Source organism: Tachysurus vachellii, chromosome 20 (assembly GCF_030014155.1).
Source record: "Tachysurus vachellii isolate PV-2020 chromosome 20, HZAU_Pvac_v1, whole genome shotgun sequence".
Taxonomy (NCBI): Eukaryota; Metazoa; Chordata; class Actinopteri; order Siluriformes; family Bagridae; genus Tachysurus; species Tachysurus vachellii.
This window is the reverse complement of record NC_083479.1, coordinates 17,461,323-17,533,411: the sequence shown is the minus strand read 5'-3', so window position 1 is coordinate 17,533,411 and position 72,089 is coordinate 17,461,323. Positions and strand designations below refer to the sequence as shown.

The window sequence follows — 72,089 nt, the reverse complement described above, 5'->3', positions numbered from 1 at the left end:
AGCTGGGTTAGGACATCATTTAACAATAATAGAATTATTAAATAGATTTTAGTGCATACTGTAGATGCCCGAGTGTGTGTCTGTACTGTACCAGTGTGTGTTTGGGTGTTTGCTGTAATAGCCACATGCTCAGTGAAATGTGTTTTGCCTTTCCCTGTGAATGTCTAATTAAGATACACATCGAGTTCTAACACCTTTTGCTATTTACGAGGTCTTTTATACTATTGATTCCAGTATTGATGTATCTTCCGAGTAAACTCAGTAATAAAGAGAAGGTTGCTTAGATGCTCATTTTATTACCCACACTTCATGCTATTTATTTATTTATTTATTTATTTATTTATTTATTTATTTATTTTGAGTTTTAATATTTTTAGTACATTTAAATGCTTGCTATTTTTAATATTCCTTTAATATTAAATAGCTAATAAATAGCTAAGAGGTTTAGTGGCTCAACTGGCTGATGTGTTTAATGGTGCTTTTTACAGCACATCCAGCTCCAGATCACATCATAGCTTCTGGTTGTATACGTTGAGAGAGAAGGTTTGCTCGAATCGCATCAGTGTGTAAGGCTGAGGTGCTGACTGAGTTGCTTTTGTGTGAGCAAAGCAATGAACTAAATTGTTTCTAACAATTAATCACTGTTTACCAATCACTGATTAGCATTTTTCCAGATTACTTATCACCGATCACAATTACCTTGCTCAACGTTCGTAACTACCAATCAATGATCACTACTCTTCTCAATGACCAATCACTGATCAAGTCTGCTCCTAATAACCAATGATTGACAACCACTGTTTAGAGTAACCAATCACTGATCCGTATTGTTCCTAACATCCATTGATCACTACTGTTCACAAACACCAATCACTGTTCACCATTAATGCTCCTGACAGCCAGTCAATGATCACTATTTTTCCCAAAATCCATTCACTAATCACCAGTGTCCCCAATAACCAATCACTAATCACCATTGTGTCAGAAACGGGTTCCTCCACAGAACGGAATCAAACCCAGTTGCAGGGATAATGTGACAAAAATGGGATATATTAAGAAAAATAAAAAACCTATAAACACATGGAAAAATTAGGTAAGATTAGGAGACACAAGACAAGGACTCAGCAAACAGCAAGCACAAGATATATATATATATATATATACAGCAGGTATATATAGGAAGGGTAATTAGATGTGTGCAGAGGCAGAGAAAGGGAGCAGGATTGGGTGGGGCAAACACATGTGCAGACACAAAATGTAAACTGAAGCACATGGGAACATTGACAATAAACAAAGCCCTGCCAGGGGGCACGGTGACTTAGTGGTTAGCACGTTCACCTCACACCTCCTCCGCCTTGTGTGTGGAGTTTGCATGTTCTCCCCGTGCCTCGGGGGTTTCCTCCGGGTACTCCAGTTTCCTCCCCCGGTCCAAAGACATGCATGGTAGGTTGATTGGCATCTCTGGAAAATTGTCCCTAGTGTGTGAGTGCGTGAGTGAATGAGAGTGTGTGTGTGTGCCCTGTGATGTGTTGGCACTCCGTCCAGGGTGTATCCTGCCTTGATGCCCGATGACGCCTGAGATAGGCACAGGCTCCCCGTGACCCGAGGTAGTTCGGATAAGCGGTAGAAAATGAATGAAAATGAATGAATGAAAGCCCTGCCAGATCGCCCTCTGCTGTTCTGGCAGGGAACTGTCCAGCAGTCCATGACTCATTATTCCTAACAACCAATCACTGTCAACCACTGCTCTTAATAACCAATCAATCATCACCTATAATTCCTAACATCCAATCACTAATCACTGGGCCAATTTTTAGGGTCAATCACTGATATCCATTTTCCCCAAAGGTTAATCACTATCCATGATTGTTCCTAACAACCAATCACTGATCACTACTGTTGCTAATTTCCGAACATTAATCAGCATTTTTCCCAAATAACTAATCACGATCACCATTGTTCACAGCAACCAATCACTGATGAGGATTGTTGTGTTATATCTTTGAATTTATATCTTTTTGTTCAGAGTGTCCATTGTTAGTGAATTGAATTAAGCTGAATTCTTTGTTTGGAGCTCCCTGTCTGTTGAGCAATCCTTTAAGTTTTGTCATTGTCTCTTTTTTAACGGGTCTGGATGCAAGTCTGTTTCAGTCACTTGCCCTCAGCACACTCGAGGTCTACATACGCATAGAAGCTAAAAGAACTTGATGCAATATTCTTCACCTCCGTATTTCCTCAAGCTACCAATCGAAACCTCATCTCTGTGCCGTTATCACGTGTCTGCCTGTGTCCTAAATTTCCCCGTCCTTCCGTCCTCCGGGCTGCGGCTGCATTACGTCCACGTTAATGATGGCAATTTCCCCAGCACTGAAGATGCACTACCTATTTCTCTTGTCAGGAGGAATGATATGTTCAGACCATTTCTTTGAAAGTCGTCGATATGAATACGAGGAGAAGATATTTGGGTTGCTACTTCAGAAGATGTATAATGAGATAGAAAAGTTCTAATTAACGAGCTTTCCTAACACACATGCCTCTGAGTCTTAGATTTAATTGAATTTAGTTCATCTCTCCAGTGGGAAATGAAGATAAAGTTAATTAATTTTTATATTTTTACGCATACTTTTTTATGTTGATTTTTTTTTCTAGCAACAGCAAGCGTATTATAAGTTTCATGAATGTCTATTGTTACTTTAATGCAAATTTATACTCCATCTGTGATAAAGTAGTTAGATTTTTTTTCATCTCTCACAATGTGCTCTTTCTAATACGTTCGTGTTTCTATAGTAACAAGACATTCTAAAAATAATCCAGTTCATCTTGGTATTTAACATAGTTAACAATGTGTGGATAGAGAGATAGAGATGTTTGTGGAAGTGTGTGGAAGGAGACTCCAGTGTCAGTGCTTTGTAACAGTCAGGATGTTTCCCACCACATGTTCAGGACAGAGATGTTTCGTCTTTTTTCATTTCTCAGGAAAAAGATACAAGGTGTGAGTTATGTAAGGAATAACACACGACAGGTCGTAGCGTAGTGCTGCATCATTTTTGTCTTATAGCAGGGTTGGGAGCTTGTTGGTCCATTTTTATATGATCACAATGTTTAATGTATTAATGAGTCTTTTATTTTAACAGTTTATATATAATTAATGTTGTGGAATTAACAAATTACTTCGTGTTCTCACTTATAAAATCTGTCATTTCCTCACCAGCCTCCTTCTCTCTCTCTCTCTCTCTCTCTCTCTCTCTCTCTCTTTCTTACACACACACACACACACACACACACACACACACACACACACACACACTCTCTCTCTCTCTCTTTCTTACACACACACACACACACACACTTTCTCTATTTCTTGCACACACACACACACACTTTATCTCTCTCTTTCTTACACACACACACACACACACACACACACACTCACTCTCTCTCTGTTTTGCAATCACTTGTTCACACAATCTGATCACGCGCTCTCTATCTCTCTCCGTCTTTCACGTGTTTCCTCCTCTCTCTCTCTCTCTCTCTCTCTCTCTCTCTCTCTCTCTCTCTCTCTCTCTCACTACACCAGTTAAAAAAATGTCTCCTAAAAAAGAAACTCATCTTTTTTTATGCCAAAACATGTTAAATATGAATTGTATTACTCGTATTTATGGTGAAATGTCTGTAACACTTTACAATAACAGTGCATGAATAATAAAAAAAGATACATATCAGTACATGGCACTTATTTTATATATTTTGTAACCCATCATGCTAAACTAAATCAAACCTGCTCTGTAGGAAAGAATTTGAATTAAACAAGCATTGTTTCAGATTATTTGTATAACATGCTATATGCGGTTGCTTACACAATAATCATCGTATGCTGCTGGATTAAATTCAAATAAAAATTTTATTTGTCACATATAGAATCGTACACAATATGACATCTAATGAAATGTGTTTTAAGACTTTCCCTTATTGAAGTAAGTAGAAGTATCAGGAAAAACAGTAAGATGGGTAAAATTATAGATACAATACACAATAAATCAAATAAAAATATATCTGTACAATGAGCAGTGAATGGGATAGAATGTGGATGAATATGTTTTATATATATAAGGCAGATATAGATATACCAGCTCGAGAGTGGGGCACTAGGACCCAGGGCCCGTGGTTTAGTATTAAGTAGAGCATGTTTGATTGGGTTAATTAATACATTAACTAACATGACTCACGTTATGGTTACAATTAACTCTATATTAAACACAAAAAAACATGCCTTAACTCAGGTATTCAGGAATTATTTCAAGATTAGTTATGCACTATTATTGTAAAATGTTACTGAAGTGTTTGCCTCTGCCAAAGGTCATATAATCAATTGTTTTATGAAGTGATATTAGCTTATAATAATAATAATAATAATAATAATAATAATAATAATAATAATAATAATAATAATAATAATTACGCAGTTATATAACGCAGTTAAAGTTGCACTGTTTAAATTAGACGCCAATTTTCCTGTTATTAACATCTATAATCAATAAACAAACAAACAAGTAAATAAATAAATCTAAACTTTTTTTAGTTCTTTATCCAAAGCGAATCCATGTCCTTGAGTTTGTTGTGAAGATGAACTGAGTTGAGTGAGTTGTTTCACTGTGTGCCCTTGCTTACTGTATGTGTGGATTTTACACTCTTCATTTCATTCAATGCTATTTTACTGCCACTATATTTACGCATAAGTGCACAGTGTAATTAGCTTCTCACTATGTTTTGCAGCAGTAAATGAAGTAAGAAGTAAGCATCAGATATCTAACTAATGAGGGGAGTGTGATGGTATAGAAGTGTCAGAGAACTAATTCATGTTGAAACAGTTTAACTTTGAACATGTACGATGCACAAGCAGGTGATCATATTTGGAAATGATTATTAGGATGTCATCTGAGGCATACTCAGTTTCGGAAAAGTACTTAAAAATGTAGCTACTAGCTGACAACTTAAAAAGTTTGCTAGTTATATTTCCAGTATTTGGCAGATGCTCTTATCCAGAGCGAATTACATTATATCAGTGAGCATTGTGGAGGTGCTAGGGAGGAACCCAGCACACAGGCCTGGACAGGTTTAAGTCTGGAGACATGAAAATTGGGGTGGAGGCGCAACACCCTGGGGAGCTTGAGCCGGACTGCAACTGGATTTATCACCTTGGATATAGGGAACGGATAGTCTCTGTCTGAGACTATGTTCCGGGGAATGCCATGGAGTCGGAAAACTTGTTGAAGGAGGAGCAAAGCCGTTTCTTTGGCCAAAGAAAGTTTGGTCAGGGGAAGAAAATGGGTGAGCTTAGAAAAGCGATCGGCTACAGAGAGAATAATGGATTAGCCATCGGAAAGAGGGAGACCGGTGACGAAATCTAACGAGATATGTGACCATGGTCGGCAAGGGATCGGCAGAGGCCGAAGGAGACCGGATGGGAGAGATCAAGAGCTCTTGTGTTGAGCACATACTTGACAGGCCGTGACAAAGTCCCGAGCATCACGTCTGAGTGAGGGACACCAAAACCATTGTTGGAGAACCGATAAGGTCCGAGGGAACCTGGGGTGACAGAAAAGTCAGGAATTGTGACACCACTGGAGAACTTGGGACCGGAGGTGATCGGAGGTGAACATAGAGTTTGCCCTCTGGACAGTCAGTAGGATAGGAAGGTTAGACACGGCTTGCTGAACTCTTCTCTCTATCCCCAGCCGAACGGCCTGAAAGCGACGGAGTGGGGAAGAATGTGTAAAGTTGAACCTCCCAAAGAAGAGGGTCCAACGAGCCTGTCAGGTTTCAGCCTCTTGGCTGTCCGAAGGTACTCGAGGTTCTTGTGGTCTGTCCAGACCAGAAAAGGTTGTTCAGCCCCCTCCAACCAGTGACGCCATTCCTCCAGGGCGAGTTAACTCACGTTCGCCAATGGTGTAGTTCCGTTCGGGCAGGGAGAGACGACAAGAAAAAAAGGCACAAGGGTGAAGTTTATTGTCCTTGGAGTCCCTCTAAGACAAAACGGCAACAACACCGGTATCTGATGCATCAACCACAAATTGTCGAGTGGAATCTGGCAAGGTGAGGATGGGGCAGAGGTGAAAAACTGCTTAAGTTGTGTGAAGGCTTGCTCGGCTTGAGGTCTCCAAGAGTAGGGTTGAAGGGAGGAAGTTAGCTGGTGCAGGGGTGCTGCGACTGAACTTTTGCACCGGGTGAATCGTGATAAAAACTGGCAAATCCCAAGAACTGCTGGAGGTGCCTACGTGTCCTGGGGTGAGGCCAATCCCCAAAGGTCTTGATTCTGTCCGGATTCATGCAAACATTCCCTGCTGCCAGAATGAAGCCCAAGAAGGTGGTTTTCACAGGTGCAGGTATTTAATCCACGGACGTTACAGCCTATAAACAGGAAATAATCCACACATGGGAAATGATAATTCACACACGGGCTGGTAGCCCAACACCTTAACCACTAGGCTACCAGACGCCCATTTGCTAATTACATTGCTAGCAGAGCTACATGTACAGAAAAGATATTTTACTCTGGGCCCCTGAAAGTCAATGCTAAGCACAAAATATATCAAAATATATAAATATATTAAAAAAACAGCTGAAAAGCTAAAACGTATCATGATTTAAAATGATTCAGGTTGAAATCATATTCATGAATTACTTAAGGTGGTAGGTGAAGGTACAATACTGTTGTGGTCTCTCCTTTTGGCTATCAGTGTCGGTGGAGGCGCAAAATCAAGCACACAACAAATAAAGCTCCATTTCAGGAACTTTACTTGAATAATAAAGGCAACACCTTACAACAACGGTGATTTATACTCTTGCCCAGTGCTGATGGGTTTCCCTTCAACCATTAACACCCAAACCTGCCTGCATTCTGCGCTAAATGGAAACAAACACAGAACTAGTCCCAGTATATTGACATAACAGCGTCTGATTGGCTGATACCGAACTCAGTATGCATGCATGTAATAATACAACATATATTTATTTAACTAACACTATAACAATATTGGCATTATATACAGTACAAGGAAATTTAGCGTTCAACGACAGACATTTAAACATGACGTCCTGAAAGGGGATTAAACAGTTAAAAAAGACAAATAACTGTGAAATGCATTGATTAATGAAACCCATATTATTATGCCTGTATATAACGTTATTACATTAGTGGCATATTGCACATCACATAATGCCTAAGAATCACGTTGTAGTTAATAACTCTTCATTAGGTTTTGATGAGTACATGCATTAAGTCCTCATTAATTTACAGGATTATTTATGTACTGTTATTGTAAAGTGTTATGGAAATATTCACTGGAACACAAGTGTATATGTGTGTCTGTGTGTGTGTGTGTGTAAATGCATGTAAACCTCCACATAATTCGATTATCTGATGATTTGAGAACAGATATGTTTACACACTTCACTAAAAATGTTTTAAATTGAACTGAAAAAACTATTTGTGAGTATTTGTGCATGTATATTTTTGACATTATCTTTAGAAATATCTGTAGAAATAAACACATTAATAATTTCACTCTCAGACATTTTGTATAAACATAATAAGCCTAATCTAAACGGATAATAATATAATACACTTTGGGAATAAATCTCTATATTATTAATAAAAATTACTTGCCATTATTTACTTAGGGAATAATAAAGATAATATATAAAAATAAAGAAACACAAACAAACAAAGTCAAAGGTACAGGAAAAGATAGAAAATAAAAAAGCAGATCATTAACCTGAGTGAACTCTTACAGAGAAATCATTTACATGTATAGCATTTGACAGAAGCCCTTTTCCTGCATGACATACAAAAGTGCTTTTAAGTCTCTTATCATTGAATACATTAACTCTGGTTCACTAGGTTACAGACTTAAGATTCCAGAACCAGAAATCATTTAAGACTATCATCATCATCATCATCATCATCATCATCATCATCATCATCATCATGTTTCTCCACATGCCATTAGATGAATAAGATTTTATTACAGGTATATTTTCCATATATATATATATATATATATATATATATATATATATATATATATATATATATATATATATATATATACGTATATATATATATATATATATATATATATATATATATATATATATATATATATATATATAGATATATGATACAAATAAAGAGGCAAACTCACAAAATGAAAGAAGAAAATAAAAACAACAATTATAAACCTGACTAAAAAAAAACTGACACGTATAAAGTAGTAGAGAAGGTGAAGTGAAGGATAAAACCACATCCACCTTCACCACACCTCCAGGAGCCACCACTTCAATCGCAGTCCAGAACGTCCAGCTTTCAACTGATCTCAAATGTTCCTGCTTCACTGTTAAAGATCCTTAAAGGTGCAGCCACCTGCTTCTGAGTTCAGGACCAACTCATCTGATTTTTCCCACAGATCAGATTTAGTTTTAACTTAGATCAGATTTTTCACACTAAACTATTGTACAGTAAACAAGATTTTCTTTATTGAACCAGAGACTCCAGTCTGCTTTACTGACACATCACTCAACAACAGTAATCAGTAAGTAAATCTTTATTATATTTATGTTCAAAGTCATCATCATGTTGTATTTGTACTTCTGTGGTTTAATTCTGCAGTTGTTTTTATCTCATTTTTTTTATTTTTTTTTTTTTTTATCTCATCTTAATAATCTCTATCCACTTCCCATACAGGGGCTATTTCTATCCGGATAAATCAATTCATATGTACAGGTTTTATAATCATATTTAATGCTGCAGCCTCCAGACACATGTGTTGGCCATCTGTAAAAGACATAAAAAAATTGTGAAGAAGGTGAAGGAGTGAAGAAGGTGATGGAGTGAAGAATGTGTTAGAGTGAGGAAGGTGAAGAAAGTGAAGTGAAGAAGATGGTGGAGTGTTGAAGGTGAAGAAGGTGATAAAGTATTGAAGGTGATGGAGTGTTGAAGTGAAGAAGGTGAAGAGAAGAAGGTGATGGAGTGAAGAACGTGATAGAGTGATGAAGTGAAGAAGGTGAAGTGAAGAAGATGATGGAGTGATGAAGTGAAGAAGGTGAAGTAAAGAAGATGATGGAGTGAAGAACATTATACAGTGAAGAAGGTGATGGAGTGATGAAGGTGATGGTGCAGTATGTTGTGTGTTTTTACCCGTCACAGCAGTCAATCATATCCACAGAGCAACTGCACTTTGCACACTGGCTGTTTGTCCATCTGGATCCGACCGGGTGCCACGTCTTGTCCACATTGTCTTGACAATGAGTCGCATCTACAGTAAAGAGAACTGATGTTCAGTTTCAATATGCAACACAAACTTGTCACCACTTTATTAGAAACATGAACGTTTGTGCGGTTATCTGGTCGACCAGTCATGCAGTGCAGCTTCATTTAATGTTCTGAACACATCAAGCATTAAAATCAAATATCTAGAAGATTACAAAAGTGTTTCTGAGTCTTTAAATGTCCAGGATATTTTTTCTGTGTCAGATTCCTGTTTTTAGCTGCAAGGAGTAGAACACGATGTTGTCGTGTTCCTGCATTAAGGATGCATTAACGAGGCATTAAGATTTTTTCTTGTTCTTGGACAATCATTCATTCATTCATTCATTCATCTTCTACTGCTTATCCGAACTACCTCGGGTCACGGGGAGCCTGTGCCTATCTCAGGCGTCATCGGGCATCAAGGCAGGGTACACCCTGGACGGAGTGCCAACCCATCGCAGGGCACACACACACACACACTCATTCACTCACGCAATCACACACTAGGGACAATTTTCCAGAGATACCAATCAACCTACCATGCATGTCTTTGGACCGGGGGGAGGAAACCGGAGTACCCGGAGGAAACCCCCAAGGCACGGGGAGAACATGCAAACTCCACACACACAAGGCGGAGGCGGGAATCGAACCCTGACCCTGGAGGTGTGAGGCGAACGTGCTAACCACTAAGCCACTGTGCCCCCCCTTGGACAATCATGTATTTATTAATTCTTAAAACATCAGTGTTTGTCATGGATCTGAAAAGTGTTCGTGTTCAACAAAGAGCTTGAGAACGATTCGTTCGAAGTAAAGTTTGTGAAGACTTTGATAGTTGTATAAACTTCCTGTCTGGATAAACACAAGAGCTAACGTAACTGAATGGTGTCAGCAGGTAATGTTTAATACTAACCCAGAGATTAGAGGTGAGCTTGTGACTAAAAATAAGAGAATTTATTGATTTTTTTTTTCTGGATCTTCAAGATTCGTGACGTGACGTGACATACAGCTAATTATGGTGACCCATACTCAGAATTTGTTCTCTGCATTTAACCCATCCAAAGTGCACACACACACAGCAGTGAACACACACACACACCGTGAACACAGACACGGAGGAGTGGGCAGCTATTTATGCTGCGGCGCCCGGGGAGCAGTTGATTGGTTCGGTGCCTTGCTCAAGGGCACCTCAGTCGTGGCCGGCCCGAGACTCGAACCCACAACCTCAGGGTTATGAGTCAAACTCTCTAACCGTTAGGCCACGACTTCCCCCTTATCTCGTGAGATACGACTTCAAGTATCTCGTGATTGTCAATTCGTGATTGTCTCTACTCTCTACATCTGGTAATACCAGACAGTATACCAGTGATACCAGACAGAAGTGTGTGTTCACTAAATGTAAATTTCTTCATAATTGTTTGAAATTCATTTTTGAAAATTAAATAAAAATTGAAAATTGAGTGAAGTGAGTTTACTGACAGGATATTATTAATAATGATGATTTTGAAAGGAATAATGACTAACTAACAAGTTTGTGTGTTTGTGTGTGTGTGTACTGTATGTGTGTGTGTGTGTGTGTGTGTGTGTGTGTGTGTGTGTGTGTATGTGTGTGTGTACAGTGTGTGTGTGTGTGTGTGTGTGGTGTGTGTGTGTAGGTGTGTGTGTGTGTATGTGTGTGTGTGTATGTGTGTGTTTGTGTGTGTGTGTGTGTGTGTATGTGTATGTGTGTGTATGTGTGTGCGTGTGTGTAAACATCTACCAATTTTGTTCTGTTGACGCCAGCAGGCAGCATGGATCATAGGGACAAGAGCAAGCAGGACAAAACCCACAAACACCGACCTCTTCATCATGGACTTTGGAACGATAAAACAAACAAACCAAGAGAAAATTATACCGAACTCACAAAACTTACAAACTTATGTCTTTACTTTCATAAATATTTACACCCCACTGAATATTTCTACATTTTGTTGTCATACAACCTTAAACTGAAACGACTTCATTAAGGTTATATGTCATTATTCTATAAATATAATTAATTAAAAATGAAATAAAAAAAGTAAAAAAAAAAAAGGATTATTCCATAACATTAAAGTCTGGCAAAAAAAAAAAGCTAGAAAAGTACTAGCTACAAAAACTATTCACAAATAAAAACGCAAACGTAAAAATAAAAAGTTTAAGTTACTGAGTTAAGTTATTGAACTCAATGCAACTGTTATTGATCTTTAATCTTTATGAATTTAATGATTTTTAGATTTCAGGATTTATCATTTAGAAATATCTGTAAAAATACTCAAAAAAAAAAAGATTGTTTAAACATAATAAGCCTGTTTTATTCCAGTACACAGAAAATGTTAATAAAGCTTACAGAATTATCAATAATAATAATAATAATAATAATAATAATAATAATAATAATCATGCACTTTGGGAATAAATCTCTATATTATTAAAATAAAAAAAAGTGAACTCACCATTATTCTGAAATTTGATATAAAATCTCTGATCTGAAGCAGATGCTCAGGTTTAAATAGAGCAGGAAGAGGTTTGGAGCGAATGACATCACACACACTTCCAGAAAAAAACACTCCATATCAGCAGGATGTGTGTAAGTGCAGAGTTTACTTAAGGTTAATAAATAAAGAAACACAAACACACGAAGCCAAAGGTACAGTTCAGGACAAAATAGTGCACTAAAAAAGAAAAAGTGGCCCTGAGTTCTTTATTCTAATTTACTCTTAACTCTAATCATTTGGCAGGAAGGAATTAGTGTTGGGTCTGTAATGAACTCATAAATGATGCTGACCTGTCAGTTCCTCAGCAGCTCTTGGTTGCACAATTCTACTCGACTACAAACTGTTGTAGAAAGGACATTATTTACATTGACATTATTTCCTGTCCAGTGTCACCCAAATGAGGATGAGGTTCCCTTCTGAGTCTGGTTCCTCTCAAGGTTTCTTCCTCATATCATCTCAGGGAGTTTTTCCTCACCAACATCACCTCAGGCTTGATCATACATGTTAGACATAAATATTAACTTAATTTAAAACTTTACCATTTTTATTCTGTTTCTACACTTCTGTAAACCCTTGAGACAACATCAATTGTTACAAGCGCTATAGAACTAAATAAATTGAATTGAATTGAGTTGAATTGAATCATTTGAATACTGCTGGTCTTGGGTCAGTGAAGAAACCTTATTCCCTAAATCAGAAGCTAAGAGAGTATAGCGAATGAACGTGCTCGCACTTCAACGCTCTTTAAAACCATTACAGTACAGATTTTAGAATAATAACAAAGAATAATAAGATGAGTAACACCAAACAAGGGCGGGGCAGACATGTGACACAGAACATAAACAAAAGCACATGGCCAAAACTCAGGGCTCCATCCTGACAGATATGTAAATAAAACAACATATCGTCGCTGTCGAGCGGAAACCTCGTATGTCCAAATTTGGTCAGTTTCATATTTTTTCACATATCGATGCTATTGGTCAGTCCCCACGTGGGTCTGTTATTTTTACAAGTTATTAACCAATCTAAAGCTTTGAAAATAGCTTGATCGCAAATCTCTTAACTCCATTGGACACTTGAACTGTCTGAGAAACCTCGTAACTCCACCTCTTCTTCACTCCGCGGGAGAGCTTCGCGGCATATTTCTCCTCAAGATTAAGAGTCGCAACGAATCAACACGTCTTAAAGTGATATCTAAAGTGATTTTCGTGGGGCTCAAAGAAAAAAAAATATTGACCCCCGCTAGTTCTGGTGCTCACCTGAGGACAGGAATTTAGCGCAAGACAATGAACTGCAACGCGGACTAAACCCTGTGCACTGCAGATAAGATAGGATTGTATCTTACAATGTCAAGCAAACCGTTATGTTCAACAAGTAGCTGCCTTTGCCATCATGCTCATCACTTTAAGCAAGCTGGTTGGCTTTTCGCCTCGTTATTATACGTAAACACAATAACGTAGTGAAACGATAATTTGACCTTTATTAATTTTATTTATTGGGTGAACTATTCCTTTAACTATGATTTTATCTTTGTTTATTTGTGTTATTGATGTATTTTAAATATCTATTTATTACTATTTATTACTGCTTATTATACATGTTCATTGACGTTTTAAAATGTTTTTTATAATATAATTGTAATGAGTCTGTCTGTGTTTCTGCCCTGTTTCTGTCTGCTGTCTTTCCTTGTTGTTAATTGTTTGCTCCGCCCACTCATTGGTTACCATGGACATTAATTAAACTCCATCTCTCCTTCAGGTGTGTTGTCTTTGTCTCTGATTGTCTCTGCTTTGTCATTGGTTCCTGTCAGTTATATATACTCTGTTTGCTCACTTCCCTGTTGCTAGTCGTTGTCTATATTGCATATAGCTCTTAAACCTTTAAAATAGAGTTTATGGAAGATGTATGTAACTATAGTCATTAGCTTTGGTTAACTATTGAAGCCTTGTTTCTTGTCAAAAGGCTCAACGTGACCGCAGACTTTATTGAACACTGCTGGCAGCAGCGACGTCTGTGTCCGTACCGTTCTTCTCAATGACAGCATAATGTTGTATCTCCCTGCTCCCAAGTCATAAAGCTTGTATCTACGATAAAACGTGACTTTGGGAAAATGTTGTGTTAATGTTGGTACACAACAGTATATGATAGCAATATAAAGTATAATAACAACTTTAACGATACAATGTTTAATAACTCCAAAAAATACGGCGTTTTTTAAATTTCCTGAAAAATAACGGTTTTGGAGATATGAGGATTCCGCCCGACAGCGACTACCTTATCTGCAGTGCACAGGGTTTAGTCCGTGTTGCAGTGGATTGTCTTGCGCTAAATTCCTGTCCTCAGACGAGCACCAGAACTAGCGGGGGTCAAGATTTTTTTTCTTTGAGCCCAGTGTTTTGAAGACATTTACCTCAGAAGACGTGTTGATTCGTTGCGACTCTTCTTGAGGAGAAATATGCCGCGAAGCTCTCACACGGAGTGAGGAAGAGGTGGACAGTTGAAGTGTCCAATGGAGTTATGAGATTTGCGCTCAAGCTATTTTCAAGGCTTTAGATTGGTTAATAACTTGTAAAAATAACAGACCCACGTGGGGACTGACCAATTCTATATATGATACAAATAAAGAGGCAAACTCACAAAATGAAGGAAGAAAATAAAAACAACAATTATAAACCTGAGTAAACACTTATGGAGAACTCTTCTTATCATCATTATGTTTATCCCCATGCCATTAGTTTAATAATATATGATTACATGTTAAAACCATGTGAAAGTGCAATGCAAACCTATCCTAGTAACTGATAAAAAAAAATACAAATACAAAATGTTTACACATATAAAGTAGTAGAGAAGGTGAAGTGAAGGATAAAACCACATCCACCTTCACCACACCTCCAGGAGCCACCACTTCAATCGCAGTCCAGAACGTCCAGCTTTCAGCCTCAACTGATCTCAAATGTTCCTGCTTCACTGTTAAAGATCCTTAAAGGTGCAGCCACCTGCTTCTGAGTTCAGGACCAACTCATCTGATTTTTCCCACAGATCAGATTTAGTTTTAACTTAGATCAGATTTTTCACACTAAACTATTGTACAGTAAACAAGATTTTCTTCTATTGAACCAGAGACTCCAGTCTGCTTTACTGACACATCACCCAACAACAGTAATCAGTAAGTAAATCTTTATTATATTTATGTTCAAAGTCATCATCATGTTGTATTTGTACTTCTGTGGTTTAATTCTGCAGTTGTTTTTATCTCTTTTTTTTTTTTTTTTTTTTTTTTTATCTCATCTTAATAATCTCTATCCACTTCCCATACAGGGGCTATTTCTATCCGGATAAATCAATTCATATGTACAGGTTTTATAATCATATTTAATGCTGCAGCCTCCAGACACATGTGTTGGCCATCTGTAAAAGACATAAAAATTTGTGAAGAAGGTGAAGGAGCAAAGAAGGTGATGGAGTGAAGAACGTGTTAGAGTGATGAAGGTGAAGAAAGTGAAGTGAAGAAGATGGTGGAGTGTTGAAGGTGAAGAAGGTGATAAAGTATTGAAGGTGATGGATTGTTGAAGTGAAGGTGTTTAATGTGGTGGAGTGATGAAGTGAAGAAGGTGAAGTAAAGAAGATGATGGAGTGAAGAACATGATACAGTGAAGAAGGTGATGGAGTGATGAAGGTGATGGTGCAGTATGTTGTGTGTTTTTACCCGTCACAGCAGCGAATCTCATTCACAGAGCAACTGCACTTTGCACACTGGCTGTTTGTCCATCTGGATCCGACCGGGTGCCACGTCTTGTCCACATTGTCTTGACAATGAGTCGCATCTACAGTAAAGAGAACTGATGTTCAGTTTCAATATGCAACACAAACTTGTCACCACTTTATTAGAAACATGAACGTTTGTGCGGTTATCTGGTCGACCAGTCATGCAGTGCAGCTTCATTTAATGTTCTGAACACATCAAACATTAAAATCAAATATCTAGAAGATTACAAAAGTGTTGCTGAGTCTTTAAATGTCCAGGATATTTTTTTCTGTGTCAGATTCCTGTTTTTAGCTGCAAGGAGTAGAACACGATGTTGTTGTGTTCCTGCATTAAGGATGCATTAACGAGGCATTAAGATTTTTTCTTGTCTTGGACAATCATGTATTTATTAATTCTTAAAACATCAGTGTTTGTCGTGGATCTGAAAAGTGTTCGTGTTCAACAAAGAGCTTGAGAACGATTCGTTCGAAGTAAAGTTTGTGAAGACTTTGATAGTTGTATAAACTTCCTGTCTGGATAAACACAAGAGCTAACGTAACTGAATGGTGTCAGCAGGTAATGTTTAATACTAACCCAGAGATTAGAGGTGAGCTTGTGACTAAAAATAAGAGAATTTATTGATTTTTTTTTTTCTGGATCTTCAAGATTCGTGACGTGACGTGACATACAGCTAATTATGGTGACCCATACTCAGAATTTGTTCTCTGCATTTAACCCATCCAAAGTGCACACACACACAGCAGTGAACACACACACACACCGTGAACACAGACACGGAGGAGTGGGCAGCTATTTATGCTGCGGCGCCCGGGGAGCAGTTGGTTGGTTCGGTGCCTTGCTCAAGGGCACCTCAGTCGTGGCCGGCCCAAGACTCGAACCCACAACCTTAGGGTTATGAGTCAAACTCTCTAACCATTAGGCCACGACTTCCCCCTTAAATTCAAGTATCTCGTGATTGTCAAGTCGTGATTGTCTCTACTCTCTACATCTGGTGATACCAGACAGAAGTGTGTCGGTTCTGGTAGTGTGTTCACTAAATGTAAATTTGTTCGTAATTGTTTGAAATTCATTTTTGAAAAATAAATAAAAATTGAAATTGAGTGAAGTGAGTTTACTGACATGATATTATTAATAATGATGATTTTGAAAGGAATAATGACTAACTAACAAGTTTGTGTGTTTGTGTGTGTGTGTGGTGTGTGTGTATGTGTGTGTGTATGTGTGTGTATATGTGTGTGTGTGGTGTGTGTGTGTGTACAGTGTGTGTGTGTGTGTGTGGTGTGTGTGTATGTGGTGTGTGTGTATGTGTGTGTGTTTGTGTGTGTGTGTGTGTGTGTATGTGTGTGTGTGTGTGTGTGTGTGTGTGTGTGTATGTGTGTGTGTGTGTGTGTGCGTGTGTGTGTATGTGGTGTGTGTGTATGTGTGTGTGTTTGTGTGTGTGTGTGTGCGTGTGTGTAAACATCTACCAAATTTGTTCAGTTGATGCCAGCAGGCAGCATGGATCATAGGGACAAGAGCAAGCAGGACAAAACCCACAAACACCGACCTCTTCATCATGGACTTTGGAACGATAAAACAAACAAACCAAGAGAAAATTATACCGAACTCACAAAACTTACAAACTTATGTCTTTACTTTCATAAATATTTACACCCCACTGAATATTTCTACATTTTGTTGTCATACAACCTTAAACTGAAACGACTTCATTAAGGTTATATGTCATTATTCTATAAATATAATTAATTAAAAATGAAATAAAATAAGTAAAAAAAAAAAAAAAAAAATGGATTATTCCATAATTCCACTGAAATTTTTATTGTAAACTCAGTAAACATTTATGCATAACTTAAACTTTTTATTTTTACGTTTGCATTTTTATTTGTAAATAGTTTTTGTAGCTAGTACTTTTCTAGCTTTTTTTTTTGCCAGACTTTAATGTCTGGCAAAAAAAAACACGAAGCCAAAAAAAACACGAAGCCAAAGGTACAGTTCAGGACAAAATAGTGCACTAAAAAAGAAAAAGTGGCCCTGAGTTCTTTATTCTAATTTACTCTTAACTCTAATCATTTGGCAGGAAGGAATTAGTGTTGGGTCTGTAATGAACTCATAAATGATGCTGACCTGTCAGTTCCTCAGCAGCTCTTGGTTGCACAATTCTACTCGACTACAAACTGTTGTAGAAAGGACATTATTTACATTGACATTATTTCCTGTCCAGTGTCACCCAAATGAGGATGAGGTTCCCTTCTGAGTCTGGTTCCTCTCAAGGTTTCTTCCTTATATCATCTCAGGGAGTTTTTCCTCACCAACATCACCTCAGGCTTGATCATACATGTTAGACATAAATATTAACTTAATTTAAAACTTTACCATTTTTATTCTGTTTCTACACTTCTGTAAACCCGTGAGACAACATCAATTGTTACAAGCGCTATAGAACTAAATAAATTGAATTGAATTGAGTTGAATTGAATCATTTGAATACTGCTGGTCTTGGGTCAGTGAAGAAACCTTATTCCCTAAATCAGAAGCTAAGAGAGTATAGCGAATGAACGTGCTCGCACTTCAACGCTCTTTAAAACCATTACAGTACAGATTTTAGAATAATAACAAAGAATAATAACATGAGTAACACCAAACAAGGGCGGGGCAGACATGTGACACAGAACAAAAACAAAAGCACATGGCCAAAACTCAGGGCTCCATCCTGACAGATATGTAAATAAAACAACATATCGTCGCTGTCGGGCGGAAACCTCGTATGTCCAAATTTGGTCAGTTTCATATTTTTTCACATATCGATGCTATTGGTCAGTCCCCACGTGGGTCTGTTATTTTTACAAGTTATTAACCAATCTAAAGCTTTGAAAATAGCTTGATCGCAAATCTCTTAACTCCATTGGACACTTGAACTGTCTGAGAAACCTCGTAAATCCACCTCTTCTTCACTCCGCGGGAGAGCTTCGCGGCATATTTCTCCTCAAGATTAAGAGTCGCAACGAATCAACACGTCTTAAAGTGATATCTAAAGTGATTTTCGTGGGGCTCAAAGAAAAAAAAATATTGACCCCCGCTAGTTCTGGTGCTCACCTGAGGACAGGAATTTAGCGCAAGACAATGAACTGCAACGCGGACTAAACCCTGTGCACTGCAGATAAGATAGGATTGTATCTTACAATGTCAAGCAAACCGTTATGTTCAACAAGTAGCTGCCTTTGCCATCATGCTCATCACTTTAAGCAAGCTGGTTGGCTTTTCGCCTCGTTATTATACGTAAACACAATAACGTAGTGAAACGATAATTTGACCTTTATTAATTTTATTTATTGGGTGAACTATTCCTTTAACTATGATTTTATCTTTGTTTATTTGTGTTATTGATGTATTTTAAATATCTATTTATTACTATTTATTACTGCTTATTATACATGTTCATTGACGTTTTAAAATGTTTTTTATAATATAATTGTAATGAGTCTGTCTGTGTTTCTGCCCTGTTTCTGTCTGCTGTCTTTCCTTGTTGTTAATTGTTTGCTCCGCCCACTCATTGGTTACCATGGACATTAATTAAACTCCATCTCTCCTTCAGGTGTGTTGTCTTTGTCTCTGATTGTCTCTGCTTTGTCATTGGTTCCTGTCAGTTATATATACTCTGTTTGCTCACTTCCCTGTTGCTAGTCGTTGTCTATATTGCATATAGCTCTTAAACCTTTAAAATAGAGTTTATGAAAGATGTATGTTACTATAGTCATTAGCTTTGGTTAACTATCGAAGCCTTGTTTCTTGTCAAAAGGCTCAACGTGACCGCAGACTTTATTGAACACTGCTGGCAGCAGCGACGTCTGTGTCCGTACCGTTCTTCTCAATGACAGCATAATGTTGTATCTCCCTGCTCCCAAGTCATAAAGCTTGTATCTACGATAAAACGTGACTTTGGGAAAATGTTGTGTTAATGTTGGTACACAACAGTATATGATAGCAATATAAAGTATAATAACAACTTTAACGATACAATGTTTAATAACTCCAAAAAATACGGCGTTTTTTAAATTTCCTGAAAAATAACGGTTTTGGAGATATGAGGATTCCGCCCGACAGGGACTACCTTATCTGCAGTGCACAGGGTTTAGTCCGTGTTGCAGTGGATTGTCTTGCGCTAAATTCCTGTCCTCAGACGAGCACCAGAACTAGCGGGGGTCAAGATTTTTTTTCTTTGAGCCCAGTGTTTTGAAGACATTTACCTCAGAAGACGTGTTGATTCGTTGCGACTCTTCTTGAGGAGAAATATGCCGCGAAGCTCTCACACGGAGTGAGGAAGAGGTGGACAGTTGAAGTGTCCAATGGAGTTATGAGATTTGCGCTCAAGCTATTTTCAAGGCTTTAGATTGGTTAATAACTTGTAAAAATAACAGACCCACGTGGGGACTGACCAATTCTATATATGATACAAATAAAGAGGCAAACTCACAAAATGAAGGAAGAAAATAAAAACAACAATTATAAACCTGAGTAAACACTTATGGAGAACTCTTCTTATCATCATTATGTTTATCCCCATGCCATTAGTTTAATAATATATGATTACATGTTAAAACCATGTGAAAGTGCAATGCAAACCTATCCTAGTAACTGATAAAAAAAAATACAAATACAAAATGTTTACACATATAAAGTAGTAGAGAAGGTGAAGTGAAGGATAAAACCACATCCACCTTCACCACACCTCCAGGAGCCACCACTTCAATCGCAGTCCAGAACGTCCAGCTTTCAGCCTCAACTGATCTCAAATGTTCCTGCTTCACTGTTAAAGATCCTTAAAGGTGCAGCCACCTGCTTCTGAGTTCAGGACCAACTCATCTGATTTTTCCCACAGATCAGATTTAGTTTTAACTTAGATCAGATTTTTCACACTAAACTATTGTACAGTAAACAAGATTTTCTTTATTGAACCAGAGACTCCAGTCTGCTTTACTGACACATCACCCAACAACAGTAATCAGTAAGTAAATCTTTATTATATTTATGTTCAAAGTCATCATCATGTTGTATTTGTACTTCTGTGGTTTAATTCTGCAGTTGTTTTTATCTCATTTTTTTTAATTTTTTTTTTTTTTATCTCATCTTAATAATCTCTATCCACTTCCCATACAGGGGCTATTTCTATCCGGATAAATCAATTCATATGTACAGGTTTTATAATCATATTTAATGCTGCAGCCTCCAGACACATGTGTTGGCCATCTGTAAAAGACATAAAAAAATTGTGAAGAAGGTGAAGGAGTGAAGAAGGTGATGGAGTGAAGAATGTGTTAGAGTGAGGAAGGTGAAGAAAGTGAAGTGAAGAAGATGGTGGAGTGTTGAAGGTGAAGAAGGTGATAAAGTATTGAAGGTGATGGAGTGTTGAAGTGAAGAAGGTGAAGAGAAGAAGGTGATGGAGTGAAGAACGTGATAGAGTGATGAAGTGAAGAAGGTGAAGTGAAGAAGATGATGGAGTGATGAAGTGAAGAAGGTGAAGTAAAGAAGATGATGGAGTGAAGAACATTATACAGTGAAGAAGGTGATGGAGTGATGAAGGTGATGGTGCAGTATGTTGTGTGTTTTTACCCGTCACAGCAGTCAATCATATCCACAGAGCAACTGCACTTTGCACACTGGCTGTTTGTCCATCTGGATCCGACCGGGTGCCACGTCTTGTCCACATTGTCTTGACAATGAGTCGCATCTACAGTAAAGAGAACTGATGTTCAGTTTCAATATGCAACACAAACTTGTCACCACTTTATTAGAAACATGAACGTTTGTGCGGTTATCTGGTCGACCAGTCATGCAGTGCAGCTTCATTTAATGTTCTGAACACATCAAGCATTAAAATCAAATATCTAGAAGATTACAAAAATGTTGCTGAGTCTTTAAATGTCCAGGATATTTTTTCTGTGTCAGATTCCTGTTTTTAGCTGCAAGGAGTAGAACACGATGTTGTCGTGTTCCTGCATTAAGGATGCATTAAGATTTTTTCTTGTTCTTGGACAATCATTCATTCATTCATCTTCTACTGCTTATCCGAACTACCTCGGGTCACGGGGAGCCTGTGCCTATCTCAGGCGTCATCGGGCATCAAGGCAGGATACACCCTGGACGGAGTGCCAACCCATCGCAGGGCACACACACACACACACTCATTCACTCACGCAATCACACACTAGGGACAATTTTCCAGAGATACCAATCAACCTACCATGCATGTCTTTGGACCGGGGGGAGGAAACCGGAGTACCCGGAGGAAACCCCCAAGGCACGGGGAGAACATGCAAACTCCACACACACAAGGCGGAGGCGGGAATCGAACCCTGACCCTGGAGGTGTGAGGCGAACGTGCTAACCACTAAGCCACTGTGCCCCCCCTTGGACAATCATCTATTTATTAATTCTTAAAACATCAGTGTTTGTCATGGATCTGAAAAGTGTTCGTGTTCAACAAAGAGCTTGAGAACGATTCGTTCGAAGTAAAGTTTGTGAAGACTTTGATAGTTGTATAAACTTCCTGTCTGGATAAACACAAGAGCTAACGTAACTGAATGGTGTCAGCAGGTAATGTTTAATACTAACCCAGAGATTAGAGGTGAGCTTGTGACTAAAAATAAGAGAATTTATTGATTTTTTTTTTCTGGATCTTCAAGATTCGTGACGTGACGTGACATACAGCTAATTATGGTGACCCATACTCAGAATTTGTTCTCTGCATTTAACCCATCCAAAGTGCACACACACACAGCAGTGAACACACACACCGTGAACACAGACACGGAGGAGTGGGCAGCTATTTATGCTGCGGCGCCCAGGGAGCAGTTGATTGGTTCGGTGCCTTGCTCAAGGGCACCTCAGTCGTGGCCGGCCCGAGACTCGAACCCACAACCTTAGGGTTATGAGTCAAACTCTCTAACCATTAGGCCACGACTTCCCCCTTATCTCGTGAGATACGACTTCAAGTATCTCGTGATTGTCAATTCGTGATTGTCTCTACTCTCTACATCTGGTAATACCAGACAGTATACCAGTGATACCAGACAGAAGTGTGTGTTCACTAAATGTAAATTTCTTCATAATTGTTTGAAATTCATTTTTGAAAATTAAATAAAAATTGAAAATTGAGTGAAGTGAGTTTACTGACAGGATATTATTAATAATGATGATTTTGAAAGGAATAATGACTAAATAACAAGTTTGTGTGTTTGTGTGTGTGTGTACTGTATGTGTGTGTGTGTGTGTGTGTGTGTGTGTATGTGTGTGTGTACAGTGTGTGTGTGTGTGTGTGTGGTGTGTGTGTGTAGGTGTGTGTGTGTGTATGTGTGTGTGTGTGTATGTGTGTGTTTGTGTGTGTGTGTGTGTGTGTGTATGTGTATGTGTGTGTATGTGTGTGCGTGTGTGTAAACATCTACCAATTTTGTTCTGTTGACGCCAGCAGGCAGCATGGCTCATAGGGACAAGAGCAAGCAGGACAAAACCCACAAACACCGACCTCTTCATCATGGACTTTGGAACGATAAAACAAACAAACCAAGAGAAAATTATACCGAACTCACAAAACTTACAAACTTATGTCTTTACTTTCATAAATATTTACACCCCACTGAATATTTCTACATTTTGTTGTCATACAACCTTAAACTGAAACGACTTCATTAAGGTTATATGTCATTATTCTATAAATATAATTAATTAAAAATGAAATAAAAAAAGTAAAAAAAAAAAAGGATTATTCCATAACATTAAAGTCTGGCAAAAAAAAAAAAGCTAGAAAAGTACTAGCTACAAAAACTATTCACAAATAAAAACGCAAACGTAAAAATAAAAAGTTTAAGTTACTGAGTTAAGTTATTGAACTCAATGCAACTGTTATTGATCTTTAATCTTTATGAATTTAATGATTTTTAGATTTCAGGATTTATCATTTAGAAATATCTGTAAAAATACTCAAAAAAAAAAGATTGTTTAAACATAATAAGCCTGTTTTATTCCAGTACACAGAAAATGTTAATAAAGCTTACAGAATTATCAATAATAATAATAATAATAATAATAATAATAATAATAATAATAATAATAATAATAATCATGCACTTTGGGAATAAATCTCTATATTATTAAAATAAAAAAAAGTGAACTCACCATTATTCTGAAATTTGATTTAAAATCTCTGATCTGAAGCAGATGCTCAGGTTTAAATAGAGCAGGAAGAGGTTTGGAGCGAATGACATCACACACACTTCCAGAAAAAAACACTCCATATCAGCAGGATGTGTGTAAGTGCAGAGTTTACTTAAGGTTAATAAATAAAGAAACACAAACACACGAAGCCAAAGGTACAGTTCAGGACAAAATAGTGCACTAAAAAAGAAAAAGTGGCCCTGAGTTCTTTATTCTAATTTACTCTTAACTCTAATCATTTGGCAGGAAGGAATTAGTGTTGGGTCTGTAATGAACTCATAAATGATGCTGACCTGTCAGTTCCTCAGCAGCTCTTGGTTGCACAATTCTACTCGACTACAAACTGTTGTAGAAAGGACATTATTTACATTGACATTATTTCCTGTCCAGTGTCACCCAAATGAGGATGAGGTTCCCTTCTGAGTCTGGTTCCTCTCAAGGTTTCTTCTTTATATCATCTCAGGGAGTTTTTCCTCACCAACATCACCTCAGGCTTGATCATACATGTTAGACATAAATATTAACTTAATTTAAAACTTTACCATTTTTATTCTGTTTCTACACTTCTGTAAACCCTTGAGACAACATCAATTGTTACAAGCGCTATAGAACTAAATAAATTGAATTGAATTGAGTTGAATTGAATCATTTGAATACTGCTGGTCTTGGGTCAGTGAAGAAACCTTATTCCCTAAATCAGAAGCTAAGAGAGTATAGCGAATGAACGTGCTCGCACTTCAACGCTCTTTAAAACCATTACAGTACAGATTTTAGAATAATAACAAAGAATAATAAGATGAGTAACACCAAACAAGGGCGGGGCAGACATGTGACACAGAACAAAAACAAAAGCACATGGCCAAAACTCAGGGCTCCATCCTGACAGATATGTAAATAAAACAACATATCGTCGCTGTCGGGCGGAAACCTCGTATGTCCAAATTTGGTCAGTTTCATATTTTTTCACATATCGATGCTATTGGTCAGTCCCCACGTGGGTCTGTTATTTTTACAAGTTATTAACCAATCTAAAGCTTTGAAAATAGCTTGATCGCAAATCTCTTAACTCCATTGGACACTTGAACTGTCTGAGAAACCTCGTAAATCCACCTCTTCTTCACTCCGCGGGAGAGCTTCGCGGCATATTTCTCCTCAAGATTAAGAGTCGCAACGAATCAACACGTCTTAAAGTGATATCTAAAGTGATTTTCGTGGGGCTCAAAGAAAAAAAATATTGACCCCTGCTAGTTCTGGTGCTCACCTGAGGACAGGAATTTAGCGCAAGACAATGAACTGCAACGCGGACTAAACCCTGTGCACTGCAGATAAGATAGGATTGTATCTTACAATGTCAAGCAAACCGTTATGTTCAACAAGTAGCTGCCTTTGCCATCATGCTCATCACTTTAAGCAAGCTGGTTGGCTTTTCGCCTCGTTATTATACGTAAACACAATAACGTAGTGAAACGATAATTTGACCTTTATTAATTTTATTTATTGGGTGAACTATTCCTTTAACTATGATTTTATCTTTGTTTATTTGTGTTATTGATGTATTTTAAATATCTATTTATTACTATTTATTACTGCTTATTATACATGTTCATTGACCTTTTAAAATGTTTTTTATAATATAATTGTAATGAGTCTGTCTGTGTTTCTGCCCTGTTTCTGTCTGCTGTCTTTCCTTGTTGTTAATTGTTTGCTCCGCCCACTCATTGGTTACCATGGACATTAATTAAACTCCATCTCTCCTTCAGGTGTGTTGTCTTTGTCTCTGATTGTCTCTGCTTTGTCATTGGTTCCTGTCAGTTATATATACTCTGTTTGCTCACTTCCCTGTTGCTAGTCGTTGTCTATATTGCATATAGCTCTTAAACCTTTAAAATAGAGTTTATGGAAGATGTATGTAACTATAGTCATTAGCTTTGGTTAACTATTGAAGCCTTGTTTCTTGTCAAAAGGCTCAACGTGACCGCAGACTTTATTGAACACTGCTGGCAGCAGCGACGTCTGTGTCCGTACCGTTCTTCTCAATGACAGCATAATGTTGTATCTCCCTGCTCCCAAGTCATAAAGCTTGTATCTACGATAAAACGTGACTTTGGGAAAATGTTGTGTTAATGTTGGTACACAACAGTATATGATAGCAATATAAAGTATAATAACAACTTTAACGATACAATGTTTAATAACTCCAAAAAATACGGCGTTTTTTAAATTTCCTGAAAAATAACGGTTTTGGAGATACGAGGATTCCGCCCGACAGCGACTACCTTATCTGCAGTGCACAGGGTTTAGTCCGCGTTGCAGTGGATTGTCTTGCGCTAAATTCCTGTCCTCAGACGAGCACCAGAACTAGCGGGGGTCAAGATTTTTTTTCTTTGAGCCCAGTGTTTTGAAGACATTTACCTCAGAAGACGTGTTGATTCGTTGCGACTCTTCTTGAGGAGAAATATGCCGCGAAGCTCTCCCGCGAAGTGAGGAAGAGGTGGACAGTTGAAGTGTCCAGTGGAGTTATGAGATTTGCGCTCAAGCTATTTTCAAGGCTTTAGATTGGTTAATAACTTGTAAAAATAACAGACCCACGTGGGGACTGACCAATTCTATATATGATACAAATAAAGAGGCAAACTCACAAAATGAAGGAAGAAAATAAAAACAACAATTATAAACCTGAGTAAACACTTATGGAGAACTCTTCTTATCATCATCATCATCATCATCATCATCCCCATGCCATTAGTTTAATAATATATGATTACATGTTAAAACCATGTGAAAGTGCAATGCAAACCTATCCTAGTAACTGATAAAAAAAAATACAAATACAAAATGTTTACACATATAAAGTAGTAGAGAAGGTGAAGTGAAGGATAAAACCACATCCACCTTCACCACACCTCCAGGAGCCACCACTTCAATCGCAGTCCAGAACGTCCAGCTTTCAGTCTCAACTGATCTAAAATGTTCCTGCTTCACTGTTAAAGATCCTTAAAGGTGCAGCCACCTGCTTCTGAGTTCAGGACCAACTCATCTGATTTTTCCCACAGATCAGATTTAGTTTTAACTTAGATCAGATTTTTCACACTAAACTATTGTACAGTAAACAAGATTTTCTTTATTGAACCAGAGACTCCAGTCTGCTTTACTGACACATCACTCAACAACAGTAATCAGTAAGTAAATCTTTATTATATTTATGTTCAAAGTCATCATCATGTTGTATTTGTACTTCTGTGGTTTAATTCTGCAGTTGTTTTTATCTCTTTTTTTTTTATTTTTTTATCTCATCTTAATAATCTCTATCCACTTCCCATACAGGGGCTATTTCTATCCGGATAAATCAATTCATATGTACAGGTTTTATAATCATATTTAATGCTGCAGCCTCCAGACACATGTGTTGGCCATCTGTAAAAGACATAAAAATTTGTGAAGAAGGTGAAGGAGCAAAGAAGGTGATGGAGTGAAGAACGTGTTAGAGTGATGAAGGTGAAGAAAGTGAAGTGAAGAAGATGGTGGAGTGTTGAAGGTGAAGAAGGTGATAAAGTATTGAAGGTGATGGATTGTTGAAGTGAAGGTGTTTAATGTGGTGGAGTGATGAAGTGAAGAAGGTGAAGTAAAGAAGATGATGGAGTGAAGAACATGATACAGTGAAGAAGGTGATGGAGTGATGAAGGTGATGGTGCAGTATGTTTTTACCCGTCACAGTAGCGAATCTCATTCACAGAGCAACTGCACTTTGCACACTGGCTGTTTGTCCATCTGGATCCGACCGGGTGCCACGTCTTGTCCACATTGTCTTGACAATGAGTCGAATCTACAGTAAAGAGAAATGATGTTCAGTTACAAACTTGTCACCACTTTATTAGAAACATGAACGTTTGTGCGGTTATCTGGTCGACCAGTCATGCAGTGCAGCTTCATGTAATGTTCTGAACACATCAAACATTAAAATCAAATATCTAGAAGATTACAAAAGTGTTGCTGAGTCTTTAAATGTCCAGGATATTTTTTTCTGTGTCAGATTCCTGTTTTTAGCTGCAAGGAGTAGAACACGATGTTGTCGTGTTCCTGCATTAAGGATGCATTAACAAGGCATTAAGATTTTTTCTTGTTCTTGGACAATCATGTATTTATTAATTCTTAAAACATCAGTGTTTGTCATGGATCTGAAAAGTGTTCGTGTTCAACAAAGAGCTTGAGAACGATTCGTTCGAAGTAAAGTTTGTGAAGACTTTGATAGTTGTATAAACTTCCTGTCTGGATAAACACAAGAGCTAACGTAACTGAATGGTGTCAGCAGGTAATGTTTAATACTAACCCAGAGATTAGAGGTGAGCTTGTGACTAAAAATAAGAGAATTTATTGATTTTTTTTTTTCTGGATCTTCAAGATTCGTGACGTGACGTGACATACAGCTAATTATGGTGACCCATACTCAGAATTTGTTCTCTGCATTTAACCCATCCAAAGTGCACACACACACAGCAGTGAACACACACACACACCGTGAACACAGACACGGAGGAGTGGGCAGCTATTTATGCTGCGGCGCCCGGGGAGCAGTTGGTTGGTTCGGTGCCTTGCTCAAGGGCACCTCAGTCGTGGCCGGCCCGAGACTCGAACCCACAACCTTAGGGTTATGAGTCAAACTCTCTAACCATTAGGCCATGACTTCCCCCTTAAATTCAAGTATCTCGTGATTGTCAAGTCGTGATTGTCTCTACTCTCTACATCTGGTGATACCAGACAGAAGTGTGTCGGTTCTGGTAGTGTGTTCACTAAATGTAAATTTCTTCGTAATTGTTTGAAATTCATTTTTGAAAAATAAATAAAAATTGAAATTGAGTGAAGTGAGTTTACTGACATGATATTATTAATAATGATGATTTTGAAAGGAATAATGACTAACTAACAAGTTTGTGTGTTTGTGTGTGTGTGTGGTGTGTGTGTGTATGTGTGTGTGTATGTGTGTGTATATGTGTGTGTGTGGTGTGTGTGTGTGTACAGTGTGTGTGTGTGTGTGTGTGTGTGGTGTGTGTGTATGTGGTGTGTGTGTATGTGTGTGTGTTTGTGTGTGTGTGTGTGTGTATGTGTGTGTGTGTGTGTGTGTGTGTGTGTGTGTATGTGTGTGTGTGTGTGTGTGCGTGTGTGTGTATGTGGTGTGTGTGTATGTGTGTGTGTTTGTGTGTGTGTGTGTGTGTGTGTGTGTGCGTGTGTGTAAACAACTACCAAATTTGTTCAGTTGATGCCAGCAGGCAGCATGGATCATAGGGACAAGAGCAAGCAGGACAAAACCCACAAACACCGACCTCTTCATCATGGACTTTGGAACGATAAAACAAACAAACCAAGAGAAAATTATACCGAACTCACAAAACTTACAAACTTATGTCTTTACTTTCATAAATATTTACACCCCACTGAATATTTCTACATTTTGTTGTCATACAACCTTAAACTGAAACGACTTCATTAAGGTTATATGTCATTATTCTATAAATATAATTAATTAAAAATGAAATAAAATAAGTAAAAAAAAAAATAAAAAAATGGATTATTCCATAATTCCACTGAAATTTTTATTGTAAACTCAGTAAACATTTATGCATAACTTAAACTTTTTATTTTTACGTTTGCATTTTTATTTGTAAATAGTTTTTGTAGCTAGTACTTTTCTAGCTTTTTTTTTTGCCAGACTTTAATGTCTGGCAAAAAAAAACACGAAGCCAAAAAAAACACGAAGCCAAAGGTACAGTTCAGGACAAAATAGTGCACTAAAAAAGAAAAAGTGGCCCTGAGTTCTTTATTCTAATTTACTCTTAACTCTAATCATTTGGCAGGAAGGAATTAGTGTTGGGTCTGTAATGAACTCATAAATGATGCTGACCTGTCAGTTCCTCAGCAGCTCTTGGTTGCACAATTCTACTCGACTACAAACTGTTGTAGAAAGGACATTATTTACATTGACATTATTTCCTGTCCAGTGTCACCCAAATGAGGATGAGGTTCCCTTCTGAGTCTGGTTCCTCTCAAGGTTTCTTCTTTATATCATCTCAGGGAGTTTTTCCTCACCAACATCACCTCAGGCTTGATCATACATGTTAGACATAAATATTAACTTAATTTAAAACTTTACCATTTTTATTCTGTTTCTACACTTCTGTAAACCCTTGAGACAACATCAATTGTTACAAGCGCTATAGAACTAAATAAATTGAATTGAATTGAGTTGAATTGAATCATTTGAATACTGCTGGTCTTGGGTCAGTGTAGAAACCTTATTCCCTAAATCAGAAGCTAAGAGAGTATAGCGAATGAACGTGCTCGCACTTCAACGCTCTTTAAAACCATTACAGTACAGATTTTAGAATAATAACAAAGAATAATAACATGAGTAACATGAGAACATAAACAAAAGCACATGGCCAAAACTCAGGGCTCCATCCTGACAGATATATAAATAAAACGATATTTGTATATGCATACTATTTTATCCATCCATCCATCCATCCATCCATCCATCCATCCATCCATCCATCCATCCATCTATCTATCTATCTATCTATCTATCTATCTATCTATCTATCTATCCTCAACCAATGTGCTACACTATATCCCACTATTTCAAATTCAAACATAAATCAATTTGAACTCTTTAACCAATAAACTTTAGATTTTAAATCACGAATCAAGAAAATTTAGAAAATATATTTTTAAATTTGTTTAACCTCATTTATTTATTTATTTATTTATTTATTTATTTATTTATTTATTTATTTATTTATCACAACTAAAGTATGCATTTTTCTTGGCACAACTAAAGTATGCATTTTTTTTTCTTTACTGACTTACAGAGTCAGTATCATCATCATCATCATCATCATCATCATCATCAACATCAACATGTTTCTCCACATGGCATTTATATTTCCAAGATATATAGTCTATAAATAAATAAAATATAATTAAAATAAAAATAAGAGGCAAAACACCAAATAAAAGGTACAATCCGAGAAAAAAAAATTTAAGATTAAATTAAAATTAAATTAATATTAATTTTTTTTCTGTATGTGATATAGTATAAATAAATAAATCTTAATGATCTTGATGCTTTTCCTTTTTTTATTTCTTTCCATCTTTTAACATCTCATTTAAAGTGTTTAAGTTGTTAATATTGTTGCGTCTTCATCTAAGTACGGTGCCAGAGAAGTGCAAAACACTTTAACAAATCCGAAAACGAAACAACAAATGCAAAAACAAAATAATAAATCTGAGAACAAATTAACAAATCCGAAAACACATTAACAAATCCGAAAACACAACAACAAAGGGAGGTATCGTTTGTGAATGGAAACTTACCGATCATCAGACAAGACACCTGTCACTCAAGATATACAGGTATGGAATCTTATGTGTAATGTGTAAAGTTCTCCGTTTAAATATAAGAAAATAACAGAACTAATCCACAGTAATCCACAGTAAGGACAATACATTTTGTACACTTTTACACACACATTCCAACTTTTCTCTGCAGCAGACTGTTGTACTTCCTGTATACCTTGAGTGACAAGTGTCTTGTCCAATGATCGGTACGTGTTCCAATCACAAACTATACCTACCTTTTCCGGTTTGTCTGAATTGTCGTTGTGTTTTCGTTGATTTGTTAATGTATTTTGTGAAACGATTCAGACAACCCGGAAAAGGTTGGTATAGTTTGTGATTGGAAACTTACCGATCATTGGACGAGACACCTGTCATTCAAGATATACAGGTGAATGAAAGGTGTCTCGTCCGATGATCGGTAAGTTTCCATTCACAAACTATACTGACCTTTTCTGGGTTGTCTGACTTGTCGTTGTGTTTTTGGATTTGTTATTTTGTTTTTGGCTTTGTTAATGTGTTTTGCACTTCTCGGCCACCGTATCTAAGTCTACATTTAATGAATACATGCAGTTTATACAGTACACAACTCAATCTTTTAACATCTTTTAACATTTTAGGCAGCAGCGAGTTTGTTTTAATGCCTGGGCAAAGCACATTGACTCGCTGGCAGTGAAATGCTGTCTCTAATGAAGTGATCATGCATGGACATATTCTTCAGGATCAGAACGTGTTGCTGCAGTACAGAATGTGACATGTGTTCACCTGTCAGCCTTCCGTCATCTCTACACCACACAAGCACCAAGCACAAGTGCGGTTTGTCATGTCACTGCCATCCTGACAATCAGTTAGCGGTATTACACACACTTCAAGTGAATGCTCCACATACAGACAAAACACACAAAGTACAATCCTAGAAAGAATGAAGCCTAAAAACAAAAAATCATAAACGTTTCCCAGAAGCAGTAAATAAACCTTAAAGTCACACTTACTAGTCACATAAATCACAAATAGAGTTTTTTTCATGTTTCTCCGCGTGCCATTACACAACGCATTCCCCCTATTTTATTTGAAAACTTTGATATACTTTATTAATGCTTGCTGAAGAAAATAAGAGCATACTCAAATTCCCTGGTAGAAACACATATACAGATACTCCTCAAGTTCTCATAGCTCGACTTCTAAGATTTCTATCTTACGATGGACAATAGAGATACAACAAAATTGTAAAATATTTAAAATTTCACACGCAGGCAACCGTAGCAGCGTGGGTGTTACGATGTGTTGGTCTCCCGCCTTGCCGTCTTATAAGATGTCTCACCTTCTTCCTACAACGTAACTTAACCCCTTCCATCCTAGAGCCATCCTAGGACAGAAATTATAAATCCTTTCTTAAGCATACAGACCTGAATTTATCTTCACATGAAGCATAGTAGAAGTACAGGATGGTTCGACTTGCGATATTTTCTACTTACGATCGAGTGATCAGAACGGATCTCCTTCATAACTCAGGGACTAGCTGTAAAATTAACTGCTTCCTCTCCAGTTTTCTTCCTTCATCTCAGGGTTTTTTCTTCACCACCATCACCTCTGCCATTGTCATGAGGGATAAATTCCTACATTTACATCCTACAAACTAAAACCTGTATTCATTGATACATTAATTTATATGACATGTACAGTAAACATTAACCAATCAGTTTTTACATCTAACGACTCGAAGCAAATCCAAAACGTTTTTCTCGTTCCTTCAGGAACACGAATAAAGTAGTAAAGAAGGTGAGATGAAGGTTAAAATCACATCCACCTCCACCACACATCCAGGAGCCACCACTTCATCTAACAATCCCAGTCCAGACTTTCCAGCTTTCACCCTCAGCTGATCTCTATTAGTCAATAGAACTCCTAACTCTACACACGTCTTTGTGGTGGTTTGTCATTTCATTCTGCTTGTTGTTCTCAACAAACTACTGTACAGTAAACAGGATTTTCTTCTATTAAACCAGAGACTGACATTTACTGAGCTTTACTGACACATCAAACCACAAAAAGTGGACAAGCTTTAAGTTGGTTTAAATCCTACCTGTCTGATCGATACCATTTTGTAGAATTAGATGGTGAACCCTCCAGTTTACCACCAGTTAATTATGGGGTCCCTCAAGGATCAGTTCTAGGACCTCTGCTCTTCTCGATATACATGCTTCCATTAGGGAACATCATTAGAAGACATGGGATTAGTTTCCATTGCTATGCTGATGACACACAGTTATATATCTCATCAAAACCAGATGAAATAGCTAAATTGTCCAAATTAACTCAGTGCCTTAGAGAGATAAAAGACTGGATGAGCTGTAATTTTCTGTTATTAAACTCTGATAAGACAGAAATACTAATTATAGGTCCAAAAACCAGTACACAGAAACTCTCACAATTTACTTCCAAAACTTCCAATTAGAGGGATGTACTGTTGCTAGTAGCTCGACAGTAAAAGACCTGGGTGTTATATTAGACAGCAACTTGTCCTTTGAAAATCATGTCGCCCAAACCACAAAAACAGCCTTCTTTCACCTTAGAAATATTGCCAAGCTGAGAAACATCCTGTCTGTATCTGATGCTGAGAAACTAGTTCATGCTTTCATGACCTCTAGACTGGACTATTGTAATGCATTACTAGGTGGTTGTCCTGCATCTTTAATAAATAGGCTACAGTTAGTCCAAAATGCAGCTGCCAGAGTTCTCACTAGGACAAGAAAGTATGATCATATAACCCCAATTTTATCATCTCTACACTGGCTACCTGTTAAGTTTAGAATTGATTACAAACTGCTGCTACTTACGTACAAGGCTCTTAATGGTTTAGCTCCCATGTATCTAACTAGTCTTCTAACACGTTACAACCCTTCACGCTGTCTGAGATCACAAAACTCAGGACTTCTGGTAGTTCCCAGAATATCTAAGTCTACTAAAGGTAGTAGAGCGTTTTCTTATTTAACTTCCAAACTCTGGAATAGTCTTCCTGATAGTGTTCAGGGCTCAGATACACTTTCTCAGTTTAAATGTAGATTAAAAACTCATCTCTTTAGTCAGGCGTACACATAACACATCCCGTTATATTATATTGTGCACTATTACACTAGACTTGCACATTTTTATGAACAGCAGATATTTTAATCCCTCTGCACTGCTCTTCTCTTTTTCAACCCATGCCGAGACACCCAGACATTGTACCAGCTCCGATCTTCTTCCGTGCGATGAAGTTTTTAGACCTCCGCTGAGATGAGGCTGACTCTGTGAGAATCCTGAGACATCTACAGATCTACCAGCTCCAGTTGGACTCTGTGATAAGAGGAGATCTGAACTCCATGTGATCCCTACACCAATACAACATTTGTCTGACTGTATATTTGGAATCACACCATCTAGTGTCACCCATATGAGGATGGGTTCCCCTTTGAGTCTGGTTCCTCTCAAGGTTTCTTCCTTTACCAATCTAAGGAAGTTTTTCCTTGCCACTGCTGCCTGAGTCACCTCAGACTTGCTCATTGGGGATAAATACATGTACATACATACATACATACATACATACACACTGTGAACTATATATATCTATATATATAAGAATCTTCTGTTCTATGTTTATGTTCTGTAAAGCTGCTTTGAGACAATGTCCATTGTAAAAAGCGCTATACAAATAAACTTGAATTGAATTGAATTGAATTGAAAAAGTAATCAGTAAGTAAATCTTTATTACAGGTTCAAAGTCATCATGATGTTATATTTGTTTTTAATTTCTTTATCTCATCTTAATAATCACTATCCAACAATAACACAAGGAGCGTTTTGATACGCAGAAATCATTTCAAATGTACAGGTTTTAAAATCATGTTTAATGGTGCAGTCTCCAGATGGCACTCCGTCCAGGGTGTATCCTGCCTTGATGCCCAATGACACCAGAGATGTAGTTCGGTTAAGCGGTAGAAAATGAGTGAGAGTGAGTGAGTAAACATATGTTATTACAAATTTCAGACATTGTAATGAACAATAAATAATACTATTATTAGAGACATATTAATCTCGCCTTTAAAGGTTATTTTATCACCAGAAAGGAGTAGAAACAGGACTGAAGCGACCCCAAGAAAGAAATAACAACAGACGTTCCTTCATTATCGAACATGAGAAAATTGACGCTATGTCAGAAAAGTGATATCAGTTTAATAAATTCTATTCATTCTGTTTCTTAATGTGAGAGTTAAATAAGTGAATTAACAATTGAAAATTTAGCTAGTCGGGTCTCAAATCCAGAGAATCTTGGTATAACGTCTTTACAAACAGACACACACAAATATAGTCGCTCTCACTCTCAAACACACAAATACACTCAAACTCACACTTTCAAATACACACTAACACACACACACACACACACACACACACACACACGCACACACACACACACACACACAGTTAAATTCAAGCTAACCCTAACTCTTGTCACATTTGAGTGTTCCTGGCAGTCTTGGGATTTTCCCATCTTCTGTGAATAACTTGTAGAGAAATGCTTTGTGTTGCATGTCCACATTCTGCATGTTTTACCAGGTTGTGTGTATTTACCCGACACAGCAGCTTTTGAAAGTGGCCCTGCACGAGCAACGCTGACACATGCTGTTTCTCCAGGTGGTTCTTATTTGATGGGTCATTTTATCATAGTAATCCTTACAATGAGTCACACCTGGAACAGAGGCCGTGCTCGGCATCACGCTGTAATATACACTCACTCGCCGATTTATTAAGAACAAATATACCTGGTTATTTACGCAGTTAAACAGTCAGCTCATTATGAAGCAGCAGCACAATCCAGATCATTTCCATTTACAGCACTTCTTAAATCCTCCTTATCCAGAGTGACTTACAGAAGTGATGTGAAGTTTGTATCAATACACAGATCCTGATATGGGTTCAGTAGGTCACAGACTAAGGACAGAATCAGTCTATAATTTCTGTCAGGAGGAAATATAGTAAAGAAAGCACACAGACAAGAAAACTATATATATTTTCAATAGCTTTTTCTCTTAATTCAGTCAAAAGCAGTGTGTGTTATTGTGTGTATAAACATCTACCTGGGTCTAGCTTCTCAAAAACACAGACAGCATGGCTCACAGAGACAAGAGCAAGCAAAAAAACATCCCACAAACACTGAGCTCTTGAACGCGGAAGTCCCAGCTTTCTGCCGGGCTTGCGCCCAATGCAAGCGGTCCTCCCCCCAGAAGCCTGCGCTCCTCATCCCCCGTCCCATTATTGGCATACCATTCGAAAGGATAGGCATGGATCTTGTCTGACCACTTCCAAAGTCAGCCCGGGGCCATGAGTACATCTTTGTGATTGTTGACTATGCCAATCAAAACCCCGAGGCGGTCCCACTTTGGAAGGCCACCTCTCGGAACATTGCCAGGGTGCTCACACACCAAGGTATTCCTAAACTAATGGGGGATCTGTGCCAACTGTTGCAGAATAAGCAGAGGAGGACATCTGTCTACCACCCGCAGACTGATGGACTGGTGGAGCAGTGCAATCAGACACTGAAGAGGATGCTACAGAAGGTGGTAGACGAGGAAGGACAGAACTGACAGTAACTCCTTCCTTACGTCCTCTTTGCCATCTGAGAGGTTACCCAAGCATCCACCTACTTCACCCCGTTTTAGCTCCTTTTCAGACGGCGACTTTGAGGGCTGTCGGATGTGGCCCTGGAAGCCTGGGAAGAGCAATCCTCCCTCTTCAGGTCATGCATCGACTTTGTCTATGGAGTGGGGCCGATCATGAAGGAAGACATGGAGAAAGCCCAGTGGGCCCATAAAAAGGGCTTATAACTGACCGGCCCAGCCCTGTAAATTCCAGCCAGGAGACTGGTTGCACCAGCCAGCTGGTGCACACTGAGATCAAAACCCCTTCCCTGGATGGTGGTTTGACATCGGTCCCAGAAGCACACCATCAGGCTAAAGAATAGAATGGATGCTGAGGGATGGAATCATAGAGGAGTCCGCCAGCCCATGGTGGTGCCTAAGCCAGACAGAAGTCTTTGTCTCTGTTACGATTTCTGGAGGCTCAACCAAATCTTGTGGGCATTCCCCCTCCTCCTGAAAAAGGCGATTACCTCCCACCCCATCCTGAGGTACCCTGACTTCTGCCTCCCTTTTGTCCTCCAAACGGACGCATCCGAGACAGGCTTAGGAGTTGTCCTCTCCCAGGAGTTAGACAGGGAGGATCACATATTGAGAAAACTGACCCCTGCCGAGCAAATATATGTTGCAGTGGAATGGGAAGCCCTTGCGATTAAGTGGGCTATCAAGGAACTCCACTAATACCTGGCAGGGCGACACTTCACCATGGTCACCAATCACGCTCCCCTGCTATGGATGGCAAAAGCGAAAAACACCGATGCCAGACAGCGAAAATCAGGAGCGCAGATGTCTGGGAAACACAGCAGAGAGCTAGGCTATGCAGAGAAAGGGAGGTAAGAGGAAACCCCTTTGAAGGATCAAATGTGCTGTCTCCCCTATACTTTGTGTTTTCAGACTATCCAAGCTGAAGGACCGACTGACTGCCTGCCGAGCCCAAGCCACACTCCTGGGACCACGCTCCCCACACACAAGTCACGGCTGACTGCACCTTTCAACTTCCCTAAGGCTGCCTGGACCAAATTTTGCTTAGTGCAGCTCTCTATCCCCCCCCCTCTCTCTTTCTCTCCCTATCACCCACTCACTCCCTCACCCCAAATTGCGCTACGTGCGTTTTCTCACCTGACTTCCTGACTCAGTGCTGTTGTTTCGTGTCCACCTCCCTAGAGTGCCCCACAATAGATATTTATTTGCGGTGTCCATGTGGCTTAGAAACAGTCCCAAACTACACCAAAAAATTACTTACAAATAAATGCAGGTCTTGACAGGATTGTTTACTAGTCTTGGACATGGGCTGGTAGCATTAAATATGATTATAAAACCTATACATTTGAAATGAGTATAAAATGAGTATAAAAATGCTCCCTGTATGTCTGTGGGTTAGTGATTATTGAGATAAGATAAAAGATAAAGAAATTAAAAACGATCACAGAATTAAGAGAACACGAGTACAAATAACATGATGATGACTTTGAACCTGTAATAAAGATTTACTTACTGACTTACTTTTGTGGTTTGATGTGTCAATAAATCAGACTGAAGTCTCTGGTTTAATAGAAGAAAATCCTGTTTACTGTACCATAGTTGCTAAGAAAAAAAAACAGTCGTGAGAGGAAGTTCATGTTTTGCAACTAAGAGCACTTTGCTTCGTGATCGGCGCTCGGCCCTGAACAATGGCAATGAATCACAACTAAAACAAAGTCAACATGGTAGTACACAAGAACGTTCAGGCAAGATTTATTATTGTTGATAGTTGCTCATGTGCCTTATTGTAACAATACGATGATGCTTTACCAATTACCAATTTCAGCACACAAGAATTCAATGACCATTTCTAGGGTTAAAGCTCCAATTATTTAAATGTCTTTCATTATAAAGGCCTGGATGAGCGACTGTCATTACTGAATGTTGGCAAAAGTGTCCCGGAAAATGTTAAGTCATTACTCAGTAGTTCATTACTATTGGAAGTGGCTATTTCTTTTTTATGCTATTCCACTAACTCTATGGACTGTAAACAGATTGACTCTTCAGATTTGATTTTTGTCATGGTCCTTTTGAATAAACACACGTTTCTCTGCGCAAAAAAATCTATTTAAATTGTAATTTTTCCAACCACACCTAAGAGAACTAATGAGTGAGAAATGTATTTAAAAAATGTCTTTTTTTTTAGTTACAGTCTCTAGACTTTTAATTGTAGCTGGTCGCTGGTCTGATGAGCTGAAAATATCTAAAATATTTGGATTTATATTAATTTAGATGATGAACGAAATGCCATAGTAATTAGTTGAATTATTCATTATATTAAAAGTTCTCCCAAGTATAATGTGTGTTCATGCGTGTGTGTGTGTGTGTGTGTGTGTGTGTGTGTGTGTGTGTGTGTGTGTGTATACAGTATATGTGTGTGTGTAAATATCTACCTGCTTTGATTTTCTGATGCCCGCAGGCAACATAGCTCACAGGTCTGAAAGCACTTAGAGCAAAAACCCATGAACATGGAGCTCTTCAGCATGCACTTTGGAACCAAAAAGCAAATAAACATTTTGAGCAGGTAAACATTGCTCTATCGCTTTACTCCTTCTGGTAAAGTTTTTTTTTTTAAACAAACTGATTCATTTCACACACAACAACAAATCTGAAAACTCCCCTCAGCCACGGAGAGGTGAGATCGTACAAAGCTACATTCACTTTAGACCTTTATCTTACGACTAAAATGTCACGAATCTACCACAAAGTATAAAATATAAGTCGAGGATACAATTTATATATGCTATTGAACATTTGAAGACTTCGGCAGGTAAAAATTAGTGTTAAGTCTGTAATGAACTCATAAATGACCTGTTAGTTCCTCAGGAGCTCTTGGTTGTTTACTGTAATTCCACTCAAATACAAACTGTTGTAGAAAAGACATTAGTGACATTCACATTACAGTGTATCCTGTTCAGTGTCACTAAATGAAATGAGAATGAGGTTAGGATAAAAGAATCTTGAATATTTAATCTTGCATCCTGGAGAAATCACTTCCCCGGGTACGTGGATCAATATATAGATTTTTCATTATATATATATATATATATATATATATATATATATATATATATATATATATATATATATATATATATAATGAAAAATCTATATATTGATCCACGTACCCGGGGAAGTGATTTATATATATATATATATATATATATATATATATATATATATATATATATATATAAAATTACATTTTTTAAACTTTTTGTTTAAAATTTACTTTGTTTCCTTTTTCTATCATTTTTATAGATTTCTTTTCTTTTAAAAAATGTTTAGAAATATAAATAAGTATAAATAATTTAATTAAGTTAATTATATGAAACATATATACATTTTAAATATACAAATAAAAGGGTTGCTAACATTTAATAAAGTATCGTGAAAATAAATAAATAAATACATTTATTTAAATTTAACATTTATTTATTTATGCTAAACTGTTATGTTCCTGGGAATTTTTTTCCGACAACCTATATATCGTGTTACATATCACCTATCACAGAAATGCTTCAATAATCATGGATTTCTTTGCTATTTCTCTGTAACCTTCACCTTCTTTACTTCTTTTCTTCTTTAATTATCGCATTTAACAGATAGAAAAAAATCTTGGAAAGAAAATCTGACACTAATCAGTAAACAATATTTGTGTAATTAGCATCAGAGTCTTTCCTCTTTGTGGAAACGTTCTTCTTCTTTATCTTTCACGCTCTGTATAAATGTCATATTTTAAGTATTTATTAAAATGAAGTGGTAGTCTTTTTACTCGTTTAAAGAATTCAGAAACCTCTTCAGATCTAAAGGATTTTCCTTCATCATGGTGAACGAACTCTGTGTAGGCGGATTAATGGTGGAAATAACACCGGATCTCGAGTGTCACAATTCCGGGTCATGAAACACCGATGACTGCGCGTGCAGACTGAACCTATTTTGCAGGAGGAAAAAAATAAATAAGTGGCTGCATCAGCAAAGCAGCTTGGGTCAGTACGTGAAAGAATTGCTGACCAAAGTGAATGTGTGTTTTTGCAGAATTTCCCTCAACATACAGCAGATTCTTATAGTCTGAGGTTGAATGGTTTTGATAGTAATATACACTTTTAACTCTCAGGATCTACATTTATGGCATTTAGCAAACACCCTTATCCAGAGTGACTGTGTGTGTGTGTGTGTGTGTGTGTGTGTGTGTGTGTGTGTGTGTGTGTGTGTGTGTGTGTGTGTGTGTGTGTGTGTGTGGATCTGAAACTGGATCACATCAACTGTCCGTATTAAATCAATCTTAATTAAATGTATTCAATTTAAAGAGAGTTACTTAATTCGAATTTTGTTATCTAGCAAGCTATTTATTTATTTATTTATTTATTTATTTATTTATTTTGTATCAATGTAGCTAATGGAAAGCGATCATCTGCCGTATTGCTACACATCACAAACTCACGCGCTTCATGACAGCCACGGACTCCGACTCCCATCATTCACCTGTACAACCACGCTCACATGCATCATCATACTAATAATTTTCACCTGTGTTTTAATTGGTTTAGTACTCCTCATAAGCACCTTTGTTTTAGTGATGTTTACCAAGCCTGAATGTTCTTCCTGGTTACTGGACTTTGTATGTTCCCTGTTCATGACCCTGATCTCATCTAGTCTGATTGACATGTCCCTGTTTGACCCTGTTCTTTTCCCTGATGCCGGTAGATTGTTTGCTAGTTTCATTTCACTCATTTCTTTTTGGGACTTATCGTAACAAAACATTATTTGCCTCCTACCTCCAATCTGGACCGGTTCAAGCCAATTATATTAAGGCAGGCATTATATATATATATTTTTTCTCAAGCTGTGTTTTAGCCACCAGCACACAGTCGATGGTTGCTGCTGTTGCTTCTGCACGTGTCTGTAACTGGATTATGGGAAACAGAAGCATGCATCGTGAGGAACAGAGTACTGCAAACTTGCTCGCGTGTCATACCTAGAATGACTAAATGTGCAGAATATATTATCTAAAGCAAATTTTGGGTAATTAACTAATATTTGCTGGGATGGCTTGTTATTCTAATAACTAACCGCCTGAACTTCATTAACCTTTTTCACACAAAAAAAAAACAACATTTTTTGGAGACTTTTTAGTTACATTAATCTACCTGTGCTACAACTGAAGAATTGTTATAGTTTAAAATCTCCACATTTTTGCTTGTTTAAGGTCATCTGCTTTCATTCATGGTGCCACCTCTTCACGTTAGCCTTAATATGTTGCTCTATTTATACCTTTCACCTTTTTCTGTCTTTGTCCGTCACCTTGCATGTAGTGTTTTGGTCTTCATGTGGTGTTTCTGTTTCTCTATTATGATAAATTTGTGTTGTATAAAGTGTTTTTATGTAAATAAAAAGCATCGAATGTTACCTTGAACCTGGGTCTGATTAGCGGTGTATCGAAAATGTGACATTCCTTTTATTTTTCAGCTTTTATTTGGTGGTTGAACGATTTGTCCTGTATCAGTCATGTTCATGTCTGTGTGTTTGTGATCATGTCTGATGAACATGCTAGGAAGTGCAGCACAGGAAGCAACATATTGACTATAAGTACACACGTGTCCTCTAAGGTTGTTGTAAAATGATTCAGGGTGCATACTTACACACAACGTAACTGTAATCTACATTCACCAATGACAGCTTTGCGCTTCATATTGCTGCATCTGCCAGATTCCTGCTTTGTTTTTTTGTTTTTTTCTTAATGACTTCTTTCATTTACATTTATATTTACATTTACATTACTTTCACTTATTCATTCATTCATTCATTCATTCATTCATCTTCTACCGCTTATCCGAACTACCTCGGGTCACGGGGAGCCTGTGCCTATCTCAGGCGTCATTGGGCATCAAGGCAGGATACACCCTGGACGGAGTGCCAACCCATCGCAGGGCACACACACTCTCATTCACTCATGCAATCACACATTAGGGACAATTTTCCAGAGATGCCAATCAACCTAGCATGCATGTCTTTGGACCGGGGGAGGAAACCGGAGTACCCGGAGGAAACCCCCGAGGCACGGGGAGAACATGCAAACTCCACACACACAAGGCGGAGGCGGGAATCAAACCCCGAACCTGGAGGTGTGAGGCAAACGTGCTAACCACTAAGGCACCATGCCCCCACTTTCACTTATTGCTCTTCATTATTATAAAGGGAAAAGTCAGAAAGAGAAGACCTACTGAGGTTTATCTTGTATACGGCGTAAAAACTCGTCTGATTAATTGGTCGTTTATTAAAACCTCCTGTAAAACCTTCTGGAGCAGCACTGTAGCTGTAGACTTTCTAAAGCCCAAAAAAAAGTATGATTTCCAGATGGACCAAATTAAGCTTGAAACGAGAAAGATAAGGTTAGAAATTAAATTAGTTAAGCAGAGGATAGAGGTGTGTAAAATGAAATGAAGGGGAAATGAAAGCAAGGTCTTAGCTATTTGCGATTGCTAGAATCTTGAAATGAAATAAAAATGAAAGCTATGCAGAGAAATGCTATCACTGGGATCACTTGGAAATTTCTTTTGTTTTCCAAAGAAAAGCTCGATTTTTAGCTATTCCAAAAACATCAAATTGATCAGATGATTTAAAGAACGATCTACATTGTAACACAGAGGCACTCATCAGTCCTCTTTTTCAATCTCGTGTTATGTTTCCTAATCCAAGTGAATCATTGTAAAAGGCTAAGTGATTTTTAGAAGCCTTTTGTAATCACAACTGAAATCTAATCACAACTGAAAACCTTTGAACTGATTACGGAAGCGGGGGCACAGTGGCTTAGTGGTTAGCACGTTCGCCTCACACCTCCAGGGTTGGGGGTTCAATTCCCACCTCCGCCTTGTGTGTGTGGAGTTTGCATGTTCTCCCCATGCCTCGGTGGTTTCCTCCTGGTACTCCGGTTTCCTCCCCCGGTCCAAAGACATGCATGGTAGGTTGATTGGCATCTCTGGAAAATTGTCCGTAGTGTGTGATTGTGTGAGTGAATGAGTGTGTGTGTGTGTGCCCTGTAATGGGTTGGCACTCCGTCCAGGGTGTATCCTGCCTTGATGCCCGATGACGCCTGAGATAGGCACAGGCTCCCCGTGACCCGAGGTAGTTCGGATAAGTGGTAGAAAATGATTGAGAGAGTGAGAGTGATTATGGAAGCAACAAAAGTAGCCTTTGGGTTAGTTTAGCATCTGGAGCATTAGGAGTTGAGTTTGTTTACAGGCTCATAACAGAAAGAAAGAAAGAAAGAAAGAAAGAAAGAAAGAAAGAAAGAAGGAACTTTCTTTTCATGGTAAGAATGGTTCATGCCATGCTGTGAGCTACTCCCTTTAGAACACCACAAACTGCTTCTATCTAACTCAATACTATATGTATAGCGATTTTAACAAAGGACATTGTCAGAAAAGCAGCTTTACGGAACATAAGAAATATAGTAGAAAAAAATCAATATCAAAGATTACAATAATAAAAAAGTTCAAGATTAATATTGTACTTATATTTAAATGTGTTTGTATTTATCCCCAATGAACAAGCCTGAGGTGACTGAGGTGACTGTGGTGAGGAAAAACTCCCTTAGATGGAAGAGGAAGAAACCTTGAGAGGAACCAGACTCAAAAGTGAACCTCATCCTCATTTGGGTGGCACTGGAGGGTGTGATTATAAACTGTGAATAATGAACAATATCCTTTCTACAGTCAGATACAGTCTGACAATTGTGCATTGATTAGGAGGTTGTTGTCCACAAAGACCACGTGGAGTTTGCATCGTCTCACTTGAAGGTCTGAAATGTTCATGAAGCAGAACACAAGTGGAGCTGGTACAATTTCTGGGTGCCTCGGGATGGGTAGAATTGGAGAAGCAAATGAAGAGGAATTAGCGTAGCTGGCGTTCATTATATTAACCACAACTATAGCAAGTCTACTGAAGCACAAGAACTGATAAGGTGTGGGAGACCCTGGTGTACAACTGAAAAACAAGAAAACCTTTAAATTGTAGTCTATGTCTAAACGCAGCACTCTGGCTCGGGTTCTCGTACCGTTTTATATCTTTTGTATTTAATTCTGCAGCCTGTACCATGTGACTAGATGTGACTAGTGTACTTTATTTTTTCTTCCACAGTTATAAGTCAGTGAAATCAATACAAACCTCATTCATTTCCCAGTACAAAAAACTCAGCCCTGGTTTATAATAGAAACCTAAGTGCAGTCACTGAATATATAACCAGTGTACAATAGAGGATTGAATTACACAAAGATATTGGTGAAGTAATCTGTTGTGTGGATCCTGATGGCACATGTCTCCAAAAAGTTACCAACTACAAACTTTTACAGTAATCGTCTGGTATTGTTAAGCAAGCAGTACGACTTTATCTGGACTAAAATAAGTGTAAAGATTGTAAATGTTTTTAAAAGAGTATGAAGTATGCACACTTTCCATTTATTTATTTATTTATTTATTTATTTATTTATTTATTTATTTATTTGTAGAAATGTTGTTCAAATAGTATGATGTATAAACATAAACATTTCCTATTTATTTATTTATTTATTTATTTATTTATTTATTTATTTATTTATGTTAATTCTTATAAAATAATACAAAGTATGCACATGAACATTTCCATTTATTACTCATTTATTTAATGAAACGTTGTTGAAAGAGTTTGAAGCTTACTTGACAACACATTTCATTCACAGACTATAAAAATGATACAGATACTGGACATACTGGACAACAACTTTCCTTCTTCTTTGTATTTCTTTTTATTTTGTTAAATTTTTGAGTGTGAAGCTTAAACATCTTTCACCATCGCAATTCTGATAAACACAGAGTATAAACAGGAGCTTCGTTAATTATGTCAACTTATTTCTTCTCTCATAACTCATCATTATGACATATTTTAGAGGTAGAAATGACATTTTCAGTCCATGGTCTTGACTACTTCTGAAATGCAACAAATTATCACCAGGTTGTGATTATTCAGGTTTTTAAGGCAGCAGGCGAACATTTGTTTTTACAAATTTAACCATCATGAAATGTTTTACAGGGAAAAGTACAAATAATTACTAAAAATATTGAGGCCCAATGTCTGAAACTCTAGATTTTACGTTTTTGCAGCAATCTGGAAGTCCTGATGTTACACACACTGTATAATTTGGCACAAACTATATTGGTGTTTTCCTGGTCGGTGACTCGGCACTGTTTCTGAACTACATAAAATAAGTCGGTGGTTGTAGATTTAAAACCATTTGAATATTTCTTTTCACTTGTTTGGAACAATGGTGAGTTTGTCTTCCTAATTATTAGAAATTATTCTTCGATTTATAATGCGTCTGTAAAAAAAAACCATTTCATTTCTTGATGATTCAATGTCAACATTCTAAAATGTCTTTTTAAAAATGTAAAAAAATTATTTATAATATATTTTATTCCTAGTGTATGTTTTCATTTCATATGGTACTGTAGCTGCACAAAGTTTATTAAAGTTCTGAACACTTTAGCCGTTATTTTGTCTGATCTACTGTCATGAAGAATGGCGTTTTCTAAAACATTAAATAGTGAACAGTAGACATGAAGAGAAAATCAAACTGAAGTTAATGTGAAAGGAACTAGAGAGATTTTGATTTAATCCATCTGCTCATCTGCTGTTTTGTTTTGAAGTCCATGCTGAAGAGATCAGTGTTTGTGGGTTTTGTCCTGTTTGTGCTGGTTCCTCTGATCCATGCTGCCTGCTGGTCACAGAGATTGAGACTAGGTAGATACACACACACACACACACACACACACACACACACACACACACAATAATATATACACACAGAGACACACAAACATATACTGTACATATGTGTGTGTGTTTGTGTGTAAGTATACATATTTATATGTATGTGTATACACACAGATCAATAATATATACACACAGATACACACAAACATATACTGTACATATGTGTGTGTGTTTGTGTGTAAGTATATATATATATGTATGTGTATACACACACAATAATATATACACACAGAGACACACAAACATATACATATGTGTGTGTGTTTGTGTGTAAGTATATATATATATATGTATGTGTATACACAGACAACAATAATGTATACACACATACATACATACATACATACATACATACATACATACACCCCCCCCCCCGCCATACACACCCACAGAGACACAGCACCCCCAAACACACACAGACATAGACTCACATCATCCCTTACACACACAGCTATACCAATGTATATTCATATTATATTGTTGATATACATTTCTCTCTGCACTAGGTACGAATCACTGTATTGATAAAACAGACAAAACCTGGCACTTTATGGGCTCCAACTGGAGGAACAGCATATGTGAAAAGTGCACATGCAACACATTCTCCATGGACTGCTGTGACGGGTAACAAATATGACAGCAAAAATTACACATGCCTAATATACAGACACACAAACATCCATCATTACAGTGAGAGCAGGAAAAGCAGCTTTGTGTCTGTGTTATTTACTGAGGTCTTGTTCAAATCCCTGACCTGCCGCTCCGAGAGCCGCTCTAAAGTTCCGACTTAGGGGTACAAACGCAAACGTGGCATTTAATAGCAAACAATTCAAAAGTACAAATCCACTCGGTGTAGTCAAGAACAATCCGCCAACCTTCAGCACGAGTAAACAGGATCATGCGGGAAATCCATTGAGCAAACACAGCCGGTCAGACAAGGGTCAGCTGCAGAGGAAATCTGGCAAAGACTAGTAAATATCTCACATCTATGGATCCTTTAGACCATAACAATGACAGTAGTAATTGTATGCAATTCAGATATTTAAATATTTGGACTCTAACATCCTGTATATAGTGGTCTTATGGGACTTATGGGACATTTTCAATCAGTATAAAAAATGGGTTTGATATCAACATTTACTTTGAAGACAGAAATATTTGTGTGAAAAATATTAACCTTTTTTTTTTATTTTTTGGATCTTTTCTATAAATATACAGTATATCACCTTTATTAGGCTGAGGGAAAAACAGAAATACTTCTAAGCTACAAATTCTTAGTCCTGAGTGTCTAATTTTATGTGAGCTTCATATTAAGCACCACAATGAAGTGAGACATGATAAAGACATTCAGCAAGACTGCTGAACATGAACACAACAAAACAGGCTTCTGGGTGAAAACGTTATCTACAGAAAGTTCTTGCTACACATGTGAGCTACATTAAAAAGGAGTCCAACTTTGAAAGTGTTACAAAAGTAACTACACTAATGAGAATGTTAAACCAAGGAGCTGTCAGTGATGGGAGTTAAATAAACACAAATAGTTAGTTCGATCACAGGTCCTTAAAAAGAAAATATTAATTATAGCTAACCTCATACAAACAAAGTATCTTAAAAGTAAAGGTCAGGTCAACTCCAACGTTATACACACCCACACACTCTCTGCTGACAAGAGACATGCGTTTACACAACCTTGGTGCAGTAAACACTAAGCACTGTGTATTCTGTCTTTGCCAAACTTTTATTGGCCTTTTTTTTTAAACTCTGTCTGTCTGTTTCCTGGTTTGTGTATTCTGTCTTTAGCTACAATACCCTGTGTGGTGATATTTTCATTAAAACTGTCTTACTATATTTGCATTTGTACATACATATACACACACGTACATACACACATACATACATACATACATACATACACACATACACATATACACAAATGTACATACACACATACATACATACACACATACACACATACACACACGTACATACACACGTACATACATACATACACACATACACACGTACATACAGTACACACATACATACATACATACACACATACACACACATACACACACGTACATACACACACGTACATACTGTACACACGTACATACATACATACACACATACACACACGTACATACACACATACATACACACATATACACACATACATACACACATACACACATACACACACATACATACACACATACACACATATACACACATACCTGTACATACACACACGTACATACACACATACATACACACATACACACATATACACACACGTACATACACACATACATACATACATACATACATACACACATACACATATACACACATACATACATACATACATACACACATACACACATATACACACACGTACATACATACATACATACACACATACACACATATACACACATACATACATACATACATACATACATACATACATACATACATACATACACACATATACACACACGTACATACACACATACATACATACATACATACATACATACATATACTAACACGTACATACAGTACACACATACATACATACATACATACATACACACATACATACATACATACATACATACATACATACATATACACACACGTACATACACACATACATACATACATACATACATACATACATACATACACACATACACATATACACACATGTACATACACACGTACATACACACATACATACACACATACACACATATACACACATACCTGTACATACACACACGTACATACACACATACATACACACATACACACATATACACACACGTACATACACACATACATACATACATACATACATACATACATACATACATACATACATACACACATACACATATACACACATGTACATACACACATACATACATACATACATACACACATACACACATATACACACACGTACATACATACATACATACACATACACACATATACACACATACATACATACATACATACATACATACATACATACATACATACACACATATACACACACGTACATACACACATACATACATACATACATACATACATACATACATACATACATACATACATACATATACTAACACGTACATACAGTACACACATACATACATACATACATACACACATACATACATACATACATACATATACACACACGTACATACACACATACATACATACATACATACATACATACATACATACATACATACATACATACACACATACACATATACACACATGTACATACACACATACATACATACATACATACACACATACACACATATACACACACGTACATACATACATACATACACACATACACACATATACACACATACATACATACATACATACACACATATACACACACGTACATACACACATACATACATACATACACACATTCACACATACACACATATACTAACACGTACATACAGTACACACATACATACATACATACACACATACATACATACATACATACATACATACATACATACATAGACTACACATTGTTTCTGTAGTTTCCTGCATTTTATTCACCTATGCACAGCTCATTTCATGACTAAGTTAAATGAACATGCTGTATATTCATTCATTTATTTTAATTTATTTTCATGTAATATGTAAATGCATCATCTATTTATTTTCATTTTACAGATTCCCAACGCACGTGACTAAAGGCTGCATCATGGCATACAATTTCCGAACGTGTACTTACACATTAACCAGTATGGACCCGAGTGTTAAATGTTACGTTATTGGAAAATAAAAAGCACATCACAACACATCACATCACAGCATACACACTCTGTGCTGACTAAAACCATATCTACATATAAAGCAATGTGGAGTTAAGCAAAAAAAAAAAAGAAAGTTGCTGAATTGTTTGTGCTGTCGTAAAATGGTGGGATGAATCGGGAGATGATTTGTGGAGGAGAAAATGCACTTTGACATCCAGTGATCTACCTGTTCGTAATAAATTCGACCTCCATTGTGCTGAGCATGTGATTTTATTTGTCTCTTTCCGTTTTTTTTTGTCTCTAGATCTTTTTGATCGCTATCCTGTCTTGTGCTTAGAACAAGTGTATCTTGTTATCAAAGTCCAGATTGTTTAGTCAAGGTTTTATCTAGATCGCAGAACAGCTTGTGGCTATGAAAAGCAGATCAGATGGTATCGTATACATCACAAATCTAAAATGCGATGAAACAGGAAACAGGAGCAAACCAGGATTAATCTTTTAGCACTTTTGTAAAATGATGAAGCATAAGCATGCTTATATTTAAGCATGTAAATATACTGAAGATCAAAGAGGTCTTTAAGCATTTTTAATAAGCAGGTAAACAGAAGAATTACCTCTCAGTTTTAAATGAACCAATCTTGGTCAAATGTATTATTTTGTGCCAAAAGTCACTCAGATTATTTCACTCACTCACTCACTCACTCATTTTCTACCGCTTATCCGAACTACCTCGGGTCACGGGGAGCCTGTGCCTATCTCAGGCGTCATCGGGCATCAAGGCAGGATACACCCTGGACGGAGTGCCAACCCATCACAGGGCACACACACTCTCTCATTCACTCACGTAATCACACACTACGGACAATTTTCCAGAGATGCCAATCAACCTACCATGCATGTCTTTGGACCGGGGGAGAAAACCGGAGTACCCGGAGGAAACCCCCGAGGCACGGGGAGAACATGCAAACTCCACACAACCCTGGAGGTGTGAGGTGAACGTGCTAACCACTAAGCCACTGTGCCCCCCCCCCCCCCCCCCCAAATTATTTCATTAGTTGTGTTATTTAGAGTAACAGTAATGATGAACCTTAAAATGATGCTCATTTTAAGCCTACATTAAGGAATGACAAATAAACAAACAATAAACTGTAGCTGATCTTTTCGGAATTAAGCTAATAAACTGACAGGAAATAACCATTTACACTGGATACATTACCATGTCTAATTGAGATATCTCGTAAGGAACGGATTTATTATTGCTATTAATTACAGTATATTGTATCTACGTAGACGTATTTATAGTATAAAAATAAATAAAAACAATTATCTCTGGGTAACATCGTGGTGTGGCAGAGATTGAGATATACATTAAATGCCTTCATGTTTCAGATTCAGGCACAAAAGAAGACTGACTCTATGGTGATGGAAGATGTTGGATGGTGGAAATGAATTTTTGTGACTGATGCTGCCTTCAGAACGATCCTACTTCCTACTACGGAAGTCGTAATTACGAATACGTCGTGTTCACATGCTTCTTTGACGGAAAGAACATGAAACAGATGACAGCAGTTTCATTCATTTATACAGTTGCAGTCAGAAATATTTAACCCCTTCATGTCCAAAGACATTATATTGATATTGATGAATGATAATGATGAACAAATGTTGACTTAACTATGAAGTTCAAATGAAAAATGTAACTCTTTTAACACCACCAGCTTCAGTACTGTTGAGCAGCCTTTAGCGTTTATAACTTCTAACAAAGGTTTTCGGTAAATGCTGACAAGCTTCTTACACCTCTCGATCGGAATCTTTGCACATTCTTCAGGTGCAAAAGCCTCCAGCTCATCTAGTGGTGTTTCATGGCTTCCGTGCTGCAACTTCCTTCTTTAAATCCCACTAAAGATTTTCAATCGGATTTAAACCTGGTGACTGTAAAGGCCATTCCAGGATGTTCCTTTGGTTGACTCAGAGGTGTGCTTGGGATCATTGTCTTGCTTGAAAGTCTGTTGATCACCAAGGTTTAATTTGTCAACAGAAGGCATCACGTTTCTCTTTAAAATGGCTGGGTATTTCTAGGAATCCATGATCCATGATGCCAGGTACACGATCAAGACTGGCAGTTTCTGCCAAAGAAAAACAGCCTCACATCATCAATGACCCACCTACATCTGAACAGCAAACTGGACTGGACAGACAATACTGAGGCAACCTATAAGAAAGGACAGAGCAGACTCCTTCTGCTGAGGTCTTTTGGATTGCAGGGAGAGCTACTGAAGACCTTTTTTGACTCTGTGGTGGCCTCAGCCATATTCTAGGGTGTGGTATGCTGGTGCATCTCTAATGCAGAAAGGATGAGACTGGACAAGCTGATCAGGAAGGCCAGCTCAGTCCTGGGGATTCCTCTGGACACTGTACAGTACATGAGGTGGGAGAAAGGAGGATGGTAGCAAAACTATCATCATTGCTGGAGAACGACTCTCCCCCCTGTATGAAACGGTTTCAGCTCTGAGCAGCTCCTTCAGTGATAGACTGTTACATCCTAAGTGTCTGAAGGAGCGATACAGACGGACTTTTCTCCCTGCTGCTATTAGACTTTACAATCAAAGCTGCTCCCAGTGAACCAGTCACCATAATACACACTGGTATTACTGTTTAACTGCAATAATAACAATAACAAAGTATTTTAAACAACACGTGCAATCACAGAAATTTTAAAACCGTGCATTATTACTTGTGTGCAATATGTCTGTTAGCGTAACTACTTACTCGTGGTCTCTTTTTTCTTCTTTGTATTTATACATTGTGTTGTGTCTATACTGCATACTATATTATGTCTTTATTCTTTTATTTATTTGCATTTCTTTTTCTTTGCTGCTGTAACAGAGAAATTTCCCCATTGTGGGACGAATAAAGGTATATCTTATCTTATCTTATCTTATCTTATCTTATCTTATCTTATCTTATCTTATCTTATCTTACATGCCTCACCATTGGGTATTAGGGTATGGCATTCTTCTGGTCATACCGTTGGTCCATATGTCAAAACAGTTCCAGTTTGGTTTCATCAGTCCCTAGAAATGTCTCCCAAAACTCAATCATTAGTAGTCTTATCCAAATTCTTCCTGGCACTCGAGTTGAGTTGAGATTCTAGTCGACTTTTGTTGTTCCTTGTGGTCAAGAGCAGAGTGCGTCTTGAAGTCCTTGTTTATTCAGTGCATGTCTTATAGATGCCACTGAAGCACTTGTAACAGCCTTCATCAGGTCATCCTGTGGGTGTCTTTCAGTCACACAGGGGTTTTTCTTAGTTGTCCTGACTAACTTGGTTAGTTGAAATTTTGGGTTTTCTTCCAGGTTTGCAGGTTAAGGTATCCTTAAGTTTTAAACTTCTTTATAATGCTCCCAATGGTCTCACTCTCTCACTCATTTTCTACCGCTTATCCGAACTACCTCGGGTCACAGGGAGCCTGTGCCTATCTCAGGCGTCATCGGGCATCAAGGCAGGATACACCCTGGACGGAGTGCCAACCCATCGCAGGGCACACACACACTCTCATTCACTCACGCAATCACACGCTACGGACAATTTTCCAGAGATGCCAATCAACCTACCATGCATGTATTTGGACCGGGGGAGGAAACCGGAGTACCCGGAGGAAACCCCCGAGGCTCGGGGAGAACATGCAAACTCCACACACACAAGGCGGAGGCGGGAATCGAACCCCCAACCCTGGAGGTGTGAGGCGAACGTGCTAACCACTAAGCCACCGTGCCCCCTTGCTCCCAATGGTGTTTCTTGGAATTTTATTTGGAAAGCTTCTTATACCAAAGGCCCTGTGCTGTGATAAAATATCTCCTCTTGCTCGGCCTGCGTGGGTGGGGTTTATATATTCATCACTATACTATAAATGCATTGCTAGTGAAAAAGTGGCAACCAAACTTGAGAATACATCTACCATCAGACTTAACGTCATGACCACACTGGTGTTGTATTACGTACGTAAATCTATACTTGATGCACATTAAGCAGTATGATCAATGATGTCATTGATCGTTAAATTCGATCCAAATTTCTTGGACCGGAAGATTAATTTACGCAAGAGGTCTTTAATCTTTTCCACAAAACTCCATGTGGCTGCAGGCTTCCATTCCATCTTGAGCAGGGGCCACACCTGATTTCACTTGTCTAATCAGCTCACCTTCGGCATCCATCATCAATCAGGTGTGCCTACAATTTGGCTGGAATGAAAGCCTGCAGCCATACCGGCTCTTCATCCTGTAGGTAAGATTAAAGATCTCTGATTTATATGGTTATAAGAAGCACAATCCATGTTAAAGAGTATTTTCACCACAAGATATCCAGGAACAAAGACGCTATAACCTCAGTTCATACTCCATGCTTGACATTACAGTGTGCATTGAGTTGCTCTTTCTTGAATTAATTCTCAACAGGAAAGCAAGGATTCAGACTTTTCTGTATCTTTACTGATTTCCTCCAGCAGAGTTTTCAGACTGATGCTTTTCTTAGTGTGCTAGTGAACCAGTATCCGGATGTATTCACTGATAGAGACTGACAGTCACTTCATATCACTTGGGTAAGTTGCTCTGGATAAGAGCTTCTCCCAAACACCATAAATATTAATGTGAATGTAAATTCCAAGAGTCCGATCATACTCGTTGCATATTCGATTCTTGTTTCCGTCTCATTATTTCAGGGTATTTGTAACGTTCCTCCAATTACGAGGACATTTTTGACATTATTCTCTGCAGCTCTGAGCATTTTCTTTGTTTAAGTACACTAGTTATGGCTTTGTCTCAATCAGCTCTTGTTAGTTTTTGTTAGTCAGTCAGTCGTTTTAAGATCTCTCTCTCTCTCTCTCTCTCTCTCTCTCTCTCTCTCTCTCTCTCTTTCTCTCTCACAAAATCCCTTCGTTTCACTGAAACACCACGATCCACATCCACATGATCGTTGCTTTATTCCTTTACTGCGTCTCAGCTCAAGTAAAATGGCAGAATAACCAAACGATTAGACGATCGTAGAGGATTACGTACAGTGCGTTAGTGTTATTTTTAACTTTATTTAACATTCTATATACACAGTTTGTTTAAGTTGAACAACTTTTAAGTGTTTAATGATTAAAAAAAATAATCCCCTTACTAGCTTAAGATCCTGCTTGAGGTATCAAGGCAGAAACCCTTGAACAGATTTATGTGATTTATTATGCTGAAATATTTTATATATTTGGATTTTTCCAGTGACTGGTGAGGAAATTAGTCATCATTGTCACCAGAAATTGCCTAATCAGTATCCCAGCATGTAGTGAGCCAAAGTCCTTACCAGTGCCATGACCTGTGTACGTGATATACTGAGATTCATGACCAAGGGAGCTAGAGAGCTGATTGAGACGTGTCCTTTGACTTGGGTATTACTGTCCATCTAGTCATCACATGTTTTCAATTTTCCACCCAGTCAAAATCTCTCTCTCTCTCTCTCTCTCTCTCTCTCTCTCTCTCTCTCTCTCTCTATATCATTCCCATGAATGCACATGGGTTCCTTTCTTTTCCCCACAACACTCGCAGTAATAAACAGAATTGTTTTTGGCTAGCGAGGCATTCTGTCACGTCTCACAAAAGCTCTGAGGCAGTACTAAGTAGTGTGTTGACAGTTGATGATGGAATAGATTAGAACAGTAGCATGTATAATGACACATTACAGGCTTGTTAGGCTCTTGCTGATGCAGCTGTGTAATCTGGGAGGTGACTGCGTGTGTCAGTATCGATAGCGGCTACAGTGCTTGAGAAATCTTTTGACGATGCAGTCGTAAACTCTCTCTCTCTCTCTCTCTCTATCATTTTCTACCGCTTATCCGAACCACCTCGGGTCACGGGGAGCCTGTGCCTATCTCAGGCGTCATCGGGCATCAAGGCAGGATACACCCTGGACGGAGTGCCAACCCATCGCAGGGCACACACACTCTCATTCACTCACGCAATCACACACTACGGACAATTTTCCAGAGATGCCAATCAACCTACCATGCATGTCTTTGGACTTGGGGAGGAAACCGGAGTACCCGGAGGAAACCCCCGAGGCACGGGCAGAACATGCAAACTCCACACACACAAGGCAGAGGCGGCCCACCTGCTTGCCATGAAGAAATAATTACATTTTATACACTACAAAAATATTAGCAGCTTTATCAAAGCTATTCAGCAACTGAATATAATTCTTTGTATCTGTAAGCTTAACTAGGCTTGATATTAGCAATATCTTTTAAACGTTAGCTAGCTAGCCGAGCTAGATACCTTGCTAAAATGAGGACGTCCCGGTTGGAAGTATGCTATAGTCCAGTATCTAAGAAAGAAAACAAGGACATAACATTGAGTTTATGATATAATTCTTCCTGCTTGTGGACTTGGACTTTTTTGACCTGACTTTGCGTTATCCTCTGTGGCGCTCCTCTGACACTGTAAAGTTAATCTCTGTCCGCTCCTAAACGTCCGTGAGTAATAAAACTCGAGTAATTTCTTTCATTAGCTCATCTCCATGTTAATATGGAATTGTAATTTAGTGCTGTAGCTGGAGTCAAGACATTTACAACGACTCCCATAAGGAACATGGCTGAAGATAAGCTCAGGGTATTACAGCTATTTCATTTAGACCTACTGTGTGTGTGTGTGTGTGTGTGTGTGTGTGAAAAGTACATTTATAATGAACAATGTTAAAACTGTTTGTGTGATCCGAGTGCTTTATTAAAACTGAATGAATAAAACAAGCAGGAATGTGACCTGAGCTCAGCTCACTGACCGAACTAAGTGAGAACGGTTCGAATGGGCGTGGCCTAATAGTTAAGTTTTCACACCCACCTGACCAGTTTACTCCCTTTTAAATGGCAAAATTATATTACAAATATATTTACAAATAAAATTATATTACAAATATACAAATATATTGATAATGATAATGATAATGATAATGATAATGATGATGATGACGATTTCCAATTATTGATGATGTTTAATGATGATGATGATGTTTAATGATGATGTTTAATGACGATGAAAATGATTGATTATTGATGATGTTTAATGATAAAGATGATGATGATTTCTAATTATTGATGATTGATGATTACGTTTAATGATGATGATGATTGATTGATTATTGATGATGTTTAATGATAAAGATGATGATGCTGATGATGATGATGATGATTGATTATTAATGATGTTTAATGATGATTGATTATTGATGATGATGTTTAATAATGATGATGATGATTGATTTGATGATTGATTATTGATGATAAAGATGATGATGATGATGATGATGATGATTGATTATTGAGGATGATGTTTAATGATAAAGATGATGATGCTGATGATGATGATTGATTATTGATGATGTTTAATGATGATCGATTATTGATGATGATGTTTAATGATGATGATGATGATGATGGTGATGATGATGCTTGCTTATGACTGATTGATAATGATTTCTAATTATTGATGATTGATTATTGATGATGTTTCATGATGATTGATTATTGATGATGATGTTTGATAATAATAATGATGATGATGATGATGATTGCTTATGATTGATTATTGATGATGTTTAATGATAATGATTATGATTGATTATTGATGATGAAACTGATAATGTTTAATAATGATGATGATCATTTTTTGATAATGATGATGATGATGATTGAATATTGTGAAAGTGAAGTGGAGAGCATGAGAACATTGTCATCGGCAGCAGACACTCTAATTGTGTAAACTCACAGAAACAGGAAGTTTGTGTGGAGAGATGTGCGAGTCAAGGAGAGATGAGGCGAGGTGAGGCGAGGTGAGGTGAGGCGAGGGTGGTATTTAGAGATGCTGTAGTTAAACACATTGCTTAGGGTGATTTTTCTGCCCCAGTTACTGCAGCCCAGCCATCTGTGTAACACACTGCATGGAAAACAGGTGTAAGTGGGAGTATTTTTCAAAAAACAAACAGATTTGGGAATCTCACATACACACGGCTCTGAAACTAGCAATTAGGAGGACGTCTTGCTCGGGTCGCTGCTCGAGGCATTTTATTTCTCCCTGCAAACGGAATCATTTTTGTGAGTGTGTGAAATTTGTGCTGCGTTTCTCCACTTAATCTTAAAAAATGTTTTTTTCTTTTCTTTTTCTTTTGTGTTTCCTTGAACACAGCTGATCCATCTTGAGAATGAATCGAGGTGTGAGCGCGTGTGTGCGTAAGTGTGTGAATGTGTGTGTGCCCTCGCAGTTGTGATTTCCGCAACATTGGAGATGAACGCAGACGTGTGTGTGACGCAGTTAAGCAACAGATCCACACGCTTGCCTTGATTTTTATAAAACTTTGAGAGGAAGCAGCAGAGACGGCAAAGAAAAAAACGGCTAAACGCTATTTATTAGCTTCAAAAGATTTCATACGAGATATATGAAGCTAACTCTACATTCTCACACCATACTGTACATGCTTCTAAATTCTAATCTCTGTACAATTCTATTCAAATAATTCAAAACCTTCAGTCTTTACTGAGGTCTGAATCTAAGTGTGATTGTTCGCACAGTAAGCATCCCACAGCGTTCTCCTGTCAATCATGCTACACGTGTTGTAGAACCTAATGACGTCGTCATCACCTAAAACACTCGCAGGTTACTTTACTTCCCGAGTCAGGTTCAACATTGACAGGAATCAGCACAGTTCCAGAACAACCTGAACTCATACCATCCCCCTACAGGAAGTCTCGGGTTGGGTACCATGCTGCACTTCCTGGTCCACATGACAGATTTCGTGTTATGGATTTTTCACGTGAACCGTGATCTGTTTCAGACTAAACTGCCACAGTGAAAGTCTCCTTGGAGCCTGATTTAGATTCGCTCGCAGAGGGCCGGAGTTGACAATCCCAGAATTATCATCTGGGAAAAATCGCACATTCAATCCAACAAAGTTTCTCATTAAGCTGGAAAGAGGACGTAAGCGTCTTTGGTGATTTCTAAAAAATTACACCAATTTTTTTATTTTGCATGTTTATCGTATCGATGTTTTTTATGTCAAAAAATAAATAATGCATTGATGTTGGAAATATGATTTGTAGTTCTGTAAATCACACATGGTTCAGTCTTTGCTGTTGTTTATCAGCATGAAGATGGAAGGGAAGAAGGACACGCGAGGCATTATTTAAAAAAATGTAAGAAATCAAACAATGCTTCAATATCTCAGGGCTTTTGCCTCGCTCACGTTCATCAGTATGTTCTTACACGAGTGTGTGTGTCTGTCTCTGTCTCTCATTCTCTATGTCTCTGTCTGTGTCTCTCTGTCTGTCTCTCTCTCTCTCTCTGTCTTTTTCTCTCTCTCGCTCTCTCAGTCTGTGTCCCTCTGTTTCTCTCTCTCTCTCTCTCTTTCTCTCTCCCAGTCTCTGTGTCCCTCTGTTTGTCTCTCTCTCTCTCTCTCTCTCTCTCTCTCTCTCTCTCTCTCGCTCTCCCAGTCCCTGTGTCCCTCTGTTTGTCTCTCTCTCTCTTTATCTTTCTCGCTCTCCCAGTCATTGTGTCCCTCTGTTGCTCTCTCTCTCTCTCTCTTTCTCTCTCCCAGTCTCTGTGTCCCTCTGTCTCTCTCTCTCTCTCTCTCTCTCTCGCGCTTCCAGTCCCTGTGTCCCTCTGTTTGTCTCTCTCTCTCTCTCTCTCTCTCTCTCTCTCTCTCTCTCTCTCTCTCTGTCTTTTTCTCTCTCTCCCTCTCTCCGTCTCTGTGTCCCTCTGTTTGTCTCTCTCTCTCTCACTCTCTCTTTCTGACTGTGTGTCCCTCTGTGTGTCTCTCTCACGCTCTCTCCGTCTCTGTGTCCCTCTGTCTCTCTCTCTCTCTCTCTCTGGTTCATGTTGTCCTGTCCTTTTCGAAAGGAAAAACAAACATACATAAACTCGCCGTAATCTCACACACTTCCAAAGTGATGTCTTACTGGTTATCCAATAAACATGAACAACTACTTATGCATTGTGGGTAATACATACAGTCTCATTATAAGCGTGAATAACGGCGATATAAACACTGTGAAATCAAACTAAGGACTGAAATTCTGCAGCTGAACTCTAAAAAGACGACCGTTTGAAATGGAGACATTTTTTGAGCATGTATTGTACCGTTGAACAATTAAAGTGCCTCGGCTGTAATTTCAACATGCCGGAATGTTCCACCAATACAGTGCTTTTTTTTCCATCACTATTTCCCTCTGCTAGTCGAGATTAAAAAAAAAAAGCCATTGAAGCCCCTCTGATGTTTGATTTCATTCGCCAGCATTCCAATTTCCTTAAGTGTTGGGAAATATCTGCTAGTTTCAAGCAAACATCAGAAGGGTTTGAGGCTTAATTATTGCTCAGGCTTAATGAAATTCGCTCTCTGCGCAAATGACGGCTCTGACTCTCCGCGGGGGATTGATGCAAAACTTGACAGCACTTTACTTTTCTAATTGCAACATGTTCTTTTTCTCTCTGTGCTCTCTACAGTATGTTGCCAGGAGTGACAGCAATAATGGGGAAAAAAGTCATAATTTAAGCAAAGTTTAAACATGCATTGTGCTCAGGGTCTGAATGAAAATGTTTAGCCGCACGCCTTTGTAAGGGAGTGTTTACTTCCTGAGTCCAAATCAGACAGTGTTTACTTACTGACTCACATAATCAAACAAACCAAGAAGGACAAAAATCTCATTTAATGTTGCGTCCTCTTTCCTGGTTGTGAACTCATTATTCCCATAATCTCATTATTCCTATAATGAGATATGAACCCATATCTCACAGACGTTAGACCCCTTCACATTTTTGTAAATATTTTATTATATCTCTTCATGTGAAGAAATGACACTGTGCTACAATGTGATGTAGTGAGTGTACAGCTTGTATAACAGTGTAAATTTGCTGTTCCACCCAAAATAACTCAACACACAGCAATTAATAAACCACTAAACCGCTGGCCACAAAGGTGTGCATGTGAAAATGTGCCAAAGTGTCAATATTTTGTGTGGCCACCATTGTTTTCCAGCACTGCCTTAATCCTCTTGAGCATGGAGATCACCAGAGCAACACAGGTTGCCATTGGAGTAATCTTCAACTCCTCCATGACAACATCATGGAGCTGGTGGATGTTAGAGACCTCACGCTCCTCCACCTTCCGTTTGAGGATGCCCCACAGACGCTCAATAGGGTTTAGGTCTGGAGACATGCTTGGCCAGTCCATCACCTTTACCCTCAGCTTCTTTAGCAAGGCAGTGGTCGTTTTGGAGGTGTGTTTGGGGTCGTTATCATGTTGGAATACTGCCCTGCGGCCCAGTCTCTGTAGTGAGGGGATCATGCTATCCTAAAAGCTGCCCACAATTCACACCTTAATGAAGTCTGAAACTACTCTTGATTAATCACATGAGATGAGAACTAATTATCAGATGACGAGTTGGTATTAACAGGCCCAAAGTTTATCAAGAAAACATTCTCCACACCATTTTACCACCTCCACCAACCTGTACTCTTGACACAAGGCAGGTTGGGACCTTGTATTCATACTTTTGGCATCAAATTCTTACCCTAACATCCAGAAACCAGATTTATCAGACCAGAATTAATCTTCAGAGTGAGGTGCGTGAGCATTGAGTTCCCTGACCTGGAGTCCATCTATAGTAAGCAGTACTGAACCAAAGCCAGTGATCAAAGATAGTGAAAGATCTCAGCCATCCCAACAATGGACTTTTTTCTCTGGTGCATTCTGGGAAGACTTTGAGACCTTGAAGGCAAACACAGAGAATGAGGAGCTTTTTCTTCCCGCAGTCCATTCGGGCCGTCAAGCTGGTGAACACCTAGAGCCTGGGCCCTCAATGAACTTTTCAAGACTGCCACTCAACACTACCCCTGTACTGATGATACTACCTCTGTTTCTGATTATATTTTATGTATTTACATAAAAAAATTACATATAGGGGGGCACGGTGGCTTAGTGGTTAGCATGTTTGCCTCACACCTCCAGGGTTGGGGGTTCGATTCCCTGTGTGTGTGGAGTTTGCATGTTCTCCCCGTGCCTCGGGGGTTTCCTCCGGGTACTCTGGTTTCCTCCCCCGGTCCAAAGACATGCATGGTAGGTTGATTGGCATCTCTGGAAAATTGTCCGTAGTGTGTGATTGTGTGAGTGAATGAGAGTGTGTGTGTGTGTGTGCCCTGCAATGGGTTGGCACTCCGTCCAGGGTGTATCCTGCCTTGATGCCCTGCCTTGACGCCTGAGATAGGCACAGGCTCCCCGTGACCCGAGGTAGTTCGAATACAGTAAGCGGTAGAAAATGAATGAATGAATGTTGTATCCACTTGTGCCTTATTTTTATTCCTATATTTTATTCTTTACTTTATTTTAAATTTATTTCGTTCTCATATTCTCTACTATTGGATATTTTTATATTAAGCCCAGTTGTAAAAAACATTTCACTCCGTGTTGTACTGTGTATGATTATGTATGTGACAAATCAAATTAGAATTTGAATAGAACACCATTTTCCAGTCTTCAGCTGTCCAATTTTGCTTCCCGTTGCAGCCTCAGGCTTTCTGTTCTTGTCTGACTGAAATGGAACCCGACATCTTCTTCTCTTAGAGCTTATCTATGTGAAAGTTCAACATGAAGTGCCTTCTGAGATGATTTTCTCCTCAGCGCAATGGTACAGAGTGGTTATGGGAGTTACTGTACTGTACCTGTCAGGTGGTCGGCTCTCATCAACCCAGTGCATCTGCCACCAGCAATCGTGCCACGGGTAAAAGCATTCTGATGGTTGATGTGGATATTAACCAAATCTGCTGGCCATATCTGCATAATTTTACGTAGATACGATTGGCTGATTAGATGTATGTGTGACGGTGTTCCTAATAAAGCTCAGTGAGTGTACAAGAAGTATATAGAAAGTAACAGATACTGGTATTGTAATATGATAATGGACATTCCTCTGCCAGTTTGAAAGGGTAAAGTGCAATTGTTCAAACATCTGACCTTGAAGAATCTCATATTCCCATAGAGTATCAATGTGGTATAGAAATATGGTACTATATGGAATTAACACTCTAAATACACTACATACCCCTATAACAGGGCTAATATAAAGGTGTTTTACCTAATAGCCGCTTTAATCCAATATACGATATTATCTGCTGTTTCAATAACCATACACATGAATAATATGGATGCCACATACAATAAATAAAACAGATTCTTTCATATCCTTTTGTCACCTCCATGACTTAATTAGACGCTTTCACTCGATAATGATGTGCATTAAGCTCTAAAACAGTTCATTTCACTGCAGATTCACTATTAAAGCATTAATGAGTCCAATCACTTTTATTTTGCACTCGAATCTGAAGGCTTGATCTCCCCCAATAGCACTCATTTAGTGCCTTTTTGTATCTCTGTCTTTCCATTTAACGCGTTGCCAAGATCGTTGATTGCTACCTTGAGCCATGAGTTCTGAGCAGCTGATTACAGAGGAAGCGCTCGATGCTCATTCACATCAGTTCATCTGAGCTGTGTTTACACACTGACAATAACTCACTCTGGAGCTTTATGCTCATTTTACACTGGTATGAATCATCCTTCTTTTCCAGTCTGTTTAATTCTTTTTTAATATCCTGTTTATTTTTGTGTTATCAAAATGTTGTGACATGAGATTTTAAGGAGTAACACATGTACATATCGTAACATGAGGTGAAAATTGCTGGTAACTGTTAGGGCTGTAGTGGGCACGGTGGCTTAGTGGTTAGCACGTTCGCCTCACACCTTCAGGGTTGGGGGTTCGATTCCCGCCTCCGCCTTGTGTGTGTGGAGTTTGCATGTTCTCCCCGTGCCTCGGGGGTTTCCTCCGGGTACTCCGGTTTCCTCCCCCGGTCCAAAGACATGCATGGTAGGTTGATTGGCATCTCTGGAAAATTGTCCATAGTGTGTGATTGCGTGAGTGAATGAGAGTGTGTGTGTGCCCTGCGATGGGTTGGCACTCCGTCCAGGGTGTATCCTGCCTTGATGCCCGATGACGCCTGAAATAGGCACAGGCTCCCCGTGACCCGAGGTAGTTCAGATAAGCGGTAGAAAATGAATGAATGAATGAATGAATGAATGAATGAATGTTAGGGCTGTGAGACAACGAGCTCAGTTTGAAAGTTGCACTTGAACCCACGACATGGATGACTGCTGAGCGCTGAGACGTAATTTATTTAAATAATGAAGAAACAAAGCAAAAGTGTAAAATCTGTATCATCAAGTATGTTCCTGAGTGTAACATTTAATAAAAGGCAAGATTTCAAGCTCAGTGCTTTATCAAGTCAAATTCATGATTCGTACTCCAAGTGCAAACTCTGAGTCTAAACCCAGGCACCCAGAGATAATGCTTACTAAGAAATGAGGAGAAATGTAAATAAAAAAAAAATATGTTGTACCAGGTAAGATTGTGGCGAGGTATGTGACCAACAAAATCTTATCAGAATAGAAATGAATAGATTGTAACTGCAGATAACTGTCACTAACTTGTGCACAAAAAGTTACCGCTCTGCAAAAAAAAAAAGTCTCTAGGAGTTACCGGCTAATGTCACAGACTAATTTAACATGCTAACTAGCAAAAACAGTGTTGACATGATGTTTTGCACGCTGTTGTTTTCTCTGTCTCTGTCACTGTCTTGCACATTTCAGTCAATTGCTGTTTTGCACAATTCATTACAATACCTCGTATAACAGTATTTATGCACATGCACTGTAGAATATACAGTATGTACTCTGGTGCTGTTTTTGGGTATTGTCTTTGTGTATTGTCTGTTGTGTAATGTATTGTAGTGATTTGTATTGTTGTATTGTCTTTTGCCTTGAACTTTGTTTGTAACAGGTTGCACAGATGCACTTTATGTGGCTAGGACTAACTTACTTAAGTCTCTAGCTCTGTGTTGTTCTATGTAGCTCTGTGTAATTTTATGTAGCACCCTGGTCCTGAAGAATCGAAGCATTTCACTAATTACTGCGTCAGCTATATATTGTTAAAATGACAATAAAAGCTTCTTGACTTTTTGACTTGACTTGACTTACCTGAATAGCTACGAATATCTCCAAATCAAAATGTGTTATGTTTCCAATCTACTTATCGGAATAGAGCTACAGTACAAGACAGTCTCTAACATTGGCTCTATAAGCCAATATGCTTTTCAAATAATATTTGAAATAATGTGGCTAAGTTGGGTCAAACAGGGACTGTTTTCTCCCCAGCTAACAGCGGGGAGGGTGAAGGCTAGCATATGCTTCCTCAGGGACACATGAAGCTAACTACACTGTGTTTTTGCTAAACTGCTACTCATGCTGTATCACAGAGCTGTGTAACACACTACTTTCTGTAATTATGAGCTCACATACTGCCACGATATGTTTGTGTTTCTCTTACTCTTAATCTGCTGATGACAGGGCAAACAATAGTTTCCTGTTCTACCACTCAGGACCCTGAAGTTAACAGGTTTTGTAATATGAAGTACAGTTTTTAATAGAAGTCCTCTCAGGAAAGAAAGTCTATGCTATAGAGGTCTATTTTTGGGACATGGTAGAGTGCAAGCTGGCAAGGTTGTGAGTTTGAATCCATGGTCCACCAATGCCCCTTTTCCACCGAGGCAGTTTGAGTGCTGTTTCGGAGCCTAATTTAGAACCAGTTCTTTCTTTTTCGACCGCCAAAGCACCGGCTCTGAACCAGGAAAGGTGGTTCTTAGGTAGCACCAAAACGTTGCTGGTTTAGACTTAAGAACCGCTTGTGTCAGGGGCTGCGTGCGGGGCTGTGGGCGGGGCTACTGTTAGCACATTTGATAATGTACCTTAAGTATACTAATGTTTAATACACTTTTACTTTACCGCAATATGATACATTATCAGCACACTTAGCAGCTACATGCTAAGGCTAACTTTTTTCTGTGTTAATGATAAAATAACGTTATGTACTTTCTCGATTACAATCTCAGTTTATACAGATTACACGGAGCTCCACGTACACGTTGGATTCGCCGCGTTTGGGTGTTAATGTAGGTTCACAAAGCCATGAGCATTAACAGTAAAGCAACTTCCGCCATTTTTGTGTTTGTGTTTGCCGCTGCTGTGCTAAAGTGGCTGGGACACGTGACACGTATACAGTGACGTCAGACTCGGCTCTGTGATGGGTCTCTAGCCGGTGGAAAGGCAAACCGGTTCTTAGAAGGTTCACCAGTGGAACCAACTTTGAACCAGCACCAGCGCTAGCTCTGAACCAGCACCCGGTTCTTTTTAATGGAAGTTGCCACTGCTGGGCCCCTGATCAAGGCTCTTGACCCTCAATTGTTCAGCTGTATAAAAATGTAAATCACCCTGGATAAGAGCATCTACCAAATGATGCTTGTTTGTTTTTGTTTTTTAGCAGCAATGCTAACATCTGCCAAAGCTGCTGATTTGACTAAAAGAAATAACACCTCACTCCACTCCTCCAGGCAACCACACTGCATTAAAAACCTACTTTTTTTGGTACTTCTATAACTGTAATAGACAAATATTGCATTGCCTTTTAATATCTGATGATATCAGCTCTTGCTAGAACTATTTGTCCCCAAGATGACAGGTTGATGATTCAGTAAGCCAGAGGAATGAACAGAACATTTCTCTGCTGATTCCACATGAATGATTCACATAAGAGAGTGAGGTATTTTCTTCCACCGCTGCAGAACTATAGGGCTTTTCTACTTCAGACGATAAGAGAAATTGCACTGTGACTCCCTGAGACTCTGATGTACAGCTATTATGGGTTTTTTTTTTTCTTCCAATAAGAGCGACAGTTAAACTTCCGCTTCACGTTTTATCTATAAGTCCTTATAACGTATAGAAATGAATGCAAATAAGGACGCATCCTGTAATTCCCCGAGGAGAAAAGTCGATTTAGTGAAAAAAGTGTTTCAGATTATCAGATATTTTCACATGCATGTGTAGAATGTATGGATGGAATGAATCACCAATATTTTCTGAAGGTTAGATGAACTCCTAATGACTTGATCAGCAACCTGGATGAAAGGCAGCTTAATTAAAATTATATAATTGAGCGATTCATATTTAAAAGGGCTTTGAACATGGATACAGGTACTGAGGCCAGATTTCATTCACCTTCAATAGTACAGATGCCATAGAGGGCAAAGCAGAGATTTTTCTTTGAGATTTAGTGAACAATTAACAAATGATCATATTAGGTGAAAAAGACTCAAGGGATGTGCAGATACTCAGAAAACTGGGCCAGCAGCAGCAGTGGTCAAGGGTGGCTTAGCCCACCCACATTTGGGTCTTGCCCACCCAAAGTTAATTAAGTTTTATTTTTACCCAAATGGAAAAATAACACAGAAAATCCCAGCATGATTTTTTGACTTCTGACTTGGTGAGCAGCCTACAGCCAATGGACAACGATCTGTCTGCAGCAGGAAGCCCCACCCCTGCAGCACAGAACAGTTTTTCACCTTACGCTACTTTCACTTCCACATGATAACATGCACTAACACCAGACTGACTTTTTTGTTTTTTTGAAAGTTTACCTCATTCTCACTTACTCACTCACTCACTCATTTTCTACCACTTATCTGAACTACCTCGGGTCACGGGGAGCCTGTGCCTATCTCAGGCGTCATAGGGCATCAAGGCAGGATACACCCTGGACGGAGTGCCAACCCATCGCAGGGCACACACACACACACACACACACTCATTCACTCACACACTCACACACTACGGACAATTTTCCAGAGATGCCAATCAACCTTCCATGCATGTCTTTGGACCGGGGGAGGAAACTGGAGTAACTGGAGGAAACCCCCGAGACACGGGGAGAACATGCAAACTCCACACACACACAAGGCAGAGGTGGGAATCGAACCCCCAACACTGGAGGTGTGAGGCGAACGTGCTAACCACTAAGCCACCGTGCCCCCCAATTACTATGTTGGCTTTGTAGAAGCCAACATTCTGTTTTCCTATTTAACCTTAGACAAAAATTGCGATTGGTGTGCGGCAGATACCGAATACTTACAATTTAAATGACATTACATTTTATTAAGTTTATGTTTCTTTAACTTGATGTATTGTAGTATTACTGCATGGAATATTGTTTGAACATTCAGTATTCACATACAGTATTTACACTGGTCGGTCGGTGCTGTTTCTGTTTACTGTTTACTGTTTATTGTCTTTTGTTATTGTATTTTTTGTACTTTTTGTATTGTCTTGTAACTTTTTGTCTGTACTGTCTTTTGTCCTGCACTGTCTTGTTTGTCTTGTCCTGCACTGTTTGCACCAGGTTGCACAGTTGCACTTTATGTGGCTAAGACTTACATGTCCTTAACCCTGTCTTTGTTTTATGTAGCACCCTGATCCTGGAGAAACGTTGTCTCATTTCACTGTGTACTGCAAAAGCTATATATTTTTGAAATGACAATAAAAGCTTCTTGACTTGACTTGACTTGTGCGCTGTATCACTTTTAAGCCTATAAAGCAAGACTAGTGCTGCCTGTGTCTCTGTTGCTAGATACAGCTAATTCCAGTTTACCCTACAAAAGCATTTCTCCTCTCCAGTCCTCAACAAGTGCCCCAAAGCAGACCCATCTCTTGGCTCTTTCAGCCCCAGTCCAGGTGGTTAGCATCAATCCCAGCCAATATTAGCTAATTACCCAAAGTGTGCATTCAGTAATATATTCCGCTCATTTAAAAATCCCAGGTATCGCACATGACCAAGTCTGCAGTGCTTCTGGTTGCACTTGTGATCAGATTTTTACTATCCTTTGATTGTCCTTGTACTTTATGTGCAATTCACTTTCGTACTCTATACAATGTTTACATTGCTTAAGCATGTCACTATTCTACTATTTACTTGCAATATCATGTTAATAATCTAGTGTATGAAATGTGTAATAGATCTGAGAGGAAGTGTACCGCAACACAAGAATTTCATTGTGTATAGATTATAGGCTATACAGACTATATTAGTGCTTAAAACAATTTTTTATGCAGTTACCTGGAAACTAAAAGTCTATTCGCTCTCAGAATCATGCTACAGTAATACATGAGCAAGATGTCTTTTAATTGTTTTTAAACTGACTGTTTTTTAAACTTAATGTTTAAAAATTAAACTTAAAATTAAAATTTTAAACTTAATGTTAACTTAAACTTATTAAAAGTTAATACATTTTAAAGGACTGTGAAATATGCTCATGAAATCCAAAATAAATATATTTTTACAAGATGTAATTACATCAAGCAGAGTCTTTGTGTTGGGAAAGCATCAAATGATTCGTTAAATTAACATTTGTGTGGCACTTTTTGTTTTAGAAATGCTGCATGTGAGGGATCTTCAGTGGTCATGAGTACTGAAGTCTTTTAAACCTGGAGAGATAACATCACACACCCCTCAACCAGTTAACCTACTGCATGAACCAGTTAAGCTACCAATTTAACCAGTTAACTCAGCCCTTTCACCAGTTAACTCAGCCCTTTCACCAGTTAACTCGTCCCTTTATCCGGTTAACCCGTTCCCAATTAACCCACTAAGTTAATTAAAAAAATTTTTTTTCAAGGTGTGAATTTTTATTTTATTTTATTTATTTATTTATTTTTTTTACTGAAAAGTTCCTTGTTTTGTTCTTAACAGACTTTTTTTTAAAGGACATTATTAGCAAGTAACGATGGTATAGTGACATTAAAGACATTCGAGTAATTTCATTAGAATATTTTTAAATTAATAATTGACTTTTTAAAATTATAAACTGAGTAATAGGTTAAAAGTGCCCTCAACAGTTAATATCAGAATGTCATTCAAATAATGGAACGTAAAAGAGAGCTTACTTTTCTTCTTCCTGTGGCATGATGCAGCTTTCTGTTGAGGAGGGAGAAAGAGGGAGAGGCAAAGGGGGAGAGCTGGGAGGGCAAGGAGGGAGATGGAGGAACAGAGGGAGGAAGAGGCAGAGGGAGAGGCAGAGAGGGAGAGGGAGAAGCAGAGGGAGGGCGAGAGAGAGACAGAGAGAAAGGCAGATAAATATTCCTTTACTAATCCTCTATAGGGGAAATTCAAGTTTATGCAGCAGCTCAGGTAAGAGGTGTGACGTCAATGAATCAATATACTAGTGTAAGATAAAAACTGTAGCACAATAATAGTAGATGATAAATAAAAAAATAAATATTTAGAAAGAGATATCAATTTATATATATATATATATATATATATATATATATATATATATATATATATATATATATATATATATATATATATGGGGGGGGGCCTTAGTGGTTAGCACGTTCGCCTCACATATCTGATAAGGGTTGGGGTTCGAATCCCGCCTCCACCTTGTGTGTGGAGTTTGCATGTTCTCCCCGTGCCTCGGGGGTTTCCTCCGGGTACTCCGGTTTCCTCCCCCGGTCCAAAGACATGCATGGTAGGTTGATTGGCATCTCTGGAAAATTGTCCGTAGTGTGTGAGTGTGTGAGTGAATGAGTGTGTGTGTGTGTGTGCCCTGCGATGGGTTGGCACTCCGTCCAGGGTGTAGCCTGCCTTGATGCCCGATGACGCCTGAGATAGGCACAGGCTCCCCGTGACACGAGGTAGTTCGGATAAGTGGTAGAAAATGAGTGAGTGAGTGAGTGTGTGAGAATGAGGTAAACTTTCAAAAAAACAAAAAAGTCAGTCTGGTGTTAGTGCATGTTAGCATGTGGAAGTGAAAGTAGCGTGAGGTGAAAAACTGTTTTGTGCTGCAGGGTTGGGGCTTCCTGCTGCAGATTGCGTGAGTGAATAAGAGTGTGTGTGTGCCCTGCGATGGGTTGGCACTCCATCCAGGGTGTATCCTGCCTTGATGCCCGATGACGCCTGAAGCACAGGCTCCCCGTGACCCGGGATAGTTCGGATAAGCGGTAGAAAATGAATGAATGAATGAATGAATATATATATATATATATATATATATATATATATATATATATATATATATATATATATATATGTGTGTGTGTGATGTTTGTGTATCTTGTAAGTTTTGCAGGTATCAGAAAAGAACGAATAAATCAAACCGTAATTGATGAATAAAAGTATCTAAGTACTTAAATGAGAATTTGTCAGACAGCTGTAGTGGACTAGAACTAGTTTTATGTTTTAAATGATTTATCAATTAATTTTATATATTTATGTCATATCAACAGCACATGATTTGTTGATTCTATTTTGTTTATTCATTAAAACATTAGTTTACTATTTCCTCTACTCACAGGTAAAAAATTTAATTCATCATCTCTTCAGATTTTAGGCTTTCATTTCTTCAACTTGACCTCAAATTTCATTTTAAGATGCGTTTTACCTTCAACAAACGTCTTCATTCCTCGCTGCTTGTCTTCCCACTTATCCTTGGAGCAATCATGTGCTTACATGTAATATTAATTTTTGCACACGAATATTACGCATCATGCGTAATAAGGAAAGAACAGGCGTATTGTGAACCTTCTTTAATTAGGAGCACACAATACACCCATTAGCATTTTGATGAGAGCTGTT

The 72,089-nt window shown here is 38.2% G+C and overlaps 4 protein-coding genes and 1 long non-coding RNA gene across 9 annotated transcripts; 1 reads left to right on the top strand and 4 right to left on the bottom strand.

Annotated features, from left to right (window-relative positions):
• Positions 1-8,587: 8,587 nt before the first annotated feature.
• Positions 8,588-11,891, bottom strand: LOC132863536 (beta-microseminoprotein-like). The gene is made up of 4 exons (XM_060896398.1): positions 11,779-11,891; positions 11,064-11,157; positions 9,197-9,314; positions 8,588-8,833 (listed from the first exon to the last, which is right to left on the bottom strand). The coding sequence occupies exons 1-4, from the start codon at positions 11,779-11,781 to the stop codon at positions 8,725-8,727; spliced, it is 324 nt and encodes a 107-aa protein (XP_060752381.1). The 5' UTR covers positions 11,782-11,891; the 3' UTR covers positions 8,588-8,724.
• Positions 11,892-14,985: 3,094 nt separating this feature from the next.
• On the bottom strand, positions 14,986-24,192 carry LOC132863537 (beta-microseminoprotein-like). Of its 2 annotated transcripts, none has more exons than XM_060896400.1 (4): positions 23,759-24,192; positions 17,056-17,149; positions 15,530-15,647; positions 14,986-15,231 (listed from the first exon to the last, which is right to left on the bottom strand). In XM_060896400.1, the coding sequence occupies exons 1-4, from the start codon at positions 23,759-23,761 to the stop codon at positions 15,123-15,125; spliced, it is 324 nt and encodes a 107-aa protein (XP_060752383.1). In that variant the 5' UTR covers positions 23,762-24,192; the 3' UTR covers positions 14,986-15,122. The 2 variants fall into 2 exon arrangements, with proteins under 2 accessions (XP_060752383.1, XP_060752382.1); XM_060896399.1 differs by lacking the exons at positions 14,986-15,231; positions 15,530-15,647; positions 17,056-17,149 and adding exons at positions 20,588-20,833; positions 21,197-21,314; positions 23,029-23,122 and having other exon boundaries at positions 23,759-23,805.
• Positions 24,193-26,972: 2,780 nt separating this feature from the next.
• LOC132863534 (beta-microseminoprotein J1-like) lies at positions 26,973-39,822 on the bottom strand. 3 transcript variants are annotated; one of them, XM_060896394.1, is made up of 5 exons: positions 39,276-39,822; positions 38,365-38,445; positions 29,036-29,129; positions 27,503-27,620; positions 26,973-27,211 (listed from the first exon to the last, which is right to left on the bottom strand). In XM_060896394.1, exons 1-5 carry the CDS (start codon positions 39,306-39,308, stop codon positions 27,103-27,105), a joined length of 435 nt encoding a protein of 144 aa, XP_060752377.1. In that variant the 5' UTR covers positions 39,309-39,822; the 3' UTR covers positions 26,973-27,102. The 3 variants fall into 3 exon arrangements, with proteins under 3 accessions (XP_060752377.1, XP_060752378.1, XP_060752379.1); XM_060896395.1 differs by lacking the exon at positions 38,365-38,445 and having other exon boundaries at positions 39,276-39,818; XM_060896396.1 differs by lacking the exons at positions 38,365-38,445; positions 39,276-39,822 and adding an exon at positions 33,270-33,302.
• LOC132863538 (uncharacterized) lies at positions 32,301-33,262 on the bottom strand. Of its 2 annotated transcripts, XR_009650126.1 has the most exons (3): positions 32,894-33,262; positions 32,662-32,776; positions 32,301-32,552 (listed from the first exon to the last, which is right to left on the bottom strand). It is a non-coding gene; the product is annotated as an uncharacterized LOC132863538 (long non-coding RNA). The 2 variants fall into 2 exon arrangements; XR_009650125.1 differs by having other exon boundaries at positions 32,662-33,262.
• Positions 39,823-46,040: 6,218 nt separating the features above from the next.
• LOC132863535 (beta-microseminoprotein-like) lies at positions 46,041-50,765 on the top strand. The gene is made up of 4 exons (XM_060896397.1): positions 46,041-46,184; positions 46,564-46,657; positions 47,197-47,314; positions 50,423-50,765. Exons 1-4 carry the CDS (start codon positions 46,182-46,184, stop codon positions 50,532-50,534), a joined length of 327 nt encoding a protein of 108 aa, XP_060752380.1. The 5' UTR covers positions 46,041-46,181; the 3' UTR covers positions 50,535-50,765.
• The last annotated feature ends 21,324 nt before the right edge of the window (positions 50,766-72,089 follow it).

Excerpts from the sequence above, each read along its gene's own strand:
- LOC132863534 (XM_060896394.1), bottom strand. The coding sequence starts at position 39,308 with ATGTTGCCTGCGGGCATCAGAAAATCAAAGCAG. Across the intron at positions 27,621-29,035 it reads GCATCAACTGAACAAATTTG|ATTCGACTCATTGTCAAGAC; the intron begins GTAGTTGTTTAC and ends TCTTTACTGTAG. Across the intron at positions 27,212-27,502 it reads GAGATTCGCTACTGTGACGG|ATGGCCAACACATGTGTCTG; the intron begins GTAAAAACATAC and ends TGTCTTTTACAG.
- LOC132863536 (XM_060896398.1), bottom strand. Across the intron at positions 9,315-11,063 it reads GCGTCAACAGAACAAAATTG|ATGCGACTCATTGTCAAGAC; the intron begins GTAGATGTTTAC and ends TCTTTACTGTAG. Across the intron at positions 8,834-9,196 it reads ATGATTGACTGCTGTGACGG|ATGGCCAACACATGTGTCTG; the intron begins GTAAAAACACAC and ends TGTCTTTTACAG.
- LOC132863535 (XM_060896397.1), top strand. Across the intron at positions 46,658-47,196 it reads GTCACAGAGATTGAGACTAG|GTACGAATCACTGTATTGAT; the intron begins GTAGATACACAC and ends TCTCTGCACTAG. Across the intron at positions 47,315-50,422 it reads TCCATGGACTGCTGTGACGG|ATTCCCAACGCACGTGACTA; the intron begins GTAACAAATATG and ends TTCATTTTACAG.
- LOC132863537 (XM_060896400.1), bottom strand. Across the intron at positions 15,648-17,055 it reads GCATCAACTGAACAAATTTG|ATGCGACTCATTGTCAAGAC; the intron begins GTAGATGTTTAC and ends TCTTTACTGTAG. Across the intron at positions 15,232-15,529 it reads GAGATTCGCTGCTGTGACGG|ATGGCCAACACATGTGTCTG; the intron begins GTAAAAACACAC and ends TGTCTTTTACAG.